This window comes from Electrona antarctica (genome assembly GCF_951216825.1).
Source record: "Electrona antarctica genome assembly, chromosome: 8".
Classification (NCBI taxonomy): Eukaryota; Metazoa; Chordata; class Actinopteri; order Myctophiformes; family Myctophidae; genus Electrona; species Electrona antarctica.
This window is the reverse complement of record NC_136789.1, coordinates 11,870,644-11,942,732: the sequence shown is the minus strand read 5'-3', so window position 1 is coordinate 11,942,732 and position 72,089 is coordinate 11,870,644. Positions and strand designations below refer to the sequence as shown.

Sequence of the window (72,089 nt, the reverse complement as noted above, 5' to 3'; positions counted from 1 at the left end):
CATTCTCAATGGCAATAGCACAAACTTTGGCATGCTACTAGTCCTACATACTTACACCTAGAAACCCCATTCAAGCCTACTTAGGTTCATCTTACGGTGGACATGTTTGCCTGAAAAGGAATCTTTGAAATGTTTCATAGTTTTAGAAATATAGTGCTTTCAAATTTGAGAATTTTACAATGGGGCTCAATGGCAGATATTGGCACGTCAAAAAAGCACTTTCACCTAGAAACTCCATTCACACTTTTTATAATTCAGCTTACTGTGGAGACACATGCTGGAACTTTTTACTTTGAAATGTTTTGTAGTTTCTGAGTTATTTAACTTTAACGCCCAATGCATTCTCAATGGCAATAGCACAAACTTTGGCATGCTACTAGTCCTACATACTTACACCTAGAAACCCCATTCAAGCCTACTTAGGTTCATCTTACGGTGGACATGTTTGCCTGAAAAGGAATCTTTGAAATGTTTCATAGTTTTAGAAATATAGTGCTTTCAAATTTGAGAATTTTACAATGGGGCTCAATGGCAGATATTGGCACGTCAAAAAAGCACTTTCACCTAGAAACTCCATTCACACTTTTCATAATTCAGCTTACTGTGGAGACACATGCTGGAACTTTTTACTTTGAAATGTTTTGTAGTTTCTGAGTTATTTAACTTTAACGCCCAATGCATTCTCAATGGCAATAGCACAAATTTTGGCATGCTACTAGTCCTACATACTTACACCTAGAAACCCCATTCAAGCCTACTTAGGTTCATCTTACGGTGGACATGTTTGCCTGAAAAGGAATCTTTGAAATGTTTCATAGTTTTAGAAATATAGTGCTTTCAAATTTGAGAATTTTACAATGGGGCTCAATGGCAGATATTGGCATGTCAAAAAAGCACTTTCACCTAGAAACTCCATTCACACTTTTTATAATTCAGCTTACTGTGGAGACACATGCTGGAACTTTTTACTTTGAAATGTTTTGTAGTTTCTGAGTTATTTAACTTTAACGCCCAATGCATTCTCAATGGCAATAGCACAAACTTTGGCATGCTACTAGTCCTACATACTTACACCTAGAAACCCCATTCAAGCCTACTTAGGTTCATCTTACGGTGGACATGTTTGCCTGAAAAGGAATCTTTGAAATGTTTCATAGTTTTAGAAATATAGTGCTTTCAAATTTGAGAATTTTACAATGGGGCTCAATGGCAGATATTGGCACGTCAAAAAAGCACTTTCACCTAGAAACTCCATTCACACTTTTTATAATTCAGCTTACTGTGGAGACACATGCTGGAACTTTTTACTATGAAATGTTTTGTAGTTTCTGAGTTTTTTAACTTTAACGCCCAATGCATTCTCAATGGCAATAGCACAAACTTTGGCATGCTACTAGTCCTACATACTTACACCTAGAAACCCCATTCAAGCCTACTTAGGTTCATCTTACGGTGGACATGTTTGCCTGAAAAGGAATCTTTGAAATGTTTCATAGTTTTAGAAATATAGTGCTTTCAAATTTGAGAATTTTACAATGGGGCTCAATGGCAGATATTGGCACGTCAAAAAAGCACTTTCACCTAGAAACTCCATTCACACTTTTTATAATTCAGCTTACTGTGGAGACACATGCTGGAACTTTTTACTTTGAAATGTTTTGTAGTTTCTGAGTTATTTAACTTTAACGCCCAATGCATTCTCAATGGCAATAGCACAAACTTTGGCATGCTACTAGTCCTACATACTTACACCTAGAAACCCCATTCAAGCCTACTTAGGTTCATCTTACGGTGGACATGTTTGCCTGAAAAGGAATCTTTGAAATGTTTCATAGTTTTAGAAATATAGTGCTTTCAAATTTGAGAATTTTACAATGGGGCTCAATGGCAGATATTGGCACGTCAAAAAAGCACTTTCACCTAGAAACTCCATTCACACTTTTCATAATTCAGCTTACTGTGGAGACACATGCTGGAACTTTTTACTTTGAAATGTTTTGTAGTTTCTGAGTTATTTAACTTTAACGCCCAATGCATTCTCAATGGCAATAGCACAAATTTTGGCATGCTACTAGTCCTACATACTTACACCTAGAAACCCCATTCAAGCCTACTTAGGTTCATCTTACGGTGGACATGTTTGCCTGAAAAGGAATCTTTGAAATGTTTCATAGTTTTAGAAATATAGTGCTTTCAAATTTGAGAATTTTACAATGGGGCTCAATGGCAGATATTGGCACGTGAAAAAAGCACTTTCACCTAGAAACTCCATTCACACTTTTTATAATTCAGCTTACTGTGGAGACACATGCTGGAACTTTTTACTTTGAAATGTTTTGTAGTTTCTGAGTTATTTAACTTTAACGCCCAATGCATTCTCAATGGCAATAGCACAAACTTTGGCATGCTACTAGTCCTACATACTTACACCTAGAAACCCCATTCAAGCCTACTTAGGTTCATCTTATGGTGGACATGTTTGCCTGAAAAGGAATCTTTGAAATGTTTCATAGTTTTAGAAATATAGTGCTTTCAAATTTGAGAATTTTACAATGGGGCTCAATGGCAGATATTGGCACGTCAAAAAAGCACTTTCACCTAGAAACTCCATTCACACTTTTTATAATTCAGCTTACTGTGGAGACACATGCTGGAACTTTTTACTTTGAAATGTTTTGTAGTTTCTGAGTTATTTAACTTTAACGCCCACTGCATTCTCAATGGCAATAGCACAAACTTTGGCATGCTACTAGTCCTACATACTTACACCTAGAAACCCCATTCAAGCCTACTTAGGTTCATCTTACGGTGGACATGTTTGCCTGAAAAGGAATCTTTGAAATGTTTCATAGTTTTAGAAATATAGTGCTTTCAAATTTGAGCATTTTACAATGGGGCTCAATGGCAGATATTGGCACGTCAAAAAAGCACTTTCACCTAGAAACTCCATTCACACTTTTTATAATTCAGCTTACTGTGGAGACACATGCTGGAACTTTTTACTTTGAAATGTTTTGTAGTTTCTGAGTTATTTAACTTTAACGCCCAATGCATTCTCAATGGCAATAGCACAAACTTTGGCATGCTACTAGTCCTACATACTTACACCTAGAAACCCCATTCAAGCCTACTTAGGTTCATCTTACGGTGGACATGTTTGCCTGAAAAGGAATCTTTGAAATGTTTCATAGTTTTAGAAATATAGTGCTTTCAAATTTGAGAATTTTACAATGGGGCTCAATGGCAGATATTGGCACGTCAAAAAAGCACTTTCACCTAGAAACTCCATTCACACTTTTTATAATTCAGCTTACTGTGGAGACACATGCTGGAACTTTTTACTTTGAAATGTTTTGTAGTTTCTGAGTTATTTAACTTTAACGCCCAATGCATTCTCAATGGCAATAGCACAAACTTTGGCATGCTACTAGTCCTACATACTTACACCTAGAAACCCCATTCAAGCCTACTTAGGTTCATCTTACGGTGGACATGTTTGCCTGAAAAGGAATCTTTGAAATGTTTCATAGTTTTAGAAATATAGTGCTTTCAAATTTGAGAATTTTACAATGGGGCTCAATGGCAGATAGTGGCACGTCAAAAAAGCACTTTCACCTAGAAACTCCATTCACACTTTTTATAATTCAGCTTACTGTGGAGACACATGCTGGAACTTTTTACTTTGAAATGTTTTGTAGTTTCTGAGTTATTTAACTTTAACGCCCAATGCATTCTCAATGGCAATAGCACAAACTTTGGCATGCTACTAGTCCTACATACTTACACCTAGAAACCCCATTCAAGCCTACTTAGGTTCATCTTATGGTGGACATGTTTGCCTGAAAAGGAATCTTTGAAATGTTTCATAGTTTTAGAAATATAGTGCTTTCAAATTTGAGAATTTTACAATGGGGCTCAATGGCAGATATTGGCACGTCAAAAAAGCACTTTCACCTAGAAACTCCATTCACACTTTTTATAATTCAGCTTACTGTGGAGACACATGCTGGAACTTTTTACTTTGAAATGTTTTGTAGTTTCTGAGTTATTTAACTTTAACGCCCAATGCATTCTCAATGGCAATAGCACAAACTTTGGCATGCTACTAGTCCTACATACTTACACCTAGAAACCCCATTCAAGCCTACTTAGGTTCATCTTACGGTGGACATGTTTGCCTGAAAAGGAATCTTTGAAATGTTTCATAGTTTTAGAAATATAGTGCTTTCAAATTTGAGAATTTTACAATGGGGCTCAATGGCAGATATTGGCACGTCAAAAAAGCACTTTCACCTAGAAACTCCATTCACACTTTTTATAATTCAGCTTACTGTGGAGACACATGCTGGAACTTTTTACTTTGAAATGTTTTGTAGTTTCTGAGTTATTTAACTTTAACGCCCAATGCATTCTCAATGGCAATAGCACAAACTTTGGCATGCTACTAGTCCTACATACTTACACCTAGAAACCCCATTCAAGCCTACTTAGGTTCATCCTACGGTGGACATGTTTGCCTGAAAAGGAATCTTTGAAATGTTTCATAGTTTTAGAAATATAGTGCTTTCAAATTTGAGAATTTTACAATGGGGCTCAATGGCAGATATTGGCACGTCAAAAAAGCACTTTCACCTAGAAACTCCATTCACACTTTTTATAATTCAGCTTACTGTGGAGACACATGCTGGAACTTTTTACTTTGAAATGTTTTGTAGTTTCTGAGTTATTTAACTTTAACGCCCAATGCATTCTCAATGGCAATAGCACAAACTTTGGCATGCTACTAGTCCTACATACTTACACCTAGAAACCCCATTCAAGCCTACTTAGGTTCATCTTACGGTGGACATGTTTGCCTGAAAAGGAATCTTTGAAATGTTTCATAGTTTTAGAAATATAGTGCTTTCAAATTTGAGAATTTTACAATGGGGCTCAATGGCAGATATTGGCACGTCAAAAAAGCACTTTCACCTAGAAACTCCATTCACACTTTTTATAATTCAGCTTACTGTGGAGACACATGCTGGAACTTTTTACTTTGAAATGTTTTGTAGTTTCTGAGTTATTTAACTTTAACGCCCAATGCATTCTCAATGGCAATAGCACAAACTTTGGCATGCTACTAGTCCTACATACTTACACCTAGAAACCCCATTCAAGCCTACTTAGGTTCATCTTACGGTGGACATGTTTGCCTGAAAAGGAATCTTTGAAATGTTTCATAGTTTTAGAAATATAGTGCTTTCAAATTTGAGAATTTTACAATTGGGCTCAATGGCAGATATTGGCACGTCAAAAAAGCACTTTCACCTAGAAACTCCATTCACACTTTTTATAATTCAGCTTACTGTGGAGACACATGCTGGAACTTTTTACTTTGAAATGTTTTGTAGTTTCTGAGTTATTTAACTTTAACGCCCAATGCATTCTCAATGGCAATAGCACAAACTTTGGCATGCTACTAGTCCTACATACTTACACCTAGAAACCCCATTCAAGCCTACTTAGGTTCATCTTACGGTGGACATGTTTGCCTGAAAAGGAATCTTTGAAATGTTTCATAGTTTTAGAAATATAGTGCTTTCAAATTTGAGAATTTTACAATGGGGCTCAATGGCAGATAGTGGCACGTCAAAAAAGCACTTTCACCTAGAAACTCCATTCACACTTTTTATAATTCAGCTTACTGTGGAGACACATGCTGGAACTTTTTACTTTGAAATGTTTTGTAGTTTCTGAGTTATTTAACTTTAACGCCCAATGCATTCTCAATGGCAATAGCACAAACTTTGGCATGCTACTAGTCCTACATACTTACACCTAGAAACCCCATTCAAGCCTACTTAGGTTCATCTTATGGTGGACATGTTTGCCTGAAAAGGAATCTTTGAAATGTTTCATAGTTTTAGAAATATAGTGCTTTCAAATTTGAGAATTTTACAATGGGGCTCAATGGCAGATATTGGCACGTCAAAAAAGCACTTTCACCTAGAAACTCCATTCACACTTTTTATAATTCAGCTTACTGTGGAGACACATGCTGGAACTTTTTACTTTGAAATGTTTTGTAGTTTCTGAGTTATTTAACTTTAACGCCCAATGCATTCTCAATGGCAATAGCACAAACTTTGGCATGCTACTAGTCCTACATACTTACACCTAGAAACCCCATTCAAGCCTACTTAGGTTCATCTTACGGTGGACATGTTTGCCTGAAAAGGAATCTTTGAAATGTTTCATAGTTTTAGAAATATAGTGCTTTCAAATTTGAGAATTTTACAATTGGGCTCAATGGCAGATATTGGCACGTCAAAAAAGCACTTTCACCTAGAAACTCCATTCACACTTTTTATAATTCAGCTTACTGTGGAGACACATGCTGGAACTTTTTACTTTGAAATGTTTTGTAGTTTCTGAGTTATTTAACTTTAACGCCCAATGCATTCTCAATGGCAATAGCACAAACTTTGGCATGCTACTAGTCCTACATACTTACACCTAGAAACCCCATTCAAGCCTACTTAGGTTCATCTTACGGTGGACATGTTTGCCTGAAAAGGAATCTTTGAAATGTTTCATAGTTTTAGAAATATAGTGCTTTCAAATTTGAGAATTTTACAATGGGGCTCAATGGCAGATAGTGGCACGTCAAAAAAGCACTTTCACCTAGAAACTCCATTCACACTTTTTATAATTCAGCTTACTGTGGAGACACATGCTGGAACTTTTTACTTTGAAATGTTTTGTAGTTTCTGAGTTATTTAACTTTAACGCCCAATGCATTCTCAATGGCAATAGCACAAACTTTGGCATGCTACTAGTCCTACATACTTACACCTAGAAACCCCATTCAAGCCTACTTAGGTTCATCTTATGGTGGACATGTTTGCCTGAAAAGGAATCTTTGAAATGTTTCATAGTTTTAGAAATATAGTGCTTTCAAATTTGAGAATTTTACAATGGGGCTCAATGGCAGATATTGGCACGTCAAAAAAGCACTTTCACCTAGAAACTCCATTCACACTTTTTATAATTCAGCTTACTGTGGAGACACATGCTGGAACTTTTTACTTTGAAATGTTTTGTAGTTTCTGAGTTATTTAACTTTAACGCCCACTGCATTCTCAATGGCAATAGCACAAACTTTGGCATGCTACTAGTCCTACATACTTACACCTAGAAACCCCATTCAAGCCTACTTAGGTTCATCTTACGGTGGACATGTTTGCCTGAAAAGGAATCTTTGAAATGTTTCATAGTTTTAGAAATATAGTGCTTTCAATTTTGAGAATTTTACAATGGGGCTCAATGGCAGATATTGGCACGTCAAAAAAGCACTTTCACCTAGAAACTCCATTCACACTTTTTATAATTCAGCTTACTGTGGAGACACATGCTGGAACTTTTTACTTTGAAATGTTTTGTAGTTTCTGAGTTATTTAACTTTAACGCCCAATGCATTCTCAATGGCAATAGCACAAACTTTGGCATGCTACTAGTCCTACATACTTACACCTAGAAACCCCATTCAAGCCTACTTAGGTTCATCTTACGGTGGACATGTTTGCCTGAAAAGGAATCTTTGAAATGTTTCATAGTTTTAGAAATATAGTGCTTTCAAATTTGAGAATTTTACAATGGGGCTCAATGGCAGATATTGGCACGTCAAAAAAGCACTTTCACCTAGAAACTCCATTCACACTTTTTATAATTCAGCTTACTGTGGATAAACATGCTGGAACTTTTTACTTTGAAATGTTTTGTAGTTTCTGAGTTATTTAACTTTAACGCCCAATGCATTCTCAATGGCAATAGCACAAACTTTGGCATGCTACTAGTCCTACATACTTACACCTAGAAACCCCATTCAAGCCTACTTAGGTTCATCTTACGGTGGACATGTTTGCCTGAAAAGGAATCTTTGAAATGTTTCATAGTTTTAGAAATATAGTGCTTTCAAATTTGAGAATTTTACAATGGGGCTCAATGGCAGATATTGGCACGTCAAAAAAGCACTTTCACCTAGAAACTCCATTCACACTTTTTATAATTCAGCTTACTGTGGAGACACATGCTGGAACTTTTTACTTTGAAATGTTTTGTAGTTTCTGAGTTATTTAACTTTAACGCCCAATGCATTCTCAATGGCAATAGCACAAACTTTGGCATGCTACTAGTCCTACATACTTACACCTAGAAACCCCATTCAAGCCTACTTAGGTTCATCTTACGGTGGACATGTTTGCCTGAAAAGGAATCTTTGAAATGTTTCATAGTTTTAGAAATATAGTGCTTTCAAATTTGAGAATTTTACAATGGGGCTCAATGGCAGATATTGGCACGTCAAAAAAGCACTTTCACCTAGAAACTCCATTCACACTTTTTATAATTCAGCTTACTGTGGAGACACATGCTGGAACTTTTTACTATGAAATGTTTTGTAGTTTCTGAGTTTTTTAACTTTAACGCCCAATGCATTCTCAATGGCAATAGCACAAACTTTGGCATGCTACTAGTCCTACATACTTACACCTAGAAACCCCATTCAAGCCTACTTAGGTTCATCTTACGGTGGACATGTTTGCCTGAAAAGGAATCTTTGAAATGTTTCATAGTTTTAGAAATATAGTGCTTTCAAATTTGAGAATTTTACAATGGGGCTCAATGGCAGATATTGGCACGTCAAAAAAGCACTTTCACCTAGAAACTCCATTCACACTTTTTATAATTCAGCTTACTGTGGAGACACATGCTGGAACTTTTTACTTTGAAATGTTTTGTAGTTTCTGAGTTATTTAACTTTAACGCCCAATGCATTCTCAATGGCAATAGCACAAACTTTGGCATGCTACTAGTCCTACATACTTACACCTAGAAACCCCATTCAAGCCTACTTAGGTTCATCTTACGGTGGACATGTTTGCCTGAAAAGGAATCTTTGAAATGTTTCATAGTTTTAGAAATATAGTGCTTTCAAATTTGAGAATTTTACAATGGGGCTCAATGGCAGATATTGGCACGTCAAAAAAGCACTTTCACCTAGAAACTCCATTCACACTTTTCATAATTCAGCTTACTGTGGAGACACATGCTGGAACTTTTTACTTTGAAATGTTTTGTAGTTTCTGAGTTATTTAACTTTAACGCCCAATGCATTCTCAATGGCAATAGCACAAATTTTGGCATGCTACTAGTCCTACATACTTACACCTAGAAACCCCATTCAAGCCTACTTAGGTTCATCTTACGGTGGACATGTTTGCCTGAAAAGGAATCTTTGAAATGTTTCATAGTTTTAGAAATATAGTGCTTTCAAATTTGAGAATTTTACAATGGGGCTCAATGGCAGATATTGGCATGTCAAAAAAGCACTTTCACCTAGAAACTCCATTCACACTTTTTATAATTCAGCTTACTGTGGAGACACATGCTGGAACTTTTTACTTTGAAATGTTTTGTAGTTTCTGAGTTATTTAACTTTAACGCCCAATGCATTCTCAATGGCAATAGCACAAACTTTGGCATGCTACTAGTCCTACATACTTACACCTAGAAACCCCATTCAAGCCTACTTAGGTTCATCTTACGGTGGACATGTTTGCCTGAAAAGGAATCTTTGAAATGTTTCATAGTTTTAGAAATATAGTGCTTTCAAATTTGAGAATTTTACAATGGGGCTCAATGGCAGATATTGGCACGTCAAAAAAGCACTTTCACCTAGAAACTCCATTCACACTTTTTATAATTCAGCTTACTGTGGAGACACATGCTGGAACTTTTTACTATGAAATGTTTTGTAGTTTCTGAGTTTTTTAACTTTAACGCCCAATGCATTCTCAATGGCAATAGCACAAACTTTGGCATGCTACTAGTCCTACATACTTACACCTAGAAACCCCATTCAAGCCTACTTAGGTTCATCTTACGGTGGACATGTTTGCCTGAAAAGGAATCTTTGAAATGTTTCATAGTTTTAGAAATATAGTGCTTTCAAATTTGAGAATTTTACAATGGGGCTCAATGGCAGATATTGGCACGTCAAAAAAGCACTTTCACCTAGAAACTCCATTCACACTTTTTATAATTCAGCTTACTGTGGAGACACATGCTGGAACTTTTTACTTTGAAATGTTTTGTAGTTTCTGAGTTATTTAACTTTAACGCCCAATGCATTCTCAATGGCAATAGCACAAACTTTGGCATGCTACTAGTCCTACATACTTACACCTAGAAACCCCATTCAAGCCTACTTAGGTTCATCTTACGGTGGACATGTTTGCCTGAAAAGGAATCTTTGAAATGTTTCATAGTTTTAGAAATATAGTGCTTTCAAATTTGAGAATTTTACAATGGGGCTCAATGGCAGATATTGGCACGTCAAAAAAGCACTTTCACCTAGAAACTCCATTCACACTTTTCATAATTCAGCTTACTGTGGAGACACATGCTGGAACTTTTTACTTTGAAATGTTTTGTAGTTTCTGAGTTATTTAACTTTAACGCCCAATGCATTCTCAATGGCAATAGCACAAATTTTGGCATGCTACTAGTCCTACATACTTACACCTAGAAACCCCATTCAAGCCTACTTAGGTTCATCTTACGGTGGACATGTTTGCCTGAAAAGGAATCTTTGAAATGTTTCATAGTTTTAGAAATATAGTGCTTTCAAATTTGAGAATTTTACAATGGGGCTCAATGGCAGATATTGGCACGTGAAAAAAGCACTTTCACCTAGAAACTCCATTCACACTTTTTATAATTCAGCTTACTGTGGAGACACATGCTGGAACTTTTTACTTTGAAATGTTTTGTAGTTTCTGAGTTATTTAACTTTAACGCCCAAGGTATTCTCAATGGCAATAGCACAAACTTTGGCAGTCCTACATACTTACACCTAGAAACCCCATTCAAACCTATTTAGGTTCATCTTACGGTGGACATGTTTGCCTGAAAAGGAATCTTTGAAATGTTTCATAGTTTTAGAAATATAGTGCTTTTAAATTTGAGAAATTCAGAATGGGGGTCAATGGCAGATTTTGGCAAGTAAAGATTTGAGTGGGCTTTGAACCCACAACCTAAAGGCTTGAATGAAAAAAATAAAAACTCAAAAGCACCAGGAGACATCTGCTGAATGCCCAAAGGTGCCTTGGCTCAATGGTGTGGTGCACTTGATCGGTTGCCTCTGCTACAGACAGTTGGCAGGTTCAAGTCCCATATCATCAAGGTGCACGGAGGACCATCGGGAGGGACCCTCTCTCCCCCTGTTTCCTGAGAAGTAACAGTTGAGGCTTATGTATGAAAGAACCCTTTCCAGCTAAACTTTTACCATGAAAATGTCCAATTTAACATACTCTTACCGCACCTCTCAGTCTGCCTGGCCTGGAAGCCAGACATAAAAGAGGGACTTTCCCACCAAGTTTTGGGGCACCAATCAGGGCCCAGTATGCAAATACACAGACTATTCTGTCAGATGATGGGCCAAAACCATGAACTATATAGTATGTAGTTTTTTCATCATTTTCATATTTGTAGGAGGAATGGGACTTGAACATGGAATGTCTGTACTGAAAGATTGATCATTAGACCACTGCGCCATCAGTCAAACACTCTCAGCCAAAGTCTACTGGTAATTGTGTGTGTTGGCCTTCAGTTAGTAAAGTTGAAACACTCCAGCATTAAACTATAGGAGAACAGGGATTTGAACATGTAGAGCTGTATTAACTGAAGGCTGTGGCTGTGGCAGTGGCTCACAGCCTCTGCCTGATGACCTCAAAAGTCTCATATCTCCCCTGAGCCATAGACAACTGCTTTGGCTTAGTGCTTAAGATGTTGGCCTTACGTGCAGGGGAACTGGGTTCGATTCCCAGGTGTTACACTATGTACAAAACAGCTCTCAAAGCATTTGAGGAATGTGATTCTGTGTTCAGGACTCGATTCTTTCAACTTTACTAACTGAAGGCTATAACATACAAAAGGTTGCTTCAACCGTACGAAGAGACAGTTGTTACTGAGTGATGGTGTAGTAGGGGCTGATGATCAGACACTCTCAGCACAGAGAGTTCATGTTCAAATCCCAGTCTCCCTAAAGTCTAATGCTAGAGTTATTCAGCTTTATTAACTGAAGGCTATTCTAGCAGTGGCTCACAGACTCAGCCTGATGACCTCAAAACTCTAATATCTCCCCTGAGTCATAGGCAATTTGCCTTTGACTTGTCTTCAGCTGGGCATCTATGTTTTTACTATAACGCCCCCACTTAATTGTCGGGAAATGGGAGGACACTGCCCTCCCCGTTTTCAGTAGCCTACTTGACACGTGGTTTGAAAGGTATCATGTGGTGTCCCGTATGACTAGTCCACTGCACCATTGGTACCTACCATTCACACCGCTTTTTTGTTTTGTTTTGAAGTTGTTGGAAATCGGTCTTGAAAGTAAAGAATTGAGTGGGGTTTGAACCCACAACCTCCAGATCATGTAGGCAGCATCCTAACACACCCACCCATTTGGTACATGCCATAACACAGTCTTCCTTTACCTTTGAGTAACAACATTGATACAAAAAAAATAACAGGAGATTTGTCTATCATTTGTTGTGCTGTTGTTTAGACGTTTGAATGTTTATGAACCACAAAGGATCAAGCCTCTGGCTCTTTTGTCATTAAGCCCAGTGGCTCACTGGCAAAGAGCCTACCTGTGAATCAGGAGGCCACAGGTTCTAGTCCTGGCTCTGACATTGTGTCCCTTTTGATTGTGACAAGTCAAATGGCTTCAACAGAGAATTGCTGAAAAAAATTATCCTAGTACAATCAACCTAATTTGATCTACAAAGATAATCGTTAGTAATATATAGTATGTTGTCATGTAGTTTTTTTTTATTGTCGAATATCATGAAAAACAACATACTATAGTATGTCGTCAAAAAACATGAACTAGGCCTACAGTATGTCGTTTTTGAGTGGTACAACCATTCCTTTACGGAGCTATGTGTGTCCGTGGGTGGCTGGCTGGCTGTGTCCGCCCCTGGCTGGGTCTGTCCGAGTGTCTCTCTCTCTCTCTCACACACACACACACACACACACACACACACACACACACACACACACACACACACACACACACACACACACACACACACACACACACACACACACACACACACACACACACACACACACACACACACACACACACACACACACACACACACACACACACACACACACACACACACACACACACACCCGGGGACCCCCCGGGGACTCCCACACGGAGTTGCACCACTCACTTCACATGGGTGTGATTTTTGAATTACTATTACTATTGTGTGAAATGTTTGACTTCACTTGTGTAAGTATAGGGTTAATTGTGGTGAAGACATTTGTTGCAGATGGAAATACTATACTGTTATTTGGTTCCATTTGTACACTCTCTCTTAGTTATGGGGCTCTGTGGCCGCCCTAAAGCATACCAACTGTGCGTTCTTGAAATGAAAATGTTTGAGAACCACTGAACTAAATATATAGTATTTAATTGGCCATAATAGTTTAACGTCTTAGTTGGAAAAAGAACAATCCATATTGATAGCATGCTGAATATCTTCAAGGAGACACTCCAGTACAGTAATACAGTACAGTATATTGGCTTATCACATTCAATAACTTACTCATTTTGTTTTAATTAAATACCATGCTGTAAAATGAGTAAATGACAGGGTGATTAGCAGCCTTATTAAAATGATGTATCTTTGATAGATAAGTAACAGTGAAAATAGGCCGTATAGTCATTCAATTGTCATTCATTGTACATTTGATGTCATTAACTGGCCATCGCCACGTTCCCTGGGGTAATCACATTGGTATTCTTAGTAGTCTTAAAAAGGTCAATCCAAGGATTCAAAAACACCCAGTGTCTTCTCTTGCAATGTAATACTTTTAATAGGCAGCCTCGTCTTTCAGGCATGTTTGGAATGGAGGTCAAAATCAAACTTCCTCATTTCAAAGTATTGAACGCTTTGATGGAATCCAGTTGAGACAAAACAGTCCGTTCTTCGAAGTCCTTCAGAGTCCTTTGAAGAACGGGCGGAAGGCCAGAGTACAAAAAGTATACAGAAAGACTTTAACTATGATAAACACGTTTCACAATACATTTTGATGTGCAAATTCTATATACAGTATGCACGCACACAAGAGATTATGTTGCAGTCGCACTGCTAATAACCCTGACATAATACCCATCTCGACTGAGACATGCATTTAATACTATACTTGTACTTTCTCATAACCCCAATGCTGTATGTCACACTGCATTCAATTATGCACATGCATCTCCCTGCTGTTGTCATGTCTACTTTTTCATGATTTTCATTTTCTTTTAATCATCGTCGAAAATCACGAAAAACGATGTCCAAAAGGTTACTTTTCAGCATTCAAATAAAATAAAATAAATCAAAAGTAGCAGATCTACATTACAAGTAAGGGCCATCGATTTACGAAAATACACCGAAAGTTCAAACATGGAGATGAGAGGTTTCTGGCCGACAGCGACGGCGGTTCAGAGTAAGAGGCCATTAGACGTCCCATTGGAGCGTGGCCTCATTGTCATTCTCCTCACGCCGCCCCTTTAGATGGAGTCACACTGATGACCTTGCAGGCTGTTCATGAAACCACACAGTAGGTGTGTGTGTGTGTGTGTGTGTGTGTGTGTGTGTGTGTGTGTGTGTGTGTGTGTGTGTGTGTGTGTGTGTGTGTGTGTGTGTGTGTGTGTGTGTGTGTGTGTGTGTGTGTGTTGTGTGCGTGTGCGTATACGTACTAGAGTGTACATACAGGCACACTCCATGAAGGGGATTTAGCACAGCCATAATACATGTCACTAGCACTGCTGCACTCTGGCGGAACAACCTTGTATCTCCACGTTGCAACCACGTTTCCATGTCTTGTTTTGTTTCTCTTTTGGTAAATGAATGCCCTACTTCGTCGGACGTCACGTCACGTAGGGTTACTATAGTAGAATGTCAGGCAAAACTATTGAAAATATCCAGATAAGCTCATAATCACATAGGCCTATTGCGTCACATTTTGAGCTTTTAGATCTGCTTTTGTTATGTATTTATTTTACTTTTTGTTTTTTATAAATATGAATCAAATGAAAAGTATTAACAGGAGATTGTGACTAAATAATGACTACTATTCTATTAGATCTATTGAACACATTCAGTGAGTGGCTTTTGGACATAATGAATTGCATTTTTATGTGCTCAAAGCTCTTTACAATGGTTCATTCATTCACACATTGGGAGGTGAAGTGGCGAACAGTCGACGCCAGTGTCCACACTTCCCACATTCACACACCAATGGTGGCAAGCTTACACCGACCGACTCATTGGAGGCAATGTAGGGTTTAGTGTCTTGCCCAAGGACACTTCTACATGTGGACAGGAAGAGCCGGGATTCGAACCGCCGACCCAGGGATCATTGGACGACCTGCTCTACCTCCTAAGCCACACACACAGCACATACACACACACACACACACACACACACACACACACACACACACACACACACACACACACACACACACACACACACACACACACACACAGCACACACGCACGCACGCACACACACACACACACACACACACACACACACACACACACACACACACACACACACACACACACACACACACACACACACACACACACACACACACACGCAGTAGTATTTGTTAGATAGACAGCCAGGCACCTGAGAATCTATGCCTCAATCTATGAGGGAAGTGTCGTATCTCTCTCCATGAAATGCATTTAATAGCTGCCACCCCCTGCATGACACACTCACTGTGATGCTGCCTGGAGGCGTGCATGCGTGCGCACATGTGTCTCTGTGTGTGTGTGTGCCACCTCTGCACATGTATGTGTGTAGGTTGAGAGAGAGAGAGAGAGAGAGAGAGAGAGAGAGAGAGAGAGAGAGAGAGAGAGAGAGAGAGAGAGAGAGAGAGAGAGAGTGTGTGTTATGTACATGCAGTTTGACAGGGATTGTGAGTGATGTAGTGGGTTCATGACGTAACGATCATACTGTCGGCCAGAAACCATCTATGTCCATATTTTATATATTGTTACGAGTCAGAGACCAAATAATCACCAATTTAGGGGTCCTTGACATGAAAATGTTGGGGAACCACTGCATTTGGTTATTTCTTGAAACGGAACAGTTTTGGACATAAAAGGTTTAATCATAATGTGTGAGTGATACCATATTACCATCCCTGTGTGTGTGTGTGTGTGTGTGTGTGTGTGTGTGGGTGTGTGTGTGTGTGTGTGTGTGTGTGTGTGTGTGTGTGTGTGTGTGTGTGTGTGTGTGTGTGTGTGTGTGTGTGTGTGCTTGCTTGCTTACGGGCAGAGTAGGCCTACGTGGAGTATGATTCCATTGTAGGTGCACATGTGTGCTGCTACATATGTAGTAGTGGTGGCATGCTTGTGTGCTCACTATTATGTTGTGTTTGCGTGCACATGTGCGTGTTGCATAGCAGGATATGGTTATATGGTTATCCTTCCCTCCGGACAGCAAAGCACATGAAACCCACCCACACAAGCACTGAAGCACACATAACACATGTAGAAAAAGCGCACCGCAAAAAAGTCAAGTGTCAGTTTCAGCCTACACGGCAGTGTGCCCACCACCACCCCCACCCCCCCCCCCCCCCCCCCCCCCAACACACACACACACGCACGCACACAGTGCCAAAGTGAAGGTACTCAACATTTATGTATGTACAGTAGTAGGCATATTAATAATCTAGATCTGTGAAGTAACTAGGCACTAAGGACGTCAAATAATTGTAGTGAAGTAAAAAGTAGCCTGTTTGAGAAAGCTCCACCTAAGTAAAAGTACCTCAAAGTTTTACTTAATTACAGTACTTAGTTACTTTTTAGACGGATGTCTTTTGCGTCTGATGCTAATCCAGATTTCTAAATGACCTAGACATGTGATTCTCATTGATTGATGATTGATGTGATTCATGATTCATGATTAAATTCTTTTGACATTTTTCCAAAATTATTTTTAAAAACAGATCTACAAGATCTATAAGCAACGCAATACATTATGAGCTTGTAAGTCGACTATTTTCAAATAGTCTATTTGTATAGAGCCCGCTAAAGTGATGAATTGACTTAGATGCTATTTGTTAACTTATTCTGCTGGGGACCCCCTGGAACCCCCTCAAGGGCCCCTGGGGGTCCCCGGACCACACTTTGAGAACCACTGGCTTGGTGAACATTTCATTCACTCATGACTGAATCAGCACAGGCTCTGTTAATTTTGTTCACATTGTTTTTATATTTTTCTACAGCTACTATAAAAGTGCTCCTTATTATTAATATTTCAAATTGAGAGGCACAGCTTGTCCCTTTAAAAGGGTAAAGGGAATTTAATTTTCTCTTCTGTTCCTCTCCAGAATCTGCACAGTGAAAACTCCCTGAAAGAGGTTCATTTATCAGCCAGATTGGATGATAACATTTGCAGCCCAATGGGATGGATCTCTCCTCTCCTCTCCTCTCCTCTCCTCTCCTCTCCTCTCCTCTCCTCGAAGAGTAACAGTTTTGAACATATTACAGAAACGAAATATTTATAATAATAATAATCCATTCCAAGTGAAGGACAGACTATCGTATAATGGGTCATGGAAATCTCAATTTCAGCCCATTCCTTGTGACTGTGTGGAAGAGAGAGAGCCATGCTGAGATAACAGCAACATGACAAATGAGCCACTGCCTCAAATCAATACTAGTCAATGTTCAATGAATGAACACAGCCACAAACAAAGCCAATACGCTAGTTCACTGTGGAGCTCAATACTACTGCCACGTTGTTGCAAGTATAGTGCAATATACTGTAATATACTGTATAGTGTAAATCACTGATTCCCCTGTTGGGTCCAGGGGTCCAAATGGCAGTGGTGGAAAAAGTACCCTTTTTTCTTTTTACTTAGGTAAAATTATACTGCAATGTAGAACTACTCTGTTGCAAGTAAAAGTCCGGAATGCTAAATTTATTTGAGGAAGGAATTGTAGCCTACATGTGATTGACTCAATAAAGTACCAAAATAAAGTACCAAAAGTAAAAAATAAGTACTCATTATGCGTTGAGACACATTGTGATTTGTGAGTGAGCTTTTAGATCGGCTATTTTCGAATGGCCGAAATGTAGCCTGTATAGGCATGAAGTATGTTTTGTAATAATACTCAAAATCTTCAAAGTAAAGTTTTCAAATAATTGTAGTAGAGTAGAAGTACAATATTTGAAGTCAAAATATGGATATACGTAAGAGGTTTCTGCCCCACAGAAACACTTGCAAGGCCTATTCATAGTCCAGGTTTTGGTGAAGAGGTGGTTGGTAAAAACAGAGAGATGTGTTGTGTGAGCGGTGAGTCGGTGACCACCGTGGCGTGACGTCATGTTGTAATTTTCGGTGGTCACCTCTTAGCCAAAAACTGGACTATGAATAGGCCTTCAGAGTTCCAGACTCGTAGCGTTAAAGGGACCCATGTTGGATTAAAAAGACAGAATGTGTGTGACATGACATGTTCCTCCTCCTCATGGCACTAACTCGGTCTAAGCAGACCGAGTTGTAGGAGTAAAGAAGAGCAGCTTATTGGGAGACATAACAACACAGTGTGGGAGGGAGAAAGACACGCCGTTGGTTGGAGAGGTATAGATATAGAAGAAGAATAAGGTGTCCATGCATGCAGCTGGAGAATGAGTCAGAACAAAAAAATATATAGATAGAATAGAATCGTTGACACAATCATTGACAGAAAGACATAAAACTCCCTCAGTCTAGTCTACTACTTACCCGGAGCGATATGTGTGGAGAGTCTTATAATTACCTTTGTTTGATCTTATCATTCATTTGTCTTAATGTCTGAAATAACTTATGCCCATGCATTTGAGCACGACCCACAAATAGTGTTTGGGAACCACTGCATTTGATTGTGTGTGTGTGTCTGTGTGTGTGTGTGTGTGTGTGTGTGTGTGTGTGAGAGTGATTGGGATACACTGGAAATGGCTGAAAGGAGTTTGGTGTTGCTTGTAGCCTGCCTATACTGCATGTAAATGCTGGTTTTGTCACGCACAGACATTTGAATTTACACAACACAACACTGCGCACGCACGCACGCGCGCGCGCGCACACACACACACACACACACACACACACACACACACACACACACACACACACACACACACACACACACACACACACACACACACACACACACACACACACACACTGTGTTGGGGCCCAGAGGCAAGGGGGGCACCGTGTGCAACAAAGTATATCAGTCCCTTAATGGTGTGTGCAGCTCATAGCCAAGGCAGACACACGCGCGCGCGCGCGCACACACACACACACAGGGGCGTAACTACCGTGGCGCAGACAACGCAACTGCATTGGGGCCCATAGGCAAGGGGGGCACACGGCCACCCACCCGTGCCGTCGGTAAAATAAAATTATTAATTCATACAGAGATGCAATGACAGTTGAGTTGAATAATGTTTGGCGGAGCCTGCTGTGGCTGCTGCTATAGCGCCTCCGCCAACAGCTCTGGTGGAGTGCAACCCATAGGTGTAACCTCGCGTCATCAGGCTTTCCTATAGGTGGAGTGTGTAGGGCTGTAGGCTAATAACGTGAAGGAAGTCAGAAGTGGTGAGTGTGCAGTGGGCTCTCCCGAGTCCCGACAGCCAGGTATACGTTCTACTACTACTGCACAGTGCCCCGCTGCAGGCTGCAGCTGCTGCTCTGTTCATAATCATGACAGGTACCTTCACAACTGCTGTACAGTCAGTACCCCGCTGTGATGTTTGTAAGCCAAAACACAGTTAGTTTGGGCTGTTTTCACCGGCGGCCGCGAGGGGTGGCACTCGCTGACCACCTTGCATCGGGGCCCACTGACTTCTATTCGCACGCACACGTGCACACACACACACTTATGTGTTTATCAATGAGAGAGCAGGCTGCGCACACACACACACACACACACACACACACACACACACACACACACACACACACACACACACACACATGATGTGTCTTTTCCTCAGGGTTCTGTGGAGATTTTACTAAGTTGCTCGTTGACAATGAATATGGAGATCGAAGCAGGCACATAATCCTTATTTCCGTTTATTGGTCAGCCATCAGTTACAGACAGGTTACAGATATCATCGTTCCATCGTATTGAGGCCTGCATCTCATGCAGGGCCCCCCTTGTCTCTCTCTCTCTCTGTCTCTCTCTGTATCTCACTCACACTCTTCTACTGATCCCCTACCTGTCTTATACAGTCTTAACATGTGGGTGTCACCCTGTTCCTGCGTGTGTGTGTGTGTGTGTGTGTGTGTGTGTTGTTGACCCTCAAGGCTTAGTCAACAAGCTACCACAGAGTCAGCAATCAGTCACCACAGGGGTCTTTCTGTTGAACGCATTCCTTGGGTGGTAAAAGTCACTGAGCCTACTATATATGACAGGAAGAACTCACAGCTGTTATTTAAGATAGCTGACTATCCCAAAGTGTCCCTGCGCCATCTTTAGTGACTGGCTATCCCAGATGGGACTCAATGTGACCTCCTATAAGCCAAAGTATTATGTGTACAATTATGACATATGTTGAGATGCATAAGCTATCAAAATATACATCAGACCCCCCTTCTGGGGAATTAAATATTCCCCAGACATAATTCATATTTTATAAATGACCAAAATTAATTTTCCAAAAAAAATGTTCACTTTTTTCTTTTTTTTCAAAAAATCCCAAAATGTTCAAATTCCCCAAACGGTCTCCCTTCGTAGGTAATTACCCTCTTCCCCCCTGGATAATGTGAAGATGAAACACAGTCAGGTTGACACAAAACTCAAAACAAAATGAACAAAATCAATCTGTTAGACAATGACCCTATCAGTCCGAAGCTGTTTGTTGTCACACCCAGATAAAATAAATTCAAGTGAACTGTTCCTAGGCTAATTACTATACTATTTTTAATTTGTTCCCCAACATTAGATAGGCTGATTCCTGTACCTGTATAGACATCAATATTTGTTTGGAAGTGGATTCCAATATCGACTTAATAAGAAATAATATAATATTCCCTTCTCCCCCCCTTCTTAGTTAGTGAGCAACTTTCATGGAATAATGGATGAATGGCCCTGCAGAAACCATCCATCCGACACTCGGAAAGTTGCACACAAACTAAGAGCTAACATGTAATACTCATGGTGAGTTCCAACCTGTATCAATATTATATGTGACTATTAACATAGTAACATTATACTGACTCCATCAGTTCAACATTGTCTGCAATATATCACTCGATAACCTAAAGCCTACGGGTTACTTCATCCTGTTTTAGTACTTGGTAATGTTCAGTACTTTGGTCTGTTCCACCCATATAAACAAGCACACAGAGGCGACCCCTGTGAACCCTGCCTCCCCAGGCAGACGAGTCAATTTAGTGCATGTGTATACAGGTTCCAATACCAACTCACTCACATCTTCTGACGTTAACTCATTATCCTAATGTAGGCCTATTTTAACTAACAATCAAACAACATTTGTATTACTAACTAGAATATAATTCCCATTCCTTAATTGGACTTCACTGTGATACTTAAGGAAGTTATCTAAAATGAACTCATATTATTACCATCAACTATTATTTTCAAACAACTATTTTAACTATCTATATTGTACCAAATTAGAACCGAACCAGCATGGGGCTTGTTCCGTTGTACCTCTTGTATGACAGACCTGAAACTGAACCATATTTAAAACAGAAATTAAACTCCTTATTTAACTGAAATCCTATTTAGACTAAATCAAATTCCTATATTGATTACATCCTGTTTAGACTAAATCAAATTCCTATATTGATTGAATACAAATACCTGTAAAATGAAAAGTTAACACTCAAAGCATGACAAAATGGTTAGACCATCCCTTTAACAGTACTATTTCCAGTACCTTGTTATATCTATTTTGACCTGCCAGCACAGAATACAACAAAACACAAACATTAGAACAACATTTTCCAACATTAATCACAATTCAGATGAACCGCGATTTTTTCCCTTCATGACGCAAATTGTTCAAACGTTCAACGCGCTAGGGAAATGGTTCCCACAATTCTTTTTTCGCCTATAGAATAAAAACGCTTGGAACATCCTTCTTGATTCTCAGAGCTAGCACAGCTCTCTGATCTGTAGGTTCGAAGCAGACAGTTTTGTCACCATATGCTCCAGCACCAATGAACCACAGCTGAACTGCAGTTGGCAGTAGAATCTCCTTTGAGCAATCACAAGGCTTCTAGTGAACAGCTTATTGCTTAGCCATATCAATTATGACAGCAAAAGCATTGAAACGCTCCTTTCCTCCATTGTAACATGAACTTTGGAACGGTCTCCCTTGGACCTCTCCTCCTCTTGGAACGCTCCTCCTCTTTCCAGAGCAGAAGGAGCACGCTCCTCTCCTCCATCACGGTGGAGAACCAGTTGGCGTGGGCCGTAGCCGCAGAATAGCGTTCAATCCGACACCTCCTGTAGCGAACACAGGTCTGTGAAAGTCACCTGCTATTGATTTCCGACGGTAGAAGCTGATTCAGGTGTCTTTTGGTGCAGTCAGATGTCACTTTCGACACCTTCAGGAATCCATGATCCATGATGTCCCTCTCCTTTACACCTATTAAAAGGATACAGGCTCCCACTACAAATATCCCCAATCATTTCTTAGGATATTGATGACACTACAAGCTACTGGTCACTAAGATGACCTCTCTGGCATTAATCTCACTCTTTTTGCTAATCTCCCTAGTTCTGGCATGGCAAAGGAATGTAATAACCATGGTGTTGAGAGATTACAATGAGACTATTAAATGAGAGTCATAAATAGTGTCGCTGAACTAACTAAATTCACTGATGTCACGTCACCAAACGTATTGATGGACAGGTGTTTTGAGCTGAGGGGCTGGCTTGCTTTAACCCTGAAAGGTTCAACCGTGGGTCTAGATCCCCCGGTTAAAACTTCCACTCCTGGAGATATGGGTCAAATCCCCCTCAGTATGCTACCAGCAAGTCTTGTGCTCAGAACACAGGGTGGCGAATTCCTGTGATCACCGTTATGCAGTAAGGCTGTAAGCCGTCGCCTCCATTACCCTACACACAAACAGACACTTTTGACTAAAACCAATACTTAAAATTCACACCATAATACACCCTTACAAATGTAGTCCTTAATTGCGACCTACTTGTTGACATCAGACTCCAAAAGCAGACTTTCTTCCCATCTTTTTCTCTAAATAGCACCCCCAATAAACAGCTCACAGCGGGTCAAACAGAGGTAGGAGGTAAAGACAGGACAGGACAGGACAGGAGGTCCACAGGAGGTCCCTAAAGCCCTCTCCCTGTTATCTGAAACTAAACAAGGTATTTATTTTAGGGTGAGAAGGAAATTGCTCTCTCCCCCCTCTTTCCCCTAAAGCACATTCCGTCAGAGCATGCTAAAATTGTCATTGCAATTCCTCACACGTAGCTCTGTATGTATTTGCTCATTTAGCTATCACTTTTAGAATGGCTCCTACTAGCAATATTTCACCGGACATAGCTAGAACCTTTTTGAAGTAAGTCTAGTATGAAGTACATTCAATCATTCATTCACTCACATACATTATTCTCAATCAATTCTCAACCCTTCAAACATAACTCACCTAACTCACTCACTTCACACAGTCGAACAGAGAGGGGAGAGGGACCCCCCTCGTCTCACTCACTCATGCACTCAATCAGGCGGTGTCCCCTTTCACACACACATTTCAATAGAGAGGGGCGTGTCAAGTCAACTGTCAAAAGAAGAGCATGGCACTTCTCCTTTAGCTGTCCTTCTCATCCATGAGGTCCGGTCAACTTGACTTCCCTCAAAGTTTCCCATTGTGGTTTCTGATCACATTGTCCAGAAAAATGACCATATATCCCACATTTATGGCAAACACCTCTCATCCTCCAGCTTTCCGGGCTGTGACGTGTCTGTGGCTGCACTGCCCCCTGATAGGGTCGCACAGGTGGCTGACATCCCCATTGCCACTGCGTCCTCTGTTGTGGCCCCACGAAACCAGGAGTCTCTCGTACTCTCCATGGCAGAAGTGGTTGTGGAGGTTCCCACTGTTGTGGCAGCGGGCTATTCGGCAAAACAGCCGTGCAAAAACGCTGCAAGTGCGTCACATCGCCACACCTATAACAGCCTGTGTAATAACGTGGTCCACTCGGCTTGGGATTATGTGGACGAAACTGTTCGGGCTGAGTCTTGTCAACCCTGGGTGCACTGGGTAGGTCAGGAGCCGCCTGGGGCTCAACCCCAGCTGTCACGACAGCCGCTTGTATGATCTGTTGTGCGACCTCCAACTGGGTCTTGGTCAGCAGTCGAACCATTTCTGTGTGACTTTGTTCCTGCTCATCTGCCTCCTTGCGAGCAAGTCCAACGCAGTGTACAATGTGATCCACGTACAGAGCAAGGGGCAATTTCGCCAGGCCAACCACTGTCTGCAGATTGGCCCTGACTTTCTCAGGAAGACCTTGTTCAATTTTTGAGTAGACAATAGACCGTTCAAGATCGCTACGCTCAGGGTCCTTTCCTGTGGCATCCATCCATTCCTGGTACACGCGGGCGACATATTTGCGTGGTGGTTCGGAGACCCCCAGCGGAGATATCGTAATCGTATCCGGATGCACGACAGTGGGGTACAAGACTCTCAGCGCACGCCATAGTGCTCCTCTGTGACTCAAGAAAAGGTCTGCGTCTCCAGCCGTCGTGCCTGCGTACAGTCGAAGTCCCGCACGGATAAGAATGTCATCTAGGCCGTCTATGTCAATCAGATTTGCCAGAAGTTGTTTTAAGTCACCCACAGTTAGCTCTGTCTCAGTCAAAAGGTCCTCAAACTTCGATATCCAGCGGTGCGCACCATCCCGCAAAAGGGGAAGTTGACGCACAATGTCAGTCATGTCGACGGACGCCCATGGCTTGTATTCCATATGTCTGCCCTTCCCCAGCATCGGGAGCATCCTGGGGCAGTTATCATCAATGTCAGGTGTGGGCCTCTTTGATCTGCATGGGCATTCGTTCAAGGCCCCCCTGGAGTCTTTCACACGTCTCCGGCTTGAACGTGTGCGAGTGCCGGAATGGCTCTCACAATCACTGCTGTCCTGTTCAAAATCCTCATCACTTTTGTTGACGTACTTCCTCTTACTCCCACTCTGCCTGTCGTGACTCGGTAACACACGTTTCTCCGTGCGTCCAGCAGCTCTGTCACGGCAGTGTTTGCTCTCCAGCTCTTTCAACGCATCAGAATGGTCATTGTACAATCGAACCAAGTCTTTTTCTTGAGCAGCCAATCCAGCCAAACGCTCCGCCAGGTACGTAATATCGGCTGAATCAATATTCTCCCGCTCAATATTCTCTATCACAAAAATCTGCCCACGAAGAACAGTGAGACTATCGCCAAGAGAGTTCAGCATCATGACAGCGTCCCCCCTCACTTCCTCCTGTGACAGGTTGCTGCCGCTCATGGCCGGATTGGGGCTTGCTGTCCTTCTGTAGATGTCATCACCTCCATGTAAACTGTGGCTGTGTGCAGCCTTGTCACTGAGATCACCGATCAACTGTTTCTCCCTCACTGAAAGTTCATTCAACTGCGTCTCAATCATACGCAGAAAATGTCTGTGTGCCCTCGTCGACACAGTCAATTCACTGATCAAGTCCCTTTTCAGGCGCCGGACCGATCCCAGCTCCTCTTTAATACAGTCTGCTTGTAGCCCAGGTTTTGACTGCTCAGATGTTCTCACGTCCCTGTTGTCCACCTCAGTCTGTGCTGAGTTGTTGCTGTGACCCTCAGTGTCAATGCACTGGTTGTCTGTGCTGCAATCAGCGGAAATCTTCTCATCGGGCAGTACTGACACAGGAGACAATGGTACGGACAATTTCCTGCTCATCTCCTCACTGTCAATATGACTCGTTCTCAGCTGTCGACCTATTTTTACTTGAATCTGATGCCATTTTTCTGAAATTCTGGGAATATTCTTAGATGAGAATTTGTTTTGCACAATGTGCACTGGAGTGGAAGCCATAACTACTAAATTGTAGATAATCTCACTCACTGTCATAAATTCTGGGTGATACACTCTGTACTCTGACTGCAGTCTCCTCTCACCTCACACAGACACGCATACTCATTTGCATACTAGCCCCAAAGAATGAGTAGATAGTCTACAAACTCATGTAAAAACATGTAATACTTTCTCTCTCACCATTCACACAGGAAAGTGTAAAATAAAGAAATGAGAAAACTACTGACAGTGACAAAGAAATATAGAAATGCCTCTATATTTCTTTTTAGACTAGCAAGTCAAATCACTGACTGAGGGAAGAGATTGACCCCCCTGCATGCACTCCATACAGGCGTCAAATGCACTCAATCGCTCCCTCATTCACATCTAAGCAACTGTTTTGTCCCAGAATCAAATTACCCCTGCAGGCTATATTTCTTTGACTAAAATAAAAAACCTGTATGCTTAACCATCCAAATTAACCTATCTAATTTTACAAAGGATAAATGAAATATCCTAAATGTGATAATTTACAATGAGAAATGTATTCTCAATTACCTCCTAAATTTAGCTTGGACCCCCAAATTAAAGCCAATTTAACCTGAATTAAATCCCCAATTTAATATCTATATTACTCCCCCCTCTGAAACATGTTCCACATGCTCCAGAAATACCTAAAAGAAAAAATAATACTATAGGCCAACCCAAATAATAACAACCAAGCCTAAAGCATAAAATCCTCCCCCGCTCCGTCGCAAAGACAAAGAAAAAGGCCTCCCCAGCATGCGGCATTCAACCCCAACTCACAAAGATGCTCTAGCACACACACAATCATACCATATAAGCTACACTACCATTCAACTCTTAAACTCTGTCAACTCCCTAACAGAAGCAGACTCCAAGAACCTAACTATTAACCTAACCAATAACCTGCCTAACACAGCGTTCAGATGTACACTATGGCCCTAACACGTACGCTTAACACAAGAATCACAAACCTATTCCATCATCCTAACTTCAGTCCTGGGTTCCATCCAAAGTCACGTCAAAAGCAACAAAAAATCCACAGATACGCAGGTCCGTCTCGCGTGGCGCAGAAAAATCCCCAGACTTTTCCTCACCATCCACCCTCCAACGTCTGGCGCCATTTATGATGTGTCTTTTCCTCAGGGTTCTGTGGAGATTTTACTAAGTTGCTCGTTGACAATGAATATGGAGATCGAAGCAGGCACATAATCCTTATTTCCGTTTATTGGTCAGCCATCAGTTACAGACAGGTTACAGATATCATCGTTCCATCGTATTGAGGCCTGCATCTCATGAAGGGCCCCCCTTGTCTCTCTCTCTCTCTGTCTCTCTCTGTATCTCACTCACACTCTTCTACTGATCCCCTACCTGTCTTATACAGTCTTAACATGTGGGTGTCACCCTGTTCCTGCGTGTGTGTGTGTGTGTGTGTGTGTGTGTTGTTGACCCTCAAGGCTTAGTCAACAAGCTACCACAGAGTCAGCAATCAGTCACCACAGGGGTCTTTCTGTTGAACGCATTCCTTGGGTGGTAAAAGTCACTGAGCCTACTATATATGACAGGAAGAACTCACAGCTGTTATTTAAGATAGCTGACTATCCCAAAGTGTCCCTGCGCCATCTTTAGTGACTGGCTATCCCAGATGGGACTCAATGTGACCTCCTATAAGCCAAAGTATTATGTGTACAATTATGACATATGTTGAGATGCATAAGCTATCAAAATATACATCACACACACACACGTTTATCAATGAGCGAGCAGGCTGTAATCTTTATCATACTCCATGGGAGGGATAACACTCGCAGCATGGCTCGATGTCGTCGTTACAAACTGGCTTTTGTTTTAGTGGAGGAGCATAGGGAGAGATAAAGGTGATTTCGCACTAATTCGTCTAACAGATGTAGAGGGCTTGCTCAAATGATTTAGCTAGGGCGCCCGAGCCGGCGACCTTCGGGGTTGCCACAGTGGCCAAATCCATATGGCTACCATCAACAATCAATATAAGGCAAAATTTACTAAATTTCATTATGCTTTAAGTAGCATGTGACGTGTCAAACTAGGGGGGATTCATGATTCTGAATCCATTCCAAGCATTAGTTTTGCACAAAAAACAATCCTTGGGCTAAATTTGTCCATAGCCACTTGCCCAAATTTGCCCAAATGTGCTGACCTCGTAACATTTGTGATGACAGCTAAGGCCGTTTTTAGCCCAACGAATGTTTTGAGTGCAAAACTAATGCTTGGAATGGATTCAAGATCATGGAAACCCCCTAGTTTGACACGTCACATGCTACTTAAAGCATAATGAAATTTAGAAATGCTATATATTAGACTGTATATAATCTTATATAGATTGTTAATGGTGGCCATATGGATTTGGCCGCTGTGCCCCAAAGGTCGCCAACTCGGGTGCTCTAGCTAAATCATTAGAGCATGCCCTTTGCTACATCTGTGCAAAATTTGGCGCTTTTAGACGAATTAGCGTGAAATATCCCTATGCTCCTCCACTATTTGTGACAAGGACGGGAATTAGACACGACATCCAAGGTCAAAGAGATACAGTAACACACGTTGCATGTGTATGCATAAGTGCCAGTGGTGGAAAGTAACTAAGTGCAAGTATATATTTGTACTTGTACTTGAGTATTTCCAATACTTTTCTTTCTCTTCTATCCGCTACATCTCAGATCCAAATTTTATTCCACTACATTTATTTGTACATTTTTACTAGTTACTTTGTAGATTTTGATCATTACAAAACAACAAAACATACATTAACCACTCACACATTAACCCGATACACATTTCAGTCATTTGAAAATAGACGATCTACAAGCTCACAATGCATCGCATCGCAAATAATTTTTAATCATGAAAAAGTCTGAGAAAGTACTGATTTAGAAGGCATTTGTAGAAGTTTTTTTTTTGTTGCCAAGATTAATAGATGCGATTTGTGTTTGTACATCCTGCATGCAGGCTCATTTGTCCTCTCAACCATGGTCGCAATGTGACCTTGTCTGTATAATATCAGTATATCATAATGGCATAATGGTGCCCATAAAGACAGAAGAACAATGAGACGTGCATGCCCTCAGTCTGTATGACACAAGGTTCTTGTGTTGCTGGGAAGGAGTCCTGATAAAGGGTTCCAACTTCCAAGGGGTCAATTTTTATTTTTTTCAATCTTGTTTGAAAAATAAATATATTGGCCCGAACAATGATGTACTGTAGGCAGGTTTCTGAACTGTCCACAGCCCTCTTCTGAGACACAGACAGAGTAGAAAAATTGGTACCATTTTATCAGGAGCACGAGGACCAATTATGAAGATAGGTTGGGTGAAGTCGTCCTTTTACAGTACAGATCTGCTTTTTCATTATTTATTTTCTTGAAAACATTTGAATATTTTTGAAATATTTTAAAAACACAAAACTTGTATATGGGGGCGGCACACAAACCACAATTAATATTTACAAGCAATGGGCCTTATGCACACGGCTGCCATCTTGCCAGCAAGGTGCTAACTATGTGCAACTTCCATTGACAGCCCATTCATCCAAACAGAAACGTCTATAAATGTATTAAACAACATCAAACTCACCAACATTGCAGCTGTATGGAAAGCTTGAATTATCCTCTATCTGCAAAGTGTTTGTTTCATAAAAATCCACCGTAGACATGTTATGAGCTACTTCCTGTCAAGAAATACCTTGCAGGTGATTTATTTTCAAGGTGTCAGAGTTTGGAAGCGCTCGTAATCAGTAAAGCATCCTCCTGCTGCCTCCTGCATTATGTGCAAATTCAAAACAAGTGGTACGCATGGGCCATTGAGTGATACACAACGAGCACTTCCAAACTCCAACACTTTGAAAAATCATGAATTTCTTGATAGGAAGTAGCTCATAACATGTCTACAGTGTATTTTTATGAAACAAAAAACTTCACAGATTGAAAGAGGATAATCCGCAAGCTTTTCGTACAACTGCAATGTTGGTGAGTTTGACGTTGTTCTTAAACTACAATTAGATAGGACTTTTCCGTTTGGATGAATGGGCTGTCTATGGGAAGTTGCACCTAGTTAGCACCTTGCTGGCAAGATGGCAGCCGTGTGCATATAGTCCAGGGCCTACAGAACAACAAGCACAAAGTCACTTATAATAAGCAGACATGGCAACACTGCTTCAGCTACTTGGGCATTCTGTAGCCATTGCTTCTGGCTGCTCTGTCTTTGGCTTTATCTTGGCAGGAGCAGCTCAAGGACGTCAGGGCTGTGTTGATGTATTTCCACATCTCTCTCTAATCCCGAATGAGCCCATTATATGCTATCTGATCTACAGACGTTCTGTTCTCTCTGATTTATACTCACAGGTGGAAGAAGTAGCCTACGGTACTCCCATTTAGTTGTTTTCCCCTTTTTTATAATTTACTTAAAGGGACAGTTCACCCCCAAATGACTTTTCTTTTTATCGATTAGGAACAAAAAACGTTATAGGAGTAAGCGTGCTCTACTCAGGGGGAGTACTACTCACAGTAGTCTCTGAAAAAAGGAATATCCGCATTTTCTTGAGTATAGTTTGTTATTAACTTTTTTTTGTCAGGTGAAACCTGACATGTCTTACTCAAATGTAATGACGGCTTTGGCTCCTAGTCCTGATTGGCTGCTACACACACTGCTGTCATGTATTGGTTACTCAGGTCACATGACCAGGAAACAGGTAACAGGAAGCAGGTAACAGAAATCTTTAGAGATACCCAATGTTATGCAACGCAATGTTATGATTGAGACCGGCCGGTTGAGAGGAGCGTTCATTACTAAATAAAGAAACCAGCACTTCTTTCACCTGACAAATATCACTATGTGATCATTTCTTATATGAACACATAGCAGCAGTCTATCTGGAGAAACGATCGCGTTTCGGGACGTAGGCCTTCCTCAGCGTTTCAAACGAGTTTAGACTGCTGCTGTGTGTTCATTATAAATAAAAAGTGAATAAGAAACTATACTCAAGAGAGTGCGGATATTCCTTTTTTCATCTTTTTATCGATTACTCACCCCATGGAGACTTGAATTCATGGATTTCTTTTTGTTTTTGTCGCATTCCTAAGCCAATAATTTGAGGAGACTAATTGCGCCTTGCACACAAGTAGGCCATATGGCCTACTTGTGTGCAAGCAGTACTACTGCTACTAACTAATGTTTATTACAACTGCTGTTCTAAATCCCTTAGACCCGTTATTGACCGTATACCAACTTGAAACGTACCTTAGTTACGTCACCAGCCAATATGGGACCACCATTCTTACACCGACACACACACACACACTTATTGGCCAGTGGACCACACAGACAATCCGACATACATATCAAGCCGATCACAGTACTTGCACTAGCTGCTTGAGCAAGTAATTATGGAAATACTCAAGCAAAGTAAAAGTAGTAACCTACTTGGGGATATTTCACTTTGTAAAAAATGTTGGTCATTTTATCGTCTACTCAGACTTTTGAACACCACGAACAGTTTTTAAATTGCTTGTACACATGTTGTTCTATTCTCTGTGATTTACTCATGGATGTTGCATGACTCACAATGGGATGTACTCTAAATGAAAGATACAGCCATGGATGTTGCATGACTCACAATGGGACGCAGTCTAAATGAAAGCCTGGGGGAGGAGGAGACCGTCCTCAACCCACCAGATTGTTACACAAAGTTCTCCCTTCGAGATATTCTAGATCAGCTGGGGTTCTCAGTGGTGGAAAAAGTACTGAAATGCTTTGCACAAGTAAAAAGCAATACTGCAATGCAGAAATACTCTGTTACAAGCAAAAGTCCGGTATTTAACATTTGCTAGAGTAAAAACAGTATTGGCATGAAAATGTTCTTAAAGTACCAAAATTAAAAAGTAGTCATGCTGCATAAGTGTTCAGAATTCATTCAAAAATAGCTGATCTACAAGCTCACAACGTGTCGCAAAGCAAAATGTACAAAATAAACAACGCAAGATGTCATCGGGAGGACACACCAATCTGTTTTATAATTCAGCAAGAGATCTATCTATCTATCTAATCAAAGAAAAAGGTCCCAGACACTGTCTGGAACTTTTATTACATCAACGTTTCGGTCGTTAGACCTTCACCAGGACAAATAGTTTTGTTCCAGACAGTGTGCGGGACCTTTTCCTTTGATTTGATCGATCCCTTTCCGAACATTTGGACTTTTCCTGGTTGTCCTACTAACCTTTGAGGTGTGCATTGGCCTTCTTTTAAAAAAATGTGAAGTGAGGGGCGGCCACTGTGGCTGCCACATGGCGTTACGGTAGAGTGGCATTGGTTCGACCGCCCGTTAGTTCAACCATTACTAACACTATCCCAAACCCTAACCTCACAGGAATCCACAGGTGATTTATAACCCGCAGCACGGGTGATTTGTAACCCGCAGCACAGGTCGGACTAACAACCTGTGCTGCGGGTTACAGATCTGACTTAAGGGGGCATGTGTTTTTGAGTTTCTATTTTTTTCCCCTCTCCTATGAATAAAGGCATAAAAGCCCAAACATAAATCTTGCACACGGCCCACACATGTGATCACTTTGGCTGCCTTGTTAATAGGTCAGATTGAGGTAGTCCAACATTCAAGTGGGCCCCTGATCCAGAAAAGGTTTGAACCACTGTTCCAGATTAATCCTTCACTGGCCAGAACAATGTGCTCCCAATGTTCTAGAATCTAGCATCTCTTATGTTGCCAGGCATTTTTGGTGTAGCCTACTGTATCATGCATCTACAATGTATTTTTTTTTTTAAATACATACAATTTGAATACAAAGTTTATATAATTCAGAAAGTGCACACATGTAAATGGCCCATTTGGTTACATTTGTACACTTTCTGAGTTACAAATTGTCAAATGAACACTGAGAACTTTACAGTGTAATTCTTCTTTAATTTCCTTAACCTCAGCTCTTTCTGGTGGAATTCCTACTCTTTTTTTGCATTGCTTTTGATCAATATGTGTTTGGCTCATTAATTATTTGATGAATTTGGTTTTATTTGTGCTCTGGCATAGTTCACAAATCTTCTCACCCGAGACATTTACGAGTAGCACTGTTACTGTAGTCCACTGTAACTTATTAAAATCTCCCAGAAATGGGCTTTCATCGCTCATTACACATTTGAATTATGATCAACTTTTCTCTGACAACCTGCTTAAATTGCAATTTGCCTCTTGCTAATTTATGAGTTATTTTCCTGACGTTCAGGTTTGTTTCATTCCTCCTGGATTCAGCCAGCTGCACACCGCCACAGTGCCAGTCAGTTCAGTGACATTGATTTCTTGTAGTTGCAGAATCAGCACGATTGTTCAACAAGTATGTACACTTGGGCTTTCTTCAGTATATGACCATAGACTCTCATTGGCATCCATCTCGAGAGAGACTATGTAGTTGCGCTCTGGATAGGGGTTCTTCTGCTTTTGGTGCAGCGTTCAGTGTGTCCGAGTAGACTAATGCGGGATTCGCACTCCCTTCCGCACTTCACACAGGGAAAGACTGATGCTGGTCTGTCTGGTTGGTTTTGGGCCTTATTCTTTCTCCTCAGTCTCTTTGCCACGGACTGCTGGGCGAGCGTCTCTTCAAACTTGGTACCAGTAAGACGCCCTGAGGGCGAGAAGCGACCTCGCCCCATATGCATCCGCCTGGGTAGCCTGGCCCAGAGCCATTAGATCAACAGGTTAGATCAACAAGAGTTGATTGTTATCTGTAAAGCACTTTGTAAAAGGTGCTAAATAAATATAGTTGTTATTATTATTATTATTATATGCAGATCTAGGTGATGATCCAGTCTTCTTCATGTATGGTTATCCAGGGTGAGCTGAGCTATATTATATATGGTGGCGTGACGTGTCACGAGGCGTGATGTCACGAGGTCACATCCATGAGATCTAAGGGTCTCCATGATGTCACGTGATGTAACAAGGCATGATGGATTGGCAACTATATATGGTGGTGTGACGGACACGAGACGCAGGATTTCATAGTAAATGCGACCTTCGGTCGCAATATTGGAATACAAATATAAGCCCTATTTTTATAAAAAAATTCAGGGACGAGGCCAGGGAAAGTGGGCAGGTTGGCCCAGGTGAAAATAAATATATAAAAACTGGAGGCTGACGGGCCAACCGTCGGTATAATATGTATGGGTGGTGATTGCCGGTGGCCTACCTCGGTCTACATCTACTAAATTGTAATTGTAAATCCGCTATTTCCAAAACCTTTGTAAAAATGTAGAACAATCTTTAATTTGTATGTGTGCCTTTGACATGCCCAATATATAGCAATGCCATTGATAATGTGGTTAAGATTGTATTTGGTAAAGGTGGTGCTGATTTTAATAACTTTATTATTTGCCGTTGGGTAGCTTAACCTATAATAGCCTACATTATAATTATAAGTTGATGTACGTTTTTGTTCTAATAATCTAAATCAGGAATAGCATTAGTATAAATAGAAATAGCCTACTGAAGTAAATTAAAAGTACCTAAAGTTACTGAGTTAATGTACTTTATTTCGCCAGTCAGTCCCATGGTAGATTTGTTGAATTATAAATTATTTGTTATGGCAACAAAATAAGAAACCAGTGGCAGTACATTATCATGCCAGTTAGCATGACCATTTTACATGATGTAATTCCATGTCTATGAAAGAGTAACTGCACCCTCTACTGGATAAATAATTATTTACAATGTGGCTTTGGCAGTAGTGCTTTTAGTTTGAACCACTTTGAACCCCAGCATCCCTATATTCTGTTGGTGAACTTTACACTTTGTGCATACTCTCTCTTGTTTACTTATCTAGAAGTATAGTTGTTTGACAATATTGACTTGAGGTAACCTGTAAGAAACAACATGACTTGTTTCCATTCTTTAAAAACAATGTTGCATTTTGTTCAAATTCGTTTTCTGAGATCGGTAGGCTATTTGCATTTTTCAAGATGAAATTCAATAATTTTCTTATTTCTTAGAATATGTTAGGTATAAAATGAAATAAATAAGATGATATGGATAATATAAAAAGAAACAGCTATATTAAAATCTTGTTATGCACTGTTAATGCAACGAAAACGCTATTTCCAGCTTTGATTGCATTATCCACAAAACACGACAGACAATGTTATATCAAGGAAAATGTTTGCTCTCCTCTTGATCTTTTGCTGCTCTTTCTTGTGCACTGAGCGGAGACATTTGCACTTCATAGGTTTTGTCAAATGAAGTGTAGTCCACCTGGAATGCCCCTTTCTCCAAAGAAATGCAGGACTCGAACCTGTGGCCCCACAGGATCTCATCCTTTGTGTAGGATGTCCTGGCTTGACATGTCATACCTGCAACACACACGAAGGAGACCATTTTGTGAGCTTTGTAAGTCTGCTGTTTTTGAATTTAAAGAAAAATCAACAAAGTTTGACTTTTTTATTTGCCCAAAATATGAATGCTGAGGTTAAAGGACAACTTTTGTTTTTTTCAACCAAGGTTCATGTTTTAGGTTGATATTAGAGAAAGTAAAAGATGAGATGTTCATTTTTTTAAATTTGCTGCTTTCTTTCGTTTTAGCGATTTTAGCTATTTTTGACAGGGGGGCGGGGGCATTCCAACATGGGGCTAAATACGTATTTTTTTTACTAATTTTTATAGCGATTTCTTTTTTTATTATTTACTATAGTCCTACTAGACCCCAAGAAATTACATTTGGTCACAAAAGATCACGGGATCTACTGAATGTGTCAAACTGACATATTGAGCCTATGACACACACAGCCCACCCCAGTAGGCTATCTTCACATTCAGTAGATCCTGTGATCTTTTGTGGCCAGATGTAATTTCTTGGGGTCTAGTAAATAATAAAAAAAGAAATCGCCATAATATTTTGTAAAAAAAAGACGTATTTAGCCCCATGTTCGAATGCAGCAACTTAAAAAATAAGTAACACTCATCTTTTATTTTCTCTAATAACAACCTAAAACACAAACCTTGGTTGAAAAAAACTAAAGTTGTCCTTTAACATACTGTTCAAACATTTCTTCAGAAAGGGAGGTCATTCCGAAGGTCAGAGTTTTCTCAGAACTCGTGCACCCTCAGATGTCAATGAGTCTCCTAACTAAAAGTTCAGAAAGGAAGTGGCCTGTACTGTATGTATGGGGATCCTGAACAAAGCGTCTGACCCACCTGATGCCTCCACGATGCCCTCCAGGATGACAACGATCTCGAACGTCTCCCTGGTCAGGCGCTCTGCCCCCACCTCCCAGAAGGGGCTGCTCTCGTTGAGGAAGTGGGTGATGGTCTGCGGCTCCACCAGCAGCAGCCTGTCTCCGCCTGTCTCGTAGCCCACGTTGATCTCCGACTGCTCCAGCGGTATGAACTCGCCCTCCTTGGTCTGCCGCGACTTGACCAGCTTGGCGCGGATCTTGGCGTCCACCATGTGGCTCGCGCGCAGGTCGCCGATGCGGAAGAGCAGGCAGAGCTGCCCGTCTCGCTCCGATATGACGCAGTGCTTGCTGAAGATCAGCGTCTGTGCCCTCTGCTGCGGCCGGGAGATCTTGACGAACATGCAGCCCACCATGAGGGCGTCGATGATGGAGCCCAGGATGGACTGAGCCATGAGGATTACCACGCCCTCCGGGCAGTTGGCCGTCACCATCCTGGAGCCGTAGCCGATGGTCCTCTGGCTCTCCACCGACAGCAGAAGGGCCGACAGGAAACCGTCCACGTTTTCAAAGCATCGCGACCACTGTGGGTCGTGGACGTGAGCCACGTCGTCTCGCAGCCACGCGTCCAGAAAGTAGACACCGGCGAATGCCACCCAGGTGACAATGTAACACATGGTGAAGATGAAGAGGAACCAGCGGTACTGGAGGTCCACCAGCGTGGTGAAGATGTCCGACAGGAAGCGACTCTTGTCCATGGGGCCCAGGTTGACCCTGCACTTGCCATCCTTGGTGACGTAACGTTGTCGCTGGTTGCTGGTGGTGCAGTGTGAAGGTCGCTGGTCATCGCCTAGTAATTTACGTCGCTTGTCATAGGCTTTCTCACCGCCCTCTGCAAAACCATTGGCACGGACGGGGACATTGTTGCTACGGTTTGAGCCCCATCTGGAGGTGAAACGTTTGAGATGGCGGCCGCGGTGCGATTGCGGAGGCTTCTGTGGGGTCTCCTCGGTGCAGGGTTCAGGTGGAGGTGCTTGCACACTGTAGAGGCAGGGAGCATCTTCATTAGTCAGACCCTGAGAGGACAGATGGCCTGGACTCTGGAGGGAGGAGGATGGGAGAGGCGGGCAGGTGTCACTGCTGCTGTTGTTGATGCTGATGATGAGAGAGCCATGTTCTGTGCTCATCATAGTGACCGTGGCTGACTTAGAAGCAACCTGAAGTTAAAAACACAAAACAGTAGCTATCACTATCATATATCATGACCTTACATAACTTGTTTTCCTTTCATGTTACATACAGACCACACACACGCACGCACGCACGCACGCACGCACGCACGCACGCACGCACGCACGCACGCACGCACGCACGCACGCACGCACGCACGCACGCACGCACGCACGCACGCACGCACGCACGCACGCACACACACACACACACACACACACACACACACACACACACACACACACACACACACACACACACACACACACACACACACACACACACACACACACACACACACACACACACACACACACACACACACACACACACACACACACACACACACACACACACACACACACACACACACACACACACACACACACACACACACACACACACACACACACGCACGAGTACAATAACTCTCTTAACTCAAAAGTAAACAGTGTGTGCGAAAGATACCTGTACAGTACCTTCTTAGAGTATGGAGTGTAGCGCACAGACTCTGGCAGTGGTCTTGGTAGATATGCCAGGAGATGTTTTGCTATGAGAGTCTTTGTAGGCGGAACAGAGTTTCTCCGAGGGTCGACGGCTAGAGGGTTAAGCCCGTCGTGTTTGCTCCACGTCGTCTCTTGGAGCATCATATTGCTGCACATGGTAGTGGAGAGTACTTCTGAGATGCTTCAGATGACAGAATGAAATGCTGCCGACTCCAGAAGCTTTTTTCTTGTCCCACCAAGAAAAGTCATTGAATCGTTAAGATCCTTGACGTCATTCAGTTTGCAACAACAGCTGTAGAAGAGATATAAGAAACTTAAATCCGTCACATCAGAGCTGCTTTTACACTGAGGCTTTGTAGAAATTACATTTAGTACGTAATCACATGGGATCACAGTGATACAAGTTCAAACAGTTAGTTACTATACAGCAGTTGTTGTGTGATGCTAAATTTGGTCTCCCATATTTCATTTATAATTGCTGAGAGCTCAATTTCTGCCTGTTGTTAACTTGTTAACATTTTTCAGAAGCCACCTTGATATTTTTTAACATTCAAAAGTCAAACATTAGCCCTGTGTATACTTAATTCACCTTATTTTTCCCTTACAATATCCTTAGGCCAAAAATAGCCTATCTGTCGCCTATCTGTAAGGTCACGACGTGTCCCATTGTGAGCTAGTGGATCGGGTTGGGTATTTGCACTATGTTCTCCCCAGAATAGGGACGCTAGGGTTCCATGTGGTTAATAAACATAGCGGTAAGGATGCTACAAATGTTTGGCCTGATGTGGTGGAACATCATCTCACTGTCTCAAGTCATGCTGAAATGTACAGTAGTACACATGAAGGGATTATCACTGATCCTCTAAATTAATCTGGGGAAAACCCAGGAACATGCTGATGGATTTGAGGAGATTAATGACTTTACTTGCCAGACGGAAAGCTACAGAATTACTTTTGTCCAGATGTGCTCAAATTAACAGTTCGTAATGTTTTTGTTGGTGCTGTTAATTTGCTACATCACGCACAAGGCAGCAACAAGGACAGCAATTCAACTGGATGAGGCTAGATAATTTTGTAAAAAGTTCCCCCCCATTATACACCTATAAGCACTTTTACAAGTTGTTAGCTAGTTTTGGGTGCCTTCTCAAAGCCATGCCTCAGTTACTTGTGGATGAATGGATTTCTTTTTAGAATTGATCAGATTCCATTTTTTGCTCTGGTGAACTGTGTTTTTTTGTGAGAGACCATAATGTCAAATGGGAGCCGAGTGATTAAACTCCCCTTTTCTATTAAACCTATATAGGGTTCCATAGGAAAGGAAAGTGTTCCAATTAAAAGAGTTTAATAGGAAAGCAGGCCGAAGAAAATGTTGCTTAAAACCGAAATAAGGACTGCCATAAAGTGCATTGGTTGAACAATGGGCTATGGATTATCTTGTTTTTTTTACACATAGCATTATTTACTGTTTCCAAGTTTGAATATCTTGAAATGATGTAACCCTTGCACATCAATGCAAATAATACCTGTTCAAATATGAAAAGCCAAATGTTATACATTTAAATATTAGAGGCTGATGTACTTGAGGATTGCAAGAGCTTCTCAAAATAATATACTGTACAGTAGGTATCACTTGAATTTAACATGACATAGATACTGTTACAGTATACTAGAAATTAGTGACACTGTTGACTGTATGACAAAGTATAAATTACGCTTAAAGTCTCTTGAATAAATCAATCAAGGTAATTACTTATCATACCTCAGGAGAAACAACAGATGTCGTCAGGGCTCAACCTCCATATGTGAATTGATGATCAACTGTGTCAGTATTTACATAGATTTGTATGTGAAAAGCTGATGCTGTGTGGGCGTCCACACAGCTGGTCCATGAAACATTGGCAGGGCATAAGGCAGTCAAGCTGTGGTAGCTACTATATTCTGACCCCCAACATCTTCTCTCTCCCACGTCATCCATCTGATTGCAGAGCACACACATGCTTAATACATGCAGTGTGTACTGTGTACACACACACACACACACACACACACACACACAACATTCAAAACAGATATTCAACTCAAATAAGGGGTTAAATTAATTTCGCTCCTATGCTACTAAAATGTGGAACGCCCTACCAACAACAGTTAAGAAACGTGAATCCCTAGACTCCTTCAAAAAGCGTGTGTGGCTGCAATTCGAAACTGGCGCCTGTAAAAAAGTTAAAGGTCCTACAACATGAAATTCAACTCGTTTTTTTGCACTCCCCTATGTGTTTTCTATCCCCACAAATACCCAATTTTGAACAATCAGGCTTTCTGGGCTTTTATGGAAATTGCTCTCAGGAACAGCTCAACTGATTTGGTCGTACGTGTGATGTCGGCTATATCATCGAAATGCTTTATCAGTGTGTCGTCCACAGTAACAGTCTTTGTATTGAGTTGTGCTTTCTTTTTTTCAATTTACGTTTTATTGAATTTTAATCAAACATACATGAAAACGAAACGACTGACAATTGACAATACATACAACCGAAAACAAAACAAGACAATATACGTACAATACACACAAGGGGAGATGTCTGCGTCTCTTCTCTATTGATGATCATTCATAATACTTGTACATGTAGGTGCATATACAGGTTTAACTGAATCTATACAAAATCAGGTCTTATGGTAGAAACATGAGTAATCCATCTAAACCAGTTATCTGTGAAGACTTCAACTTGACCTCTGAAGCTGAATGTAATTCTCTCCATAATAAATATACTATAGATTAAATCAATCCATTCATTCATAGTTGGTATAACATTTGTAAGCCACTTTTTTGTTAAGGCTTTTTTGGATGCCACCAGCAGTACTTGAGTTGTGCTTTCATGTGAAAATGTACCCATACTGCAAACTGTTAATACTTCAATCAATCCTCCACAGTGACACCAGTCAGATAGACTGAGAACTTGGGGCCATATCTTGCGCCACCCCTTACCCCTAAACCTATTAATTTGCCATTTTTTACTATTTTAAAAACATTTTAAAATACCGGTAGTTCAACTAGCCAATTTACATCGACATGTTGTGAGCTTGTAGATCAGCTATTTGAATTACCCGTATTGTCCCGAATATAAGATGACTCTGATTATAAGACGACCCCCATTTTTCAAGACTCATTTGTGGAAAAAGATCATTGAATGTCAAAGTCTATTAGAATACGACCCCGTTTTTTAGGATATTTCCATTGGAAAAAAACGTAGTCTTAGGTGACATTCACACCAGAAAGCTTTGCTGCGATTAAAACGAATCCTGCTGCACATTGTCAGAAAGTGCACTTCCTTTGGCAGGTGTGAAGGCTCATTTGAATCCTAATGCGTATCAAAGAACCGCATTCTACTCCGAGCAAAAACGGGGGTTTCGCTTCGTTTCCAATCGCACTTGATTACGATTCGGTGCAGGTGTGAATGCAATCCGCAGTAAATAAAGTCCAGTCCCAGACGGCACGACACATGCACGTTATTCGTTATGAATATAATTTGAAATTTTGATCACCATAGATTTCACTGTGTAGGCTAGTTTATGAATGGAACACATTGATAAAGGTCCCCCTGCTGCGTTTCCAATAGCTGCGGATGACAGTGTGAAGGCAAACCGCAGCAAATTAAATATGCAAGAAGTCCCAATTCTCCTCCCATTCGCATCGAGTCTACCAAAGTATTAGGTGGGAATGTGACCTTAGGTGACATTCACACCAGAAAGTTTTGCTGCGATTAAAACGAATCCTGCTGCGCATTGTCAGAAAGTGCACTTCGTTTGGCAGGTGTGAAGGCTCATTTGAATCCTAATGCGTATCAAAGAACCGCATTCTACTCCACGGGGGTTTCGCTTCGCTTCCAATCGCACTTGATTACGATTCGGTGCAGGTGTGAATGCAATCCGCAGTAAATAAAGGAAATGAAGCAAACAATGTGGCGGGTGAGGAGCTGAACATATGGAGACGGAGAAGGCATATTTTACGCAGCGCAAAGATGTCCCGTTACCGTGGATAGACGTGGTCGAATGAGGAGACTGAAGCCCTGATCGAAATTAGGACGAGTACATTAATCAATTGCTTAAGGAAACACATAAAAACACTGCAGTGTATTATAGCCTACACTACAGAATATTCTGTCTGTCTGTGCGTGCCGTAAACATGGAGTGCTGTCACTGTGTGGGGACTGGGGAGTAGGGACTTTCATCTCGATAAACTTGTAAACATTTTGCGCTGCTGTCTGTTATATCAGTGCGCTCAGCGCTGTTCCTTCCATGCCCAAAAGAACAGTGCGTGGCTGCGTGCGTATAGAGAGAGAGAGAGAGAGAGAAAGAGAGAGGGGTGGGTCGGTTGGGTCCAGTCCCAGCCGGCAAGACACATGCACGTTATGAGTATAATTTGAAATTCTGATCACCATAGATTTCACTGTGTAGGCTAGTTTATGAATGGAACACATTGATAAAAAGGTCCCCCCTGCTGCGTTTCCAATAGCTGCGGATGACAGTGTGAAGGCAAACCGCAGCAAATTAAATATGCAAGAAGTCCCAATTCTCCTCCCATTCGCATCGAGTCTACCGAAGTATTAGGTGGGAATGTGACCTTATATTCAGGCCAATATGGTAGATCAGCTTATCATCATACATCATCACATTCCAGCCAATCACTTTTCTGTCCCCACTTTATATCCTGAATACGTACTTTCCTCAGCCAATCAAATCATCACTATGGGGTGCTCAGTCAATCAAATCATAGCTATGGTGTACACACCATATGGGGGCGGTGGCTCAGAGGTAGAGTGGCCTGATGGTAACCTGCACAAGGTTGCCAGTTCAAACCCGGGCTCCCCCAGAGTTGGTATTGAAGTGTCCTTGAGCAAGACACTGAACCTTTAATTGCTTTAATTGCTCCTGATGTGCTGGTTGGTGCCTTGCATGATTTCTGCCGCCATCTGTGTATGAATGTGTGTGAATAGGTGAATGTAATGCACAATCTATGTAAAGCGCCTTGGATAAATGCACCATTTACCACACAAACAGACAGGGATAGGGGTAAGTGGTGGCGCAAGATATAGCAGTTGGTGATTACCGTTTACAATCCAACTCACTTTTTGAGGGAAACTAGCCCCTTCTATGCACAGCTTTGTGTTTCTAGCACGGAATGTGATGATTTGATTGGCTGAGCACGGAATGTGATGATGTGTGATGATGAGCGCCCCTCACTTCACACAAGTGTGATTTTTCCAAACCAGAGACTCCAGATCACTATAACGACAAAGATATGGTGTATTATTATTGATTGAGGGGCGCTATCCCCTCCAACATCTGGCTTTCAAAAATTATATCATATGGCAGCCAAGTCTATGAACTTTTAATGATGTAAAAAAACAGCACCATTCGTGGCGTCATGTGGCAGCCGTCCGTGTCTATGAACCTTTAACGTTTGATTAGAGTAGGATGTTTGTTTAAAGAAGTGAGGCACCCTTCACTTCACACAAGTACGATTATTAGTCTACATCTAATCAATATTTAACAAGCCTCCCTGTAGATGCTGTAGGAGCAATTGTAGCTTGTATCCTGGAAAGGAATTATTATTTTATCATTATTGGGGCCTGTTCACTGAGATTTGCTATGTGGAAAAGAATGGACATTTTCCTATGTAATGTATTTTTTGAGTGGTGTAAACCACTCCTACAACTGGCTTTTGTGTGCAGAAAAAAATGAGCATGGTTGCTATGTTCAAAATAATTTCTGACGTAATTAAATCACACCCGGGTGAACTGGATGACCGTAGCAACCGTGGTCATTTTCTCTGCGCAAAAACAGCCAGTTGTGAAATCACATCCAGGTGTGATACATACATTTATCAAAAATGATAGCTTTTTTTACTTAACATATTTTGTGTGATTTCATTACGTCAGACATTACGTCAGACCACAGCTGATCATGCTATATAAAACCTTACACCACTCAGTTCACACGGGTGTGATTTTTAATTAGCCTTCGTCCTTTGCCAGAGTAGTGAGAGCTTGTTGCATAGCAACACAGGGCAAACAAGTTAACAACACTGTTCCACCGATTTTGCCAGAACGCATTGTAACATCACCAGGCAATGGATTTGTGGTAGCCAATAACCTTTTTATTACAATCAAAAACCAACTGCTCATGAAGAGAGAGAGAGAAAAAAAAACAACAGAGCCACAGCAAAGCAGACCGCCGTTTGCTCATTTACACCTTTATTGGTGTAAAGGAGTCCTCCTTATAGTTCACAGCACTAACACCAGGGCTCCACCGGACGCGTTGCGTCTCCATCGCGTGCGTCAAAAAACGCACCGGTTCAATTTGAATGCACGCGTTAATGTCACGCAACGCGGGCAGTGGAGCCACCCTTCATTGATTAAAAATCACACCCGTGTGAACTGAGTGGTGTAAGGTCTTATATAGCCTGTCTGACGTAATGAAATCATGTCTGACATAATGAAATCACACCCGGGTGAACAGGGTGAACATAGCAACCATGCTCATTTTTTCTGCAGAGAAAAAAAACCCTGTTCACCCGGGTGAACAGGGTGAACATAGCAACCATGCTCATTTTTTCTGCACAGACTAACAAAGCCAGTTGTAGGAGTGGTTTACACCACTCAAAGGGAACATTCCCTGACGAAGCCCCGGTGTAACATGGGCATCGCACATAGTGAGAATCTGCTGACCGACTAGCAAATGTACAGAAGTTAGCCCAGATGTGGGGCAGACGTATCAATTATTGGTTTTCTCACAATGAAGTGCCAGCATATGCTCTGTGTCATTTGTTGAAGGAAAGTGTCCATTTGGTTTTGTTGACAGTGTCTTATTTGATTTTGGTTAGAGCAACAGCTCGTCTCTCTGTGTTCTGAAACAAGGCGCGGACCAGGCTCTTCATCTCTGAACTGGAGAACTCCAAGGCCAAGGGCCCTTTGCCATCTGCCCACCTGGAGACAGTACAACAAAAGACAATTCATACATCAAAGCAAAATAAAATCTCACGGCTGAAAACTTGTTAGGCCAAGTCCTAATGTGTGATTTCAATTTGTGAAATGCCATGAAATTAATAACATGGAGTGGGCAGCATCGACCCTCTCGGAATATGACAGTGGAAGAGTGCGATGGACCCTGGTCTTATATTAGAACACATCTGGAGAACAGGCTATATGCCTGAACTATACTAACCATACTGCATTACTAATATAATCTAGTTTATATCCTGTCCTTGTGGATCAACATTGTATAGGGAAAACCCAGACAAATTGACCCATGGATAATGGAAATGAATGTATCAACTTGCAGCTTGAAAACTAATGAACTTAAGTGTCATTAGTTGGTGAATAATGATGCTAGTCAAATTGTGTCTCAAAAACTGTATATTAATTCATTCATTCAGCACATCCAGGTCCAGGGAGGGATAAATCACAGCAGCCAAGTCACTCTTCTGGTCACTAACTGACATATAGGACTTTACCACAAGGTGGAGCCATAACACCCCTTTTTTCACTTTCTGCATACTATGACACATTCCTGGGGGTCTGGATGTTCCAGGGACCCCCACACGATAACTTTTCTCATTTCTCAACCGTTTCGGACGCGGGGCGGCTCGCCGGAACTGGGCCAGCCCCCTGGGCACGTTCCTGGTGGTCTGGATGTTTTGGGGACCCCCCGGGGACACCCACATGGTAACTGTCATTTCTCGACCGTTTTGGACACGGGGCGGCTCGCCGGAACCGGGTCGGCACCCTGGCTGCATTCCTGTGGGTCAGGAACTTCCGGACCCCCCGGGGACCCCACACGGAGTTGCACGACTCACTTCACACGGGTGTGTTTTTTTTCTACAGGGAGGTGTAGGAATTTCACCCATTGATAAACCCACAATGCTTTTTTCACTGTACCATTCTCACATGGGTGGACCAAAGGAAAAGTTCCCAACTCTTTTTTTTATATATACATTTTATACCCACGTTTTTCACCGATTTTGCCCCCCTATGATAGCCCCCCACTCCCACCCCCCATGATATCCATTTTTCTTTTTTTGTGAAACGTCATGATAAAATATTAAAGAAGAGTACCTTAAGTTGCCAGGTATTGGTGTACTTCAATATTTTGAGTGGCGCAACCACTCCTATAGAAAATATGTCCGAGCACGGAAATAGCGTTATAGCCTTTGTTCACCACCAAGTGTCACTGTTGCACAACCTAACACACAGACACACACAGGCCAGGGAGGAGGGCTTGTACAGTACAGTACAGTACAGTACAGTACAGTACAGTACAACTCACTTTTTTTATGGAATATTTTACATTGGGTAAAATATACCAGAGTTTAGTGATGGTTTGACAAAAAGGATGTTTTGTGTTTTAGGGTTAAAAGTAATCCGTCTGTGATTCTACACAGCAAATTGTTTAATTTGGATAATGGGCAGTGGCAATGATTAGGGGATGGATTGGTAGGAGGAGGTTCTATTGACAACATCTCAGAGCAGCTCATAGGTCAAAATTCTAAATTGTGAATCATGAACGAGAACTAGTTCTAGTCATTCACTTTCTGGCTTATAGCCATGCACAACAAAATAAATCAGTAACGCAAGCGGTGTGGGGCAATGCTGAAGAAAATAATGAAAATGGCCGATCTAAAAGCTCAAGTCGTGATGCGTTGTGAACTTGTAGATTGGCTATTTTCAAAACATTTCAGTTTCCATAGTCTTATGTCTTTGGTTCTTGGAAAAGAAGCGCTATATATATATATATATATATATATATATATATTTGAGATATTATAAATGTGGGGTTCCTTTACATGACACATTATAGAACTACTGATGTAAACCACTTCTGATTGTCCCAAACGATAAGTGTAATTTCAAACCGGGAAAGCATCGTTGTCATTTTAGAGGGCGCTAGCCCCTCCTATACACAGGTTTAATGTTTGTATTTAGTTGCTATTTTTTGAACATTTTATGAAAATCAGACCAGTCTGAAGCGAGTGGTGCAACAGCACCCCCTATTGGTACTCAGCCTCAGGTCCTAATGGGTTTTAAAACAGCTTCCACCTTACCTGTTGACAATCTCCTGGAGGTTGGCTGTGAGCACGATGACCAGCTCCTTGAAGGTGACCCACTTCTTCACGTAGACAGGAACCTCCTCCTGGTACTTCTTGTTGCGGCTCTCCTCCGCCAGCGGGATGAAGACCAGCGGACCTTCCTCGATGATGGTCTGACACAGCGTATGGAGGTGCTCTCCGTCCTCCGAGGAGATATCCTACACACAACAAAAAAATAAAACCACAAACACGTAGGTCAGACATTTTTGAAATCCACGGTGAACAGGCTCCTCACATTTCTTTGAAATGAACATCATCCTAAATTTCAGTTACATTTTTGTGCTCCGTCATGCACTGAAAATAACAAATCTACAAGCTCACAATGCGTCACGCTGTGCCACTTTGTTGAGCTTGTAAATGAGCTATTATTGGTGCACGTCTGCACGACACCGCAACAAATGAGACAAGAACAGAATGATAAATAACCTCTAGCATCATGATTTTAGCGACGACTTCTGAGATGGCAGAGTTGAGGAGACTCCCCATAGCTTTACAGTAGATGTTGACCGGTAGGACATCTTGCCACACTGTGCCCAGTTGTTTCAATTGGTGAATAACCTGCAATTAAAAATGACCATCAGCACCACCAATAAGCAGCTAAGTCTGCACACTGTTAATTTCTACCACTATGTATTGCTATTTATTGTGAGGATTTCATCTGGATGATATAAATTATACATTCTTATCATGAGTAAGAGTGCTAGTCAATCTGCTAAACAATCTTGTCTGATAATCACAAACACGTTTTAATGTGCTTACGAATAAAACTTGACGTTTATATTGGTAGATAATCAAAATTAATGGCATCCATTTACCTGTCTGACTGCCTTGCTGGCTGCTGTGTAATTGTCCTCATAATCCAGATTAGAGAAGTTACGAGCAGTAGATAGTCTCTCTATCATCTCAGCCTTTTGGACATTCATCTGGGTTAGGAAGCACTGGGCACCTGGCAGATCAACAGCAAAGAAAACGTTAGTTTTGTTGGTTGGTTCACATTGTTAGCATGATAACTTGCTAAAGAATGCATGGACCATTTACCCTTTTAGATGTTGACTAGAGTCCATCATGTCAAATTGCCCTGGATAAGAGCTAAATTGCTAAATATTCTTAAATTGTTGTAAATTGTTGACACATGCTGGAAATAAAATACAAAAGTGAAGCTGCACAGTATCAAAGAAAAGTTTAAATAATAATTATATCGTTCTTGAGGTCATCTGCTCTTTGGTGCATTTTTGTACAGATTCTGCGCAGCTATTGTAATGTGTTACTGTAATTCTCACCCAATACCTTAGGTATGATCATGCCATGTTGCGTTGAAAATAAACACTTTAGCAAGGAAGAAAAACCTCCACAGGACAATTTGAGCAGGCCAAAGAATCTCTCACTTGTTCCAAAGCTATTTGCTAGAAAATAACATTTTCAGATTTATCAACGTACTTTCGTCATTTATTTACCTAGTCTCCTGAAACTGGGTACCATGTCAACGAAGGTGGCAACCCCTTCGCTGAGAGGCTGCAGATGGGGCTTGAACTGGTGGCCCAGTGTCAGCAAGTTGTGGGCTATATACATGCAGTTGTTGTGCTGGATGGCTGCCAGGTGGGGGAACTTGAGCAGGTTTTCTCTACAGTGGAGAAAACAAAGTGAACGTGATACTCTCTGGAGGAAAGCCTTTTTCTTAGTAATGAAATTAAAATATACTTCGATTTACTGATCCTCACTTATGATAGGTTGGAACAACATCGTAGAACAGCTGGAATATGTTTCTCACAGTGAAAAATAGTTGTGTGGCACTGGGGGGAAATAAAGACACAAAGAATGATTAGCTCTAGTGAATGAAGCCATCATTTGTTCAGATTCAGCAAACACACTTGAGTGACCACATGTGGAATGAATATTACCCCTGCTCAAATCTAAAAACACAAACTAGGGCATAGCACTTGACAAAAGGAAATGTTGAGCATAGAAAAATTGTATTCTATTTTTTGTTTTGAAGAGGGATCTATTTCTTCTATCCATGCCCATCTCCATTTTTTCCTCACACTTCAGCCATACATAGACGTTGAAAATAAGGCTGAGCGATATTGACAAAAGTAACCAAGTATCACAAAATACCTCGATATTGCGATGATAAGGACAATTAATCAAAATGATCAATTGTCTTTCTTTTTTCAGGAAAAATTTAAAAAAAACATAAAAAAAACACATGTGACGTTTTATGAGTTTGTAGATAACCCATTTTCTATTTTGGAACAATGTTTTAGTAGTGTAAAACCAGGACATCACAACACGTATACCAGGTCATACAGTATATAATCTTATATCACCAGCCTTGTTGAAAAGCATAGCTTACCAAGGCGAAGAGCTTCCCACAGCCTCACGCAGAGTGTTCAGGGCCAGTTCCATGAGTTGCTGGACAGACTCGCTGATGCGACAGGCTGGCATACACATGGTTTTATCTGATAGCTGCTTGGCATTCTCCAGGCTCAGCTCATCCCTGGGAGGGCTCTTCTTCTCCTGCTTAATTTTGGTGCCTGAAGCTAGCTTTGTAAGCTTGGGAATGGCCAGCTTGGAATCGGGTGTGATCTGATGGTGGTTGTGACGGTGACATAACATGTGATAAAGGCATACAACAGTTAATCAAAGTATTGATTTCATCGAATATAAAGAACAGTTGATTTTAATGAAATTGTCTTTTTTTTAACACAGCAATAATATAAAACAAATCTATTCTACAATCAACACGTTGAGAGCTTGTAGATGGGCTATCTTTGCATCACACTGTTAAAATATAAAATAGGGCTTAATCAGACAAATCAATTTAGATTATATAATTCAATTTTGTTGCATCAATTCAATGATGCTACAAATGGCTACAATTTGCATGCAAAACCAAGATAATTACAGCAAACATTTGATAGATTAGCTTGCTAAATACAGTATACAAACTAAACATACTCTGACTGTGTTGTGCATCTTGGAGGTCATGAGTTTGCGCGCCGCAACAATGACGTCCCTGCACTTCTTGCTGGCAAAGTGACAGTTGACGTCTCTCGCATACTTGAGCAGCTCTGTGGAATCACCTTGCAGGTACTGCATCTCCTTAAGGGACTTCTCAAACTCCTCCGTCTCCTTGATCACCTTTAACATATACAAAATAAACAAAGCTAGCACACAATCATCACTCAGCACACACCAACGTTTTATGACCCCCAGGCAAGTCTACGGTAAAGATGCTTCTCTTTCCAGCGGCCAAGCATCACGCGACCAACATTATTGGTGCGACCAACATTATGTGTGCTTCGAGCAGAAAATAGATGGAACGTTTGGAGAGAAGCGCAGCTCATCAGTTTGATCCTCCAGGTTGTGTGCAGCCCAGGTGCTCATCCAGGCTCTCGTCATCTCCCGCCTGGACTACTGCAACTCCCTCCTTGCTGGTGCTCCGGCATCTGCCATCAGACCTCTGGAGCTTGTTCAGAAAGCTGCGGCTCGTCTGGTGTTCAACCGCCCCAAGTTCTCCCACACAACCATCCTTCTCCGTTCTCTACACTGGCTCCCCGTAGCGGCCCGCATCCAGTTCAAAACCCTGGTGTTAGCCTATAGGGCAGTGAAAGGAACAGCTCCTTCCTACCTCCGGGCTATGGTCGATGCCTACACCCCTGCCCGACCACTTCGGTCTGCCACCTCGGGGCGACTGATTGCCTCGTCACTCAAGGGTCCTTCTGGCCGATCCACACGGTCACGACTCTTTTCTGTTCTGGCCCCACAGTGGTGGAATGAACTCCCCACTGATGTTAGGACAGCAGAGTCACTGCCCATATTTCGCCGCAGGTTGAAAACCCACCTCTTCAGGAAACACTACCCTTCCTCTCTGCCTGACCTACTTGTTGTTAACTAGTTGTACGAACGCTTGTTTTCTATTGTTGTATTGTTTATTGGATCTTGTTTAGTCGATACACTTAATTGTTTTAGCTCATGCTCATTTGATTTAGCTATTTTGTCTCATCTGTTTAAGGAAATAGGTAGCTGATATATTGCACTTTTACCTTAGCGCTAGGTATACTCTTGGTTGCTTGTTTTTGCAGAAAATGCACTAAAGACTTCTGGTGATTAGTAGTTTTTGTTCCCTACCTATGTTGAATACACTTATTGTAAGTCGCTTTGGATAAAAGCGTCTGCTAAATGACTGTAATGTAATGTAATGTAATGTGTCTGGTCATTTGCGCCCTTACCGTTGTTTCAGCTAGGCTATTTATGCTAATAAACGCAGATGACACGTCGTTCAAGCACAGCAATAGTCGATAGGTTCAAAAACGTTGCAAGTGTCAATGAATGCCTCATGCAAGCGATCTGGACATGATATCTAAATCAGCAAGAAAATCAAATATACACCGTAATCTTACATGACATTTTTCCAGTGTTCTTTAGCTGTGACCCTATACGTTATATATACAATATTACGCGGTCCAGCGGTCGGCAATAAGTACGTTTGGCGTCAGGACAATTATTTTCTACGGCATTGGCAGGTTTTAACTTACAATTACTCACTCCTCTCACACGGTACATCATCCTATTATAACATAGTAGATCTTTTTTTTAATCTTTTTTATCTGGCACATCAAATGCGTTTATCCTACTGTGTCTTATCTGCTGGCAAGGAATATAATAAGCGTCTTTGAGTGTTATGAAAAGCGCTATATAAATCCCAGATATTATTAATGTAGGCGGCACCACAAGACAAAGCATGGCACCTTCAGAATGATCTTTCCACCTAAGACAGATGCACGAAAGCGCAATATTGAAGCACTGACAGCTTCAATGTACCGTATGTGCACAGCAGGACTGTTGGACAGCACCAGGCACTGTCCACCTACTTTTTTCACACCACATTGTACACACTGCTTGATTGTCTGTGCCTGGTATAGTATTCACTTTCAACATGGATAAGAACTAATAGCTTAGCTGAAATAACGGTAAACATGGACTTCTCGTGGTTGTAGCAGTGATTCAACGTAATAAATTACCAGGTTGTTGTCAGACACTCAGGAAGATCAAATGACTGGTACGCCTCTCCAAAAGTTAAACTATCTATCTTCAGCTTGAACATAATAATAAATGTTATTGTCCCGAAGGATATTCGTATTCACAGGGCTGTTCAAAACACTCACAACAAAAAACACATCACCAAGACAATAGAAAAACATGAAGTGCTCTAAGCTCTCCACCAGAAAAATGCAGGACGTCGAGACTCGAGAGCGCTGAAGCTTGATGCTCAGGCGCTGTGAAGACAAGCGCTCCAGCATGTCTTTGCCATAGAATTGCATTGGCAGAAAAGCACTGGCAGCTAATAAAAAAAATGCTTTGATTGATTGGATTCTTTATTACTCAGCACGTGGTACAGTAAGACTAACTAATTAAGGCTAACCCAAAAAAGTCCTGGGGACATCCATCGTGGTCCTATGTATTCAGTTCATACATGGCCCCTATTTGGACAATCTAGCTGTAATATAGAGGGACTGTCGGTCCAATATTGTACAAATGAAATTAATATTATATTCAAAATAATCTTAAAGGCCAGTTATTGCTGTAGGGCCTGTTCGGGCACACCTTAAGGTGCAGTTCAATCCATACCGTACTGTAATTGTCCAGCTGGTTGCTGTTGTTGGGGATGGAGTAGAGGAGACACTCGTGGATGATACAGTGGGACATTTCCTCCCAGATCAGCTCACCCAGGATCTCAGACAGCTTCTTCTCACCGACAGACACGTCTGAGAGAAAAGGAAAGACATTCCACAACTTTTGTTGACATTATTGAGACATTTCTAGGATCGTCATAAACTAATTATTAGTTGACCAAGTCATTTAACCCATTAAAAACGGGAAAACAGCTGTCATTTTAGATTTTAGAAATATATAGCAAAATGTTTTCATTAGAACAGTGGTTCTCAAAAATAGTAGATATACAAGCTCACAGTCACAGCACGTCACTTCGTGCCACGCTTTGTGTAATATCTCAATATTACACAAATATTTTCTTCTGGGGGTCCCCGGCATAAAACATTTTCAAATTGGGGGGGGGGGGGGGGGGGGGGGGGTGGTCTGCGGCCATATAGACGGTATATCGATTTGGGGGTCCTCGACACGAAAACGTTTGCAAACTACAGGTTTAGAAGGCCTTTGTATAATCAGCCTCAGGTTTTAATGGGTTAATCGACTACATTAGAGACGCATGAGCAAGCCATACCCAACAGGTGTGAATGCAGTGTTCTGAGCACCAACAAGAGCCTGGTGTAGACTTGCGAGGGACTCGAGTGCTCCATGTTGCTTTCTTCCGAATTTTCTAGGGCCAAGATGGTACCTTCACCCTGATGGTCCACTACGGTCACACACAGGGAAGGGTACATCACTAGTGGCTTCAGCACGTTCTTCAACAGCACCTGACCTGAGAGACAAGTGAAAAAGAAATAACGTCAAAATGTATTTCAGATGAGTACAGGCCTGTCACAATTATTACATAATCGTCTAATCCCAATTATTTGAGATAATCAGTAATCATCATTGACATGTTTCAGGTTTCAGGTATTTCTTCTATTTAAAAAAAAAAACATGTTTAAGTATATAAGGAGGAGTAGAACAAAAGCTCTGCGTCCTCACAGGCAGGTAAGTCAGTAGGATAAGAGCTGTGACAACACACAAATGTGTGTGGGGAGGAACCTATTAGCATAACAACTTGAATTGGGGAAAAGGGGTAAAAAGGAACAACAACAAAAAGTCCAGCATTTTCTAATCCATTTGAATAACGTAGATCAGGGCTTTAATATAACTGTGCAGGGCCTTACTGAACAGTTTGATCTTGTGCTGAAGGTCTCCCTGGATGGCCAGAGCTTGAAGAACACGGCAGAGCAAAGCAGGAGGGCCCTGCTGCTCTTCATCCTTACTGCATCCCAGAGTCAGATGGAGCTCCGTCTTCCCAAAGGAGTTAATTTCCATAGACTCTGTTATGAGATACAGTACACTAATCAATAATCTCACCATTATTAGTCTTTTCGATAGGATTCCCACACATTTCTTGCACATAATATTCTATAGCTTTGTTTATCTGATGGTTCTGTCCAATAACTCAATTTCAAATCAATATTTGTCTTTGTGTAATAGAAACGTTGTATGGTACATATTTTATGCAATCTTTCAAATGGCCCATTGCAATCCCAAGGGATGCTTTATTTGTTGGTTTATGAGACCGAGTACTGTTTTGTAATCAGATTACTTCCTAGGGGTATTTCACATTCTGGCGTTGTCCAGTGGTCCTTCCTTTTATTGAGCTATCGAAGTTATAGTCCTTATGAATATACATATTTATCATACATTTAGTTATCAGTCTCACCTTTAGAGGAAGGCAGTTTCCACTTGGCTAATTTCTTCCACTCCTCCCCCAGCTGGTAGATGAAGTTCTCTCTCTGAACAATGAGCTCAGAGCTGAGCGCACACAGCAGGGGCAGGTCTGTACTCTTCCATGTCTTCAGAGCATCCACACTGCCTCTTGCCTGGGAACAGTGCAACATATGGATGAACGAGGGAAAAAAAGAGAGAAGAAGCTCAAGTTATCTATTCATGTCATGTCTATTCATTTTGCCAACCAAAGCAATCTCTCAACTGAAAAGGTTTCAAACATTGATTTGTATTGACAAACTTAGGGGTTAGAACAGATAGAACCAAATTAAGTTTGGCTCCAAGGTTTAAGTGTAACTCTTACCCTTTCTAAGTGTTTGGCTGCTTTCACGTAGTTCTTCTCCTGTAGGGATTTGCTAAAATCGTCCATTGCACTGTGAAACTGAGACAAAAATAATGTTAAACAACAGTTGTGAGATTGTATGCATGTACATGTGTAAATATCCTTCCCTGATGAACATTGGATTCATACGTCTTAACCTGCTGCGTCCTAATAAAGTATTGGCACTCTGGCTATTGGCGTGTGCGGCCACCTTCTTGTGTTTTCAAGATTCCCTCTTTAAATATCATTATCAACATCAAACCACCACCTTTTCACAAAGAAAAGGCAATGATTTTAAGCATGTGTGATTTTGTTTAGCAGAAGGTTCTACTTGTTGGCAAATCTAGCTTACTGATGGTTAGCATGATGCTCTGCAGCCCGTGGCTGGGAACCTCTTATCTGATTAACACACTTCATCATATGACAGGGTCACGCAAAAGCTTTCAATGTTAGACAGTTTTAGAAAATGTTCACCTATAATGACAGCCTTGACAGGCCCAACATATGGATGTCAGGAGGTGTAAAGTGGCTAATGGAAAGTCACAGATTGTACCTCTTTTAGATGTCCCAGCATTGTGATAATGACTGTGTTTCTCTGCAGCTGCTGCTTGAGCTTCTCATACTCGGCCACATTCACATGGATGTTCTTCAGCACCTGTGTGTCCAAGGTCACACACACAAAAACACATGATCAGTACACAGCTTGTGCAAGAGGGCTGTCAACTGAGCACAGAAATTATGACCAATTTTAATTTTCTTTCATTATATTTCATTATCGTTACATTTTGCTTAGAAAATTGTGCAGTGTGCTCGTAATGCATATGTTAGAACACTCAAGGTCAGTACCGTTATATCCACAATGTGGCAATCGACTCGACCTCAATTGTCAAAAACAAGTTTAGGCATCATTAACTAATATTTATTTTATGTCGCTCATCTCCGAGTGTAATGGACTTAGTTGGTTGGGACTGGTTGTAAACTATAAATGATTGCTCAGTTAAATACTTTTACAGATCCTACTCAAATGATGACACCTGAATAATATCCCATTTGAATAATGACTCATGTAGCCTACTACTGAACTGTATGCAACAGCACTGTGTGCTTGAGCATGGATACTCTGGCTGGCTCAATATAGTTACTGTATGAATGATATGGCTGGCAGTGATGTCACCGTCATGCGGAAGTGTTTAGCCGTCAGCGTGCACTGCTTTGGTTGAATTGACATCATAAAACATTATGCTGTAGCCATGCCCACTAATCGAATATACATTTTTACTATCGAGTGCACCGCTCCCCTGTCAAATTGATTTGTTTGAGCCCTATTATATAATCAAACTAGTAGTGTGCATAGAGTAGAATTGGCAATTGGACACACATTTAATGTGTGTGCGAGTGAGTGTGAAAATGAGAGAGGTTTCGTCTAGGAGAAATACTGTTTTTTACTCTTTTTAATTTGATAGTAATACCATCCATGAACTTGCACCATGAATAAGCCCCCCTTTTTAGTTAGTCAGGAGGATACCACAAAGTGAAGGGGGGAAACAGGTGGAAGTACCACAGTATTCTATTCAAAGCTTGTTATGCTTTATTACACGGCTTGGTTGAATGCTTGATTCCGATTGGTCACTCGCTGAATTCAGCTGTGTGTTATTTATTGATAATGACCGCTCCGCTCTTTAACAGACCGCTGCCTAATCAAAGCCTCAGAGCACCTGGCTGCGCTGCTTGATTGTATGCCGTATGTCCAACATGACAGCCATGTCAAACCATCAATGTAATTTATAAATAAACGTTGCTATCAAGAATGTTTTTGAAAACATTTGAAGTGAGAAATAGACGATGCGGTGATCGTCAATCGAAAAAGGATTCTATTTGATCAACACTTTTTTTTTTTAGGCGACCCGTGCACTGGGAACTTGAGCAGATGGGCAGCGCAAGACTGACGGAATACTTTCATACCATAAGCAAGGAAATACCTCGTTTTGTTGTTGTGTCAATGTATTAATTTAATTATTAAGTAGCCGTGTAATAAACGGGTCGGACTCTGCGGTCATTATCGAGGACTAAAATCCCTTCAGGATGTGGTCATTATCAAGAAATAAAATCCCTTAAGGATGATTAAACACCTCAACTTCGTCTCTGTGTTTACTTATCCTGTCGGGATTTTATTTCTCGATAATGACCGCCAGGCGCTGACCCGTTATTATCCCTTACATAATAACCTATATGAACTGGCCAAATCGCCACAACATTACAAAGTACATTTAGTGTTGTACTTAAGATGTGTGACTAGATCATAAGTATATCTAGCAAACCACATTTCTACCAGATGTACCAACACTACTAGGCTTACCTCAGTGTCGATGCAAGTTTTAAGAACGTCAATTTCTTTGGAAGCATCATTGACCTGCCCCATGAGATCCTCAGACCCTTGTAGACTAGGCAGGAACTCGTTATATCTCTTGTTGATCATGTCGCATACTTCTTCCTATTGGAATGCAGGGGAAAGCAAATCAAACAGGTGGTTTTGTGTTTTCAGACCATAACTCATTTAGACCTGAGGAGACATCTGTGTCACCTTATAGCATGAAAAATAGCAGATCTACAAGCTCATAGCGCGGCTAGATCTGCTATTTTTGAAAAATCGTGAAAATGTGGCGCAAATCTTTGAATATTATATATTCTTTCACATTGAACGTTTTCAACTCATATTTGCTTCTGGGGGTTCCCTGGAACATCATATTTTCACATGGGTTCCGCGGCCAAATACAGAAAATTCTGTGGGTGCTCGATATGAAAAACGAAGGGTCCATTTGGTTCCGTAAGGATCCATTTGGTTCCATAGTTACAGCCCTATAAGGGTCCGCTAAAGATCTGTAGGGTCCATTTGGTTCCATGTGTATATACACTCAGAGTTACAGTATATATCTCAGAGTTAAAGACCTATAAGGGTCCTTTTGGAACCCACCTCACCTTAAGTGTAAACTGTACACAACGTGGCATCTTTGACAGGCACCAAAACAAACAATAATGCTGTTGTTGTCTGACAGTAACTGACAGACAGTCTACAGTACAAACAACACAGCTTTCCAAAAACACATCAACAAGCTAACAGTTATTTCTGGGCTGGCAAAGCGACACCCGTGACTCTCATGCGATGGAGCTTTTAAGCTTTAACAACTTACTTAGCCTTATTTTATGTTTCGCCTCTTCAAAAATGTAGCTGATCTTTGCCTGCCTTCTAATGAAGGCATTAAGCTATGGACCTGCTATAATTAAGTTCGCGACAGGCTGTAACATTGCCATTTTAAAACAAAAACAAACGTTCGCCATAAGTATTATCTTCCTTAAAGTGATAATGTTGACAGCTGACAAGCCTATTGGATGCTAGCATAGCTGACGCTAATAAGCTAACGCAACAACACTTTTATGTTAGTGAGGCCAAACCAGAAAGCCGTTGTTGTTGTTCTTCTTCTTCTCGTGCGTAAACATGGTATTTATGATGGGTCCATGTTCCACACAAATTTATTTTTTATTCTAATTTTAAGACCACCACCATCATCACACTTATTCTACTAGCTAGCTATAGTAGATAGCTAATGCTAACTTACCTTGGTATCCTCCACTTTACGTGACAACTTGCTTATTTTGGTGGACAGGTCTTCTTTCTCTAGCTTCCCGGAGCTGGCCAGGACTTCTGTAACGAAGGACGCCATGTTCTGTCCAAACCGTTCATTCAAATGTCACTTTGTTCAAGTCAATGGGCAGCCTTGTAGTGTTGTTTTCTGTGCTGTGTATGGGTGCGTTCAGTCAGTAGCTGGCAGTGCCTGGTGCCACATCACTGACATCAGAAGTTGTGCTTCCAACTCGTTTTCAGGACAGGAGCCGCGAGGAGCAGTGATTGGTTGATGTTGCAGCTGTAGGTGTGGTTTATGGTTTGAACAGGGATGCATCAATTTCCAAGACCCCGAGTTTGGTAATTAATTGAGTACTTAATTAAAATACTTAAGTAAAAATTGTACTTTTGCCACCACGGAAAGAAAATCTAAAAATCACAAAAAACGAATCTTCCCTTTCCTACATTAGCATAATAAATGCATGGTCAGGGACCACATACCTTCCACATACCTTCAAGGACCTTCAAGGACCTTCAAGGACCAAATCCTGCACACCCCTGGTGTGCAGGATTTAAAGAGGCCTAGTAAGGTGATAGGCTGTCAGTGTTGCCATTCTTATATATAGCCTATATGGTCAGAACAGTTTCAATGTGCCTTGAAACTTTACTGGAGGGATCATGGAACACACTTATTATTCCAAAACATATTCCCTCATTGTTTTGGTAATGGTGTTGCAGAGTTGCGGTCTAACACATCAGTCCAAAAGATCAGGTGTTCAAGTTCAATTGGGTTGAGATGGTGACTGCATGAAGGCCCCACAGTAGCATATTATGATTGTGATTCACATCATTTTCAAAATATTCAAATCATTCAGTGACAATGTGCCCTGTGAATCGGGGTATTGTTGTCTGGAAGATGGCACTCCCATCAGGATGGAAGTCTTTCATGACAGGATAAAGCCGGTGATCACTCAAAATAACTTTGCATTCATTCTTAAAGTTTACTTAACCGTCCATAATATTATGACATAGTGTTGGATCTCCAGAGTCCAGACAAACAAACCTTGGATTAATTATTCAAACGACCAGCACGACGTAAGTAATAGAGTTCTTCACAGTTCACACCCAGGCAGCGGGTGTTATAGTGGATGTGTGATTTCTTCATCACGTCGCTTTCCCATCAAAGTAGCCTCACACTAACTTTGTAAACAATCAAAATCAACCGTGGCATTTCTTAATTTGCTTATTTTATTTGTAAAAAGCAACACTGTATTAAGACATGGCAGTAAAATATGGGTGCAAAATGGAAATGTGTAATTAAATGGTTAATATCTCAATTAAAAGGAGAGAGAGAGGAGCACGTAGCTGTTCCTATTTCAAAGAAAAAATCTGTGTGAACTGAGTGGTGCAACTCCCCTCTCCCCCTGCCTCTCTCTCTCTCTCTCTCTCTCTCTCTCTCTCTGTGTAATTAGCAGGCAACAGTGCAACACTATGTCGCTCTCTCTGTTTCTGGCACAACAGCGCCACTTTTGCCCCTACTGCTACTCATAGTCGGTGAAGACATACTTTAAGGGATGGACGGACGGAAGTGAGGGCTCGCAAGGTGCGAGCCCTCACAAGGCGCGAGGCCAGCGAGGCCTCGCAAGGTGCGAGGCTCGCAAGGTGCAAGGTGCGAGGCCTGCGAGGCTTGCGAGGCATGAGGCGGCCCCAGTGGCGTGCACAGATATTTAGAGGGGCAGGTGCTAAAGTGAAAAAAGGGCACCTTGTACAGCGCATGGAACCGGCCGGTTGCCTTAATAGTGTGAGATTTATAGATTTTGGGGCCTAAATAATAAATTAGAAGCTTTTTATCAAGAATTGATCAATGTCACCATGGTCCACATACTGTACACAAAAAATAAAAATATTTTTTTTCAAAAGGGCACATTTGTTCAGAGGGAAAAGGGCAGGGGGTGCTCTAGCACCCCCTAGTTTCTATCTGTGCACGCCCCGAGGCCTGAGAGGCTCGCAAGGCCTGCAAGGCACGCTAATTACCCACAAATTTCCTCAAAATCAACCGTGGCATTTCTTAATTTGCTTATTTTTGTAAAAAGCAACACTGTATTAAGACATGGCAGTAAAATATGGCTGCAAAATGGAAATGTGTGATTAAATAGTAAATATCTCAATTAAAAGGAGAGAGAGAGAGGAGCACGTAAAGCTGTTCCCAATTCAAAGAATTAAAAAAATGCTGTCGCGCAAGGCCTGTGAGCCGTCACGTCACGTCACGTCACGTCACGTCACGTCACGTCACGTCACGTCACGTCACGTGCACGTCACATCACTCACGTCACGTCACATCACGTCACATCACTCACGTCACGCCACTCACGTCACATTGTTTCAAACAATGTGGGTCAATCAAGCAAGTGATAGCTCTACTTACATGCGGTTTTATATACTACTCATTTTTAACATGTTTCTTCATAAACAATTTCCCCCACAAGCATCTCAGAATTGAAATACAAGTAAATGTCACAACCAACACAACTGTCAGTAAAGTAGCGAACACATCAATAGAGTGGTAAGCAAACCAGGACAGTTTGTTGGAATGCGTCTGCAGATGAGGGGCTCCTTTATTTCTTATAACATACTCTATCCAGAATACTGCCCGGTCCAGTGCTTTCATGGGCTGGTCTTTGTGCAGCCTTGAGAGCTTCTGCATGGTTTCCCTGTATGTGGGGTCATGCAGAACTGCTTTCAATGAATCCCCCAAAATGTCTCTGTCCAGCGTGCCAATGTCCACCATCGTAGCTGCTCCCTTTGCTCTCATTCTAGAGAGGTTATCACGTTGATCAAAAGCCAAGGGAACCCCAACTATTGGAACTCCATGGTAAATTGCCTCTTGAACCCCGTTGGTTCCTCCATGTGCAACAAAGACTCTGGTTTTGGGATGTGCTAACAGGTCGTTCTGTGGCAACCAGTTGACCAATAGGGTGTTGTTGCCTAAGGTGGCTGGTCTTTGTCCAGTGTGCCTCCAAATAACTTTCTGAGGCAACTGGGCAAAAGCTGCAGCAATCTCTTCGGTTAGGTCCACCGGTAGTTCTCCCACTAAGGTCCCTAAGGACATCATGATAACTCCATGCTCGCCGGAGCTCTGCACAAATTCCTCCAGGTTCTTTGGGAGAGGGTTGGCAGGCTTGCATTGAAATCCACCCATGTAGACCACATTTGGCATAGTAGGACGGGGAAATTCAAAGATAAAATCGTTTCTCATGAGATAGATGTCAGCATCCTGGAAAAATGCATCATAATTTACATCAGGGCCAAAATAATGTTTGACTAGTGGTTTGTAATGAACTTCTGAGATTTGTGTCATTATGTACGTTCCAAAAACATAAGCGACAACATTCATGACCCTCTGTGGAAAACTCATCTTATCGGTCAACTCTGTGCTAGAGAATGGAATATATGACAGAGGTGAGGGGGCAATGGCAAAATGAGCTTCACCTTGAACTGTCCACCTGACATTGTAAACAAGGGGAAGTTGGAGTCGGCGAGCAAGCATTGTCCCCACACCAACACCAGGGTCAGTCAGAACTAAGTCATAGTTGGCATCATGGAAAGACTGCATTAATTTATCGTCTTCAAATATTTGAACAATCATTTCAGCCATGCTCTTGTGTAAGAGTGAGAACTGTTTGTGAAGATACCGGTGATTCTGAATATGAGACCAAAAAGACATTTCTTGCCTTTGTGCGTGCAGCTGTCGGATAATTAGGCCTCCAAAGAACTCCTCAATATCATCATATCCTCCAGTGTGAGTAACAGTGACAGAGGTGTAGAAAGGGGACATTTCTTTGATGTGCCAACTATTGGATGCCCGAACCACAGTGATATCATGGCCTTTTAAGTGCAACTCTTCAATCAGTACTTTCATGTTCAGCCAATGACTCCCATGCAAAGGGAACACCAGGATTTTGCCCCCAGATACACATGCCAGCAGGAACAACAGCAGTGCAAAGATGATGTTCGATGGATGACACATCTTCATATTTTGTCCTCCTAGAGCCCTTAAAATATACAAACAATAGTTATCAAAGTGTTACCATTATTGATTTATGTATAGTTCATTACAATAATATTAAAAGTTGTATTTATTTATTTACAAAGCCTACATTGGTTGTCATATAGTGAAACAGAAAGTTTCACCCATTACAGTATAAACTAGGAAAAACTGCTCCTCCAGTTGTGTTGGAGGAACACACAGCGATGTGAATCAACCAGGTGAATGAAATCAAGATTCATTTGTATTCATGCGGCCTAGTGGGAATGTGCGTGCAAAATGTCACTGAAATCGCACAATGTGTTCATGATTTGAGGCATTTTGTTCAAAATGTACGAATCCTGCAAACTTTGGAAGCCAATCAAGCCCATATGGAATATGGAAAATCGGACAGATCTGTGTTGATCACAGAGACAGTGTGTTCCGAATTATGTGATATGGATAACATTTGTATGAGTAATATTTAAAAAAAAAACTTGTTCAGCAAAAACCGGCCTCATGGTGGTGCTATAACAGGCCTATCTGGACATTTTGGGGCAGAGGTTCGCAGGGAGTATGTGTGCACAGTTTCGCAGCGACTGGGCCAACGGTGCTAGTAGTAAGAGAAATCTATGAAAATCTGGGAACTAAATCGTTACCAAGAAATTTCTTCACCAATGTGTTTCTAAAGGTGTCTAATAACATGTACTAAAAGTTTGAAATTCAACTCCCGTGGGAAAGTTGAGTTATTAGCATAATATGTGACCATACCCTTAACATCCTATATAAGGCAAAAAAGTCCAAATTTCATCATTCTTTAAGTAACATGTGACATATGAAACTAGGGTGTTTGCATGATTCTGAATTCATTCCAAGCATTAGTTTTGCACAAAAAACACTCCTTGGGAGGAAAACGGCCACACAAACGTGATGAGGTCAGCACATTTGGTCAAGTGGATATGGCCTAATTTAGCCCAAGGAGTGTTTTTTGTGCAAAACTAATGCTTGGAATGGATTCAGAATCATGAAAACCCCCTAGTTTCATATGTCACATGCTACTTAAAGAATGATGAAATTTGGACTTTTTTTGCCTTATATAGGATGTTAAGGGTATGGTCACATATTATGCTAATAACTCAACTTTCCCACGGGAGTTGAATTTCAAACTTTTAGTACATGTTATTAGACACCTTTAGAAACACATTGGTGAAGAAATTTCTTGGTAACGATTTAGTTCCCAGATTGGTCAAATACCTGATAAAATGCCCTTACTATAGAGATTAGCTAGACACAATGCACATGGATGGACACACGGACTAACGGACGGATGGACATGGTGCAAATCATATGGTGCATTCATACGAGCAGACGCAAAGACGCAAAGATCACAAGTGTGTAGCAGCTACATACATCATTGCGTTTTTGCATCGTCTGTCGCTGGCTTCCATTGACAATGAATGGTAGACTTGCGTCTGCCCGTGTGAACGCAACAATACTCTCTTCCCATGCCTTCGGCCTGGTGGAGACAATAAAAACCTAAACTAGTGTCAAATAAAATGATGAGGCATTCATTTAGCCTTAATTTAACCAGGTGATGTTAATCAATAACTAATTTTCATTCAAAAATAGTTACCTGTGCTATGGCAAAAACATGAATAGAAATATGTATATAATTGTTCTAACACGTAATATTAAATATATAAAAAATTATTCAGAACCACACCTATTTTAACACAGTCCGCTTCCTTGTGTAATTTGAATTTCATTAACATTTTCAGGAGATTAGGAAGCCTACATTTTTGGAGACTTCAGAGAAAAACAAATCAGAAAATCAATGATTCCATTTGCGCCAAAGCTAATATGGTGGCCATCTTGGATTTAGAAAAATGGTGAGCTTTGAATACTTGTTTTGCAATATTTTCATTAGTATGATTCCAGTGACTAACAATTACAAAATTGTGGGACAGGAAATCCAATGGCGCAAATTACAAATTAGTACCTCTGATCAATTACACAGATTTAGTTCGCCATCTTATAATAGAAATAAATTGCCAACATTTGAATACTCGTTTTTCAATAGCTCAACTTCTAGATTATTACATAGGATCCCATTGGCTAAATCTACATTTTTGGGGTCACAGAATCATGCTAATTCACCATATTCACACAGCGTATGACATGAGAGCAAAAAATGGTTGCTGTGTGATAGTCAATTAGAAATGAGTAGGCCTACAGCTGTAGCCTGCAGCAGATAGGTTACCACAGTGCAACTACATCTTCAATTATGAAAGAATGGCAACCTTTACTAGTTTTTCACTATCTTGACTTCTAGATCATGTGGGGTCGTGATTCCAGTGTGGCTAAATCTACAGTAAGTGCTTGGGGTCATGAAATTGAATGGTGCTAAAATCAAGGTGCTTTTTAGAAATCAGTACAACTGATCAATGCCACATGTTTAGGTCGCAATATTGAATTTTTAATGTGCATAACTGAATTAAGAGTTCCTGAGTAGGCTGGTGCCCAACCGGCATAGAATTGTATTAATTGGGGTTTGCGCTTCATGTCCACTATACAGTTTTGGATAACTGGATGTCCATATATGCCTATATTGGTTGGAGACAACCGCCTAGTCGAACAACTCGACCCCAGCCACCACAGCCCCTTGGGTCCTTGCAGATGTGCATGCCGAGTTTGAAGTCGGTCGGTCCCATATGGCCATATCGGTCGGATAGCAGCCAATTAGGCTAATCAGTAGTCAGCTAATGAATATGAATGACTAATAAGTCACAACTGAAAACAGCCTGTGAGATAGAAGAGCAGAAAGAGGCATCCAGGAAAAACTGACCAAAAACAAATGGAGTTATTTTCATTGTTTTATATCGTGTTTAACTTTATTCAAAAGGCTCTAGAATATAGGATGTTTAATTTGTCCATACGCAGTAATTCCAAAAGCGATGGGTCAATCTAAGCAAATGTTAGCTCCAAACCTCTACTTTCAAATTCAAATGAAAAGTAAAAAGGGACAGTAGTTGTTGTGTTCGGCCACATATGTGTTATATTGTATACATACTCATACTACTGATGTTTACCATGTTTCTACGCAAACAATTTCCCCCACAAGCATCTCAGAATTGAAATACAAGTAAATGTCACAACCAACACAACTGTCAGCAAAGTAGCGAACACATCAATAGAGTGGTAAGCAAACCAGGACAGTTTGTTGGAATGCGTCCGCAGATGAGGGGCTCCTTTATTTCTTATAACATACTCTATCCAGAATACTGCCCGGTCCAGTGCTTTCATGGGCTGGTCTCTGTGCAGCCTTGAGAGCTTCTGCATGGTTTCCCTGTATGTGGGGTCATGCAGAACTGCTTTCAATGCATCCGCAAAAATGTCTCTGTCCAGCGTGCCAGTGTCCACCATCGTAGCTGCTCCCTTTGCTCTCATTCTAGAGAGGTTATCACGTTGATCAAAAGCCAAGGGAAGTCCAACTATTGGAACTCCATGGTAAATTGCCTCTTGAACCCCGTTGGTTCCTCCATGTGCAACAAAGACTCTGGTTTTGGGATGTGCTAACAGATCCTTCTGTGGCAACCAGTTGACCAATAGGGTGTTGTTGCCTAAGGTGGCTGGTCTTTGTCCAGTGTGCCTCCAGATAACCTTCTGAGGCAGCTGGGCGAAAGCTGCAGCAATCTCTTCGGTTATGTCCACCGGTAGTTCTCCCACTAAGGTCCCTAAGGACATCATGATAACTCCATGCTCGCCGGAGCTCTGCACAAATTCCTCCAGGTCCTTTGGGAGAGGGTTGGCAGGCTTGCATTGAAATCCACCCATGTAGACCACATTTGGCATAGTAGGACGGGGAAATTCAAAGATAAAATCGTTTCTCATGAGATAGATGTCAGCATCCTGGAAAAATGTATCATAATTTACATCAGGGCCAAAATAATGTTCAATTACTGGTTTGTAATGAACTTCTGTGATTTGTGACATTACGTACATTCCAACAACATATGCAACAAAATTCTTGACCCTTTGTCCAAAACTCATCTTGTCGGTCAACTCTGTGGCAGTGAATGGAATATATGACAGAGGTGAGGGGGCAATTACAAAATGAGCTTCACCTTGAACTGTCCACCTGACATTGTAAACAAGGGGAACTTCGAGTCGGCGAGCAAGTATTGTCCCCACACCAACACCAGGGTCAGTCAAAACTAAGTCATAGTCGGCATCATGGAAAGACTGCATTAATTTCTTGTCTTCAAGTATTTGAGCAGTCATTTCAGCCATGCTCTTGTGTAAGAGTGAGAAGTGTGTGTGACTCTCCCGTTCCATACGCATTTGAGACCAAAAGCTCATGCCTTGCCTTTGTGCGTGCAGTAGTCGCATAATTAGGTTTCCAAAGAACTCCTCATCAAATCCTCCAGTGTGAGGAACACTGACAGAGGTGTAGAAAGGGGACATTTCTTTGGTGTACCAACTATTGGATGCCCGAACCACAGTGATATCATGGCCTTTTAAGTGCAACTCTTCAATGAGTACTTTCATGTTCACCCAATGACTCCCATCCAAAGGGACCACCAGGATTTTGCCCCCAAATACACATGCCAGTGGGACCAACAGCAGTGCAAAGATGGCATTTGATGGATGACGCATCTTCAAATTCATTCCTCCTACAGTCCTAAAAATATACAAACAATAATTAACAATTGATTTACATGTAGTTAATTACAATAACATTATAAATGTGACAAAACAATACAACCGGGTGCTCACAGGAGATACAGGTAGTTCAAAATAGTTTAAATGTCAGAAGTTCTCCTGGATAAAATGGGTTAAACCGTGAAAAAACTGAGGACCGGGCACTCAGTGGTAAAAGGAGGAAAACAGTTTTCATTAAAACAAGGCAAATACCAGCATGTTTTGACCACAACAGGACTCCAACAGGGTAATCTGTTTTGTGGTCAAAACATGCTGGCATTTGCCTTGTTTTAATAAAGACTATCCTCCTTTTGCCGCTGAGTGCATGGATCCTCTGTTTTCTTTTCTTTCTTATACATTCGTTGTCATGAGTTCCACCCATTAGCAATCCATGTACAGTAAATACAAACCTAATCCAAAAACATTTAGTAATTTAGCTTTAATTTAACCAGGTTGGTTAACACGTGGTTTGTAAAACTGAAATGAGACAGTTGTTGAGAAAGTTAAGAATATATCTGTTTTCCTTAAGAAATTCCTGGTTTGTGCATATTGTTTTGCGATGTGATCTGTTGATTATACTGAACTAATACTGAACTATGTAGAATAGTCCATATAGCTAGATAGATTATTGTCCTAACAGTTGGTATATGAGAGTAATCTCATATACTTTTTTGTTTGTATTACCTTTTCACCTAGTCAATAACAGCCCATAGGAATAGTGATGAGTTGCACCTGCTGTCTGCATCCACTAAGCCGGTGGTACATGTCCCGCTGACCGGCACCAGTCCGCATAACGGTGGTTGGGAATCCCTGCACTAAGGGAGTGACATATAGCAGGCTGCAGGCGAAGAGTCTATATTCATGGAACAACTGAACAGGTGGTTTTAATTTAACTGACAAAGATCCACTATGGATTGAAACCTTGCCTGGTCTTTTGCTAACTATTGACGTCTAAACCCTGCATAGCTGGGTGTGCTGGTTTATAATATATATGATATCCAAACTATGTTCTACTTGTAGCACAGCACCCAGGTGATAGTTAACCCTTCATTATTAGTTCACAGGAGCTCATAAGAAGCATTTTCACCTGCAGGGCATCTGACACATACTGTTGGACACAATGGAACAATAAAGTCCCCTGGACTTTAGTGTTATCCTTTTAGCCTTAATGTATTATTACTGTACCACGTGCTCTTTACATTTCGTAATAATAAAGTATGACATTTCTAGATCTGTACAGTACCCTCAATATAAAGAAAATGTTCCTGTTAACACTCACCGAAATCCATTGAAAGACTGTTGCCAAAAGAAAGGTTTAAACAAGCACCTCGCCGTTAGCCTAAATGACGGAAAAACAAGTTAAGCACTTTCAAGTTCATGTAACATAATATCTGTGTGCTGGGTCCAAAGCTCAATGTGACGGCAATGAAACACAACACTATTGTAAGGGGTCTCTCTCTTTCGCTCTCGCTCTCTCTCTCTCCGCACATGCACGTGCATGCGCACACACACACACACACACACACACACACACACACACACACACACACACACACACACACACACACACACACACACACACACACACACACACACACACACACACACACACAGTTCCAACATGGTCTACATGTACATGCAGGCTAACTTGCATGGGTTGGAAGTGGGCAAGCCAATGTAGTTCCAACATGGTCTACATGTGGGATAACTTGCATGGGTTGGAAGTGGGGGGATAGAAACAATTGTCTCTAACCCCCCAAAAACGTTTGGGGATAGAGCCTTCAGAGGCCACCCCCAGCCTGTGGAACGCTCTCCCAATGGTGATTTACCATAATCTTTTAAGGCTGCCTTGAAAAGACACCTACTGTATTTTCTAAGGGATATGGAAAGTTATTTTTAGTTTAGTTTAGTTTAGTTTAGTTTAGTTTAGTTTAGTTTAGTTTAGGTCTGGTCTGGTCTGGTCTGGTCTGGTCTGGTCTGGTCTGGTCTGGTTTGTTTTTTTGCTTTGGTTTGGTTGTTTGTTTATTGTTTTTGATGTACTGTAAGCGTCCTTGGTGGTGAATAGTCACCACCAAATCGTCCATCAAGAATGTAATGAGATGATAATGAATAAGAACGATGCATTGCTGACAACTAGAGATGTCATTTACAGTATGTAATAAACCTCTCTCTCTCTTTCAAGTCATACACTTGACCTCTTATACCCTGTTGTTTATTGACTAGTGTCCATGGCCCTTACTCCAACCTGTAAGTCACTAGAGATAAGAGTTAAATCCCGAATTGTAAATCATCTCTGTCAGGTGGAAATTATGGCAATTACTACATTACTTGTATTGACTTAACATTTTTGATTGATGATTGCTGTAATGTTTACCAGATCTGAACTGGAACATTCTGTTCCATTCTCTTCAACCACTGAAGCAATGCAAACCACCCATGTGTAGAAAGGCTGCAGAACTTTGTTCACACAGGCACAGCTTTAACAAGCTTACAAAGCCATACAAGCTTTAAATAAACAGTCTCTTTAAATTACAAGAAATCAAATATGTGGTGTTTAGTGTCAATCTATGTCTGCCTCATTTTGTGTGACCCCGGTCACCTGTCATACACTATGAATGAAGTGGAGATTGCATCTGTAAGTCCTTCTCTCTTTCATGCTATTTTGTCGGTTATTTTGTCCTAACACAAAGATAATGAATGAAGATGTATGATGATAAGAGCGCCCTTCACTTCACACAGGTGTGATTTTTTTGAAAATAGTTGAACTACTAGACTTGTTTTAGATTGGGTATTTTCAAATAGCTGATAACTGCTTTTGATGCATTAACTCATTTTGCTGGGGACCCCCTGGAAGTTTAATTCTATAACCTTATCAAGGACCCCTGAGGGTCCCCGGACCACATGTTGAGATTTTGAGAACCAGTGCATGGTATTACAGGATGATACATTGCAATTTGAGTATCATTTGAGTATTAAATATAACATCCCACATAAAACTATTTCTTGTCACAGAATATAGAAACTTCACTGGATCAAAATAAAAACAGTGTAGACTGTAGACACTGTATACCTCCAAACTCTATAGAGAGGGGAGGGAAGCCATTTCCCATGCATTGTTAATAGCGGTAGTTACAGTCAAAACAACACAGTCTGCTCTGGTAAAACAAGACTGTTGACTGACTGCCTGCTACAGGAAGTCACTGACACTTATCTCTCCAAGATAAAGACCAGAGCGGGAGTAGGCATGGCTAAGAAGTGTTTCTTTAGGGAAAAGCATAATCTCTGGATTGTATGACTTACTTATATGATCTGAGTCCCCTGAATCCTCTGAGCGTGGACAGATCAGATCTGCAGGAAAAGGTTTCAAATTACCATAGTTTACTGGGAAGGTTTTTACAAATAGGCCCACAAATGTGGCCAAACCAAGGGAACATTTAATTTCCTATACTGTATATTTGGGAATAGATTATTATGAAAAAAATGTTCTGGGGTGACGTTTTATACAAAGTTGTTTCTTCAAAAAATAAAAAATAAAAATATACTGATTTAAATTTTAAATATACTATTTTTGCAATTATTTTCAAATATGGCCTAAAATAGTATGAAGTTAAGTTTCTGCCTGACAGCAACAAAATAAAATGGCCAGGAGCCTCAGCCAAAGAACAATGGATCATTTACACACACAGTCATGGAAACAAAGAGTAAAGGTGGTTGCACACCGGCCACGTTTTTCGGAAAACCGATGGAGAAACGCTGCTAAAAATCCGAATTTGCATCCGATAAAAGAGCTGTCCTTTGGAAAGGATTAGTTAGAAAAAACAGAAAGTTAGAACAGTTGTGTGTGTGTGTGCGTGCGTGCGTGCGTGCGTGCGTGCGTGCGTGCGTGCGTGCGTCTCACCTGATTTCCCTCCAGATGTTCGACACGTTCATCAGCAGCAGCAGCAGCTATACGTGACTGGGATTTCTGGGACACAGCTGCAAACATGACAACAACAACCCTCTCCAGTTCCAGAATATCTAGCATCCTACGTACTGACGTACTGCGCTACGGATGTACTTACACAATACAAAACACGCTCCCTCCTTGGTCCTTCCAGGGGCGTACTGTAGCTCTCGTGGAAAGAGGGGCCATCCGGTATTCAGAAGGTCACGGTTCAACCCCCTGGCCTATACGTGCAGTTAAAGTGTCCCCCTGTGCAAGACACTTAAACCCTGGTGGTGTAAAGTACAACTAATTCATTTTACTCATTGCACTTAAGTATAGCCTACTGTACTTAAGTGCAATTTCGAGGTATTGTATTTCCAATTTTCAGTACTTTTACTTCTGCTCCACTACATCTCAGAAGCAAACGTTGCACTTTACTTCACTCCACTTATTTGAAAACCCACTTTGTAGATTTTGATTATAAAACTTACATTAACCATGCACTTCAGCCCTACAGTATATACATTTTGGCCAGTTGAACATAGCAGATCTACAAGCTCACAGCTTGTAGATCTGCTATTTTCAAAAGATTTGTATACATTGTATTATACATTTGAAAACGTGTGTGAAATTACGTTCTGCATGAGTATACTTTTTTTGTACATTTTTATACCAATACTTTTGTACTTTTACTCAAGTATAGCCTACATTTTGAAATCCGGGCATTTTCTGCATTGCAGTATTGATTTGATACTAAGTAAAACATCAGAGTACTTTTTCCACTACTAACTTCTCACGTAGAAG

General features: G+C 41.2%; 3 protein-coding genes across 6 annotated transcripts; all 3 read right to left on the bottom strand.

Moving 5' to 3' along the window:
- Nucleotides 1–35,348: 35,348 nt before the first annotated feature.
- LOC306928106 (G protein-activated inward rectifier potassium channel 3-like) lies at nucleotides 35,349–38,262 on the bottom strand (the record flags this gene model as incomplete). Its single annotated transcript, XM_079508026.1, has 3 exons — nucleotides 35,349–35,551; nucleotides 36,393–37,587; nucleotides 38,080–38,262. 3 exons carry the CDS (start codon nucleotides 38,260–38,262, stop codon nucleotides 35,349–35,351), a joined length of 1,581 nt encoding a protein of 526 aa, XP_079364152.1.
- Nucleotides 38,263–42,034: 3,772 nt separating this feature from the next.
- Nucleotides 42,035–58,890, bottom strand: LOC306927691 (centromere/kinetochore protein zw10 homolog). Its single transcript, XM_079507518.1, has 16 exons — nucleotides 58,631–58,890; nucleotides 57,373–57,507; nucleotides 55,570–55,671; nucleotides 54,999–55,076; nucleotides 54,630–54,789; nucleotides 54,085–54,240; nucleotides 53,490–53,687; nucleotides 52,877–53,013; nucleotides 50,204–50,386; nucleotides 49,599–49,831; nucleotides 48,967–49,038; nucleotides 48,703–48,869; nucleotides 48,064–48,194; nucleotides 47,675–47,806; nucleotides 47,204–47,406; nucleotides 42,035–45,089 (listed from the first exon to the last, which is right to left on the bottom strand). Exons 1-16 carry the CDS (start codon nucleotides 58,733–58,735, stop codon nucleotides 44,969–44,971), a joined length of 2,313 nt encoding a protein of 770 aa, XP_079363644.1. The 5' UTR covers nucleotides 58,736–58,890; the 3' UTR covers nucleotides 42,035–44,968.
- A 2,105-nt stretch (nucleotides 58,891–60,995) lies between these two features.
- Nucleotides 60,996–71,382, bottom strand: LOC306928496 (UDP-glucuronosyltransferase 2A1-like). Of its 4 annotated transcripts, none has more exons than XM_079508663.1 (4): nucleotides 71,259–71,382; nucleotides 70,661–70,708; nucleotides 68,640–68,699; nucleotides 60,996–62,687 (listed from the first exon to the last, which is right to left on the bottom strand). In XM_079508663.1, the coding sequence occupies exons 1-4, from the start codon at nucleotides 71,288–71,290 to the stop codon at nucleotides 61,076–61,078; spliced, it is 1,752 nt and encodes a 583-aa protein (XP_079364789.1). In that variant the 5' UTR covers nucleotides 71,291–71,382; the 3' UTR covers nucleotides 60,996–61,075. The 4 variants fall into 4 exon arrangements, with proteins under 4 accessions (XP_079364789.1, XP_079364791.1, XP_079364790.1 ...); XM_079508664.1 differs by lacking the exon at nucleotides 60,996–62,687 and adding an exon at nucleotides 65,713–67,340; XM_079508665.1 differs by lacking the exon at nucleotides 71,259–71,382 and having other exon boundaries at nucleotides 60,996–62,679; nucleotides 70,661–70,679.
- Nucleotides 71,383–72,089: the final 707 nt, after the last annotated feature.

Coding starts and splice junctions, on each gene's coding strand:
- LOC306927691 (XM_079507518.1), bottom strand. CDS start 58,735: ATGGCGTCCTTCGTTACAGAAGTCCTGGCCAGCTCCGGGAAGCTAGAG. Junction 55,077..55,569: donor TGCTGGGACATCTAAAAGAG/GTACAATCTGTG, acceptor TTTTTGTCTCAG/TTTCACAGTGCAATGGACGA. Junction 53,014..53,489: donor ACTGCATTCACACCTGTTGG/GTATGGCTTGCT, acceptor CTTTTCTCTCAG/ACGTGTCTGTCGGTGAGAAG.
- LOC306928496 (XM_079508663.1), bottom strand. CDS start 71,290: ATGAACGTGTCGAACATCTGGAGGGAAATCAG. Junction 68,700..70,660: donor AGGGGACTCAGATCATATAA/GTAAGTCATACA, acceptor TCCGTCATTTAG/GCTAACGGCGAGGTGCTTGT. Junction 62,688..68,639: donor CAGTCTTTCAATGGATTTCG/GTGAGTGTTAAC, acceptor GTATATTTTAAG/GGCTCTAGGAGGACAAAATA.